General features: G+C 39.8%; 2 long non-coding RNA genes across 2 annotated transcripts; both read right to left on the bottom strand.

Moving 5' to 3' along the window:
- Positions 1-27,381: 27,381 nt before the first annotated feature.
- LOC306980130 lies at positions 27,382-30,685 on the bottom strand. The gene is made up of 4 exons (XR_013793993.1): positions 30,635-30,685; positions 28,765-28,851; positions 28,336-28,376; positions 27,382-27,629 (listed from the first exon to the last, which is right to left on the bottom strand). It is a non-coding gene; the product is annotated as an uncharacterized lncRNA (long non-coding RNA).
- A 10,689-nt stretch (positions 30,686-41,374) lies between these two features.
- LOC306980132 lies at positions 41,375-47,412 on the bottom strand. The gene is made up of 4 exons (XR_013793995.1): positions 47,294-47,412; positions 45,613-45,699; positions 43,537-43,577; positions 41,375-41,742 (listed from the first exon to the last, which is right to left on the bottom strand). It is a non-coding gene; the product is annotated as an uncharacterized lncRNA (long non-coding RNA).
- Positions 47,413-54,723: the final 7,311 nt, after the last annotated feature.

Genomic DNA, 54,723 nt, shown 5'->3' on the forward strand with positions numbered 1-54,723 from the left:
ACCGGACTCAAAACAAGCACCAAAAAAGATCAATGGGAATTGGTGCCGACTGGATGTTCCCTCGGCTCAGGAACGCAGTCTTACGGGAGTGGAGACTCAGACTCTGAGCTGTACAAGTGCACGGCTGAGAAAAACCCTGCAAGGACATTTCACTTAAAACGTGGTGGTAAGATATTGCTTTTTCATTTTAATACTGGGTTTCTATAAGGGCCTTAAGGAAGTACATGTTTTATTTGCCCAACGAAATTGTGTTGATCCATCCTCCTCCCTCTTTCTAGTTAAAAGCATTAAAGCATTAAAAGTCAGTATCTTCCATTTTAGGGTTCGGGTTACAGTTTACAGACTCCAATATAAAATCAACTAAACTGCAGGAAAACACAACTTGCAGTCTCTGGTTATTGTTTAAATGTTGCTTACTTGGTAATAACATTTTGCATTTTCCAATAAAAAAATCCATTGTCACAATATTGCAAATAAAAATGAAATGGCAACATATCAAGACTGCAACTCGTAATCTCTAATCTAATAATAAAGATCACAATTGAGATCCAGTACAAATCGTTCACCTTAAAGTGTCATTCAAAAGTCATGACTCTCACATCACTAGCCATGACTGATGACCTCGAACAGGATGGCACGGAGGCCAAGTGAGAGGTCAGGGGGCGAAAAACTAAAAACTGAATGACAACTTGAAAAGACACATTTGTTGAAGAAAACAACGCTGCAGACAGGACTGTCAATCTGCCACGACTTGTTTCTACAGATCCTACCGGCTGTCCCGGCGGAGTCACCGCCTACACAGCAGAAGAAACACATTGTGGCCCATCGGATTCCAAGTTTTTCTGTGAAGTCAGTTTCAGTTGTGACAAGCGTGATGAACTTATGAAGACACTAAAGGACAAGGGGGTCTACAGGTGTGAGTCAAAGGATGATGGACACTCAAAAATACGCCTACAAGGTGTGTGATGTTTACTATCCAATGTCAACTTTATATATTTAGCACATTTAAAAACAGCTACATCTGTCAGCGCCAAAGTGCTGTACAACAAACATCCATTGAGTTGACTTTCTTCAGAGTGAGACTTTAGGTCAGACACCATGAGTGACAGTAACATGACGCTAAATACAGTGAGCTCTTTGTTTGCAGTAAACAGGCTGAGGCCTCATTGCTCTTCAGTCACAGACTGAAAAGTGAAGAAGGAAGTCATGGAGCTTTTGCTTTAGTCAGAACGTCAGACTTCTGCTGTGATCTGTATGTAGTAAATAAATTAAGAATGAAGTGAGAACTCTAATTAAACTCTGATTGCTTCTTAATTCTTATTAGTTCTAAATCACACAATTGATGCTTTTAAAGGTAAAGATAAGATAAACCTTTATTGATCTCACAAAGGAGAAATTCACTTGTTACAGTCGGCGTTACTTCACAGTCTTATTGTACAGTCTGACAGCAGTGGGGATGAAGGCTTTGCGGTAGCGCTCCGTCCTGCACTGAGGGTGTCTCAGTCTGCCACTGAGAGAGCTGCTCAGCTCTTCTACAGTCCCGTGCAGTGGGTGGGAGGTGTTGTCCATGATGGAGGTGAGCTTGGCTAACACCCTCCTGTCCCTCACCTCCTCCACAGAGTCCAGGGGGCAGCCCAGGACGGAGCTGGCCCTCCTGACCAGCTTGTTCAGTCTGTTCTTGTCCCGCTCTGTGCTGCCCGGGGCCCAGCACACGGCAGCGTAGTGGAGAGCAGAGGCCACCACAGAGTCATAAAAGGTCCTGAGCAGAGGCCGGCTCACTCTGAAGGACCTCAGTCTCCTCAGAAGGTGGGGGCGACTTTGGCCCTTCTTGTACAGGGAGTTGGTGTTGTGGGACCAGTCCAGTTTATTGTTGAGGTGAACACCCAGGTACTTGAAACTGTCCACCTCCTCAATTATCTGATGTAGAGTCATGTTTTTTCCAGTTCCTCTGAGTCGTGGTGGGTCCTTGTGGACCATGACAGATGTGGACAGGACTGTGGTAGATCTACTTTTACTTTGGAGAAAATAGTTACTATAGAAACTGTTGAAGAAATGAACCTCATGAGCTTCTTCTGTAACATCTGTCCACATCAGTCCTGCTGCACCACGACTCAGAGGAAATGGGACAAACATGACTCAACAGCAGATACAAATGATAGGGGTCTGTTTTTTATGAATGAGAGTCATTAAAAATTAACCAATATTTTAATTACACAGGATTTTTCCCACTTACTATGCAGAAATGCTTGAATTTCAGTCTTTTATTGTTGCATCCAGCAGAAGTGTTATGATCTCAAGCAGAATCTCCATGACTCTCACTTCTCAGTGACTGAAGAGCAGTTTTTTTACAGAAATAAAGAGCTCACTATTTAGCATCATGTTACTGTGACTCACGGTGTCTGACCTACAGTGTAACTCTGAAGCCAATCAGATCACAGAGACTCAGAGTGTGTTGGGCTCAAATGTGACCAAACGCCAAGATCTGGTACCAAAAATAATATTTCAGCTTTAACAGGTTAAGGGCCACACGAGGGTTACAAACAGCTATATCTGTCCAAAGTGCTGTACAGCAAACATCCAATGATACAATGATTAAACATACCAAAGGGAGTATTGAATGTACCACTGTAGTTGTTAAAGCCATTGCCATAGGATGGTAGAATAGAGATCAGTCTATTATTATCATTTTGCCCTCTGTGGTTGCCACTCTCCCATTATCCTAAGGCTGGCTCTTTAATCCAAATGCTTAGCTGCGCCTGAATATTTATCTGATTAAATAATTGTGATTTTCTAACAGTCTCCGTTCGGCCGGTGCATCAGAGTCAAGGTAAGTAACAGTAGAAAACAGTCAGTTTTCAGTTATCAGTCAACATACACAGCCCTACACAGAAGTTAATTCATCTGACCATCATTCAGGAAACAATTTCAGCTAAAAACAAAAAGTGAGATTTTATGGCCCCAATGCCACCGGGTTGGGAACCACTGCTCTGTTCAAATGGAAAAGTTCAAGTTCAAAAGACATGTTCACGTCTCTAAATATAATAGAAGCACCAAACCCCATAGTTTCTGCCTTGTAGTAACATCAGGTCATATTTGAACATAGGGCTGGGCGATATATCGTTGTTTAAAATATATCGATATATTTTTAAATGAGATATGGAATTAGACCATATCGTGTATCGGGATATTTCAAATTGAGATAAGTTATTAAGTTAACAAAAAGAAGCAGATAATCTCAGGCTGATTCTTAAACTGAGCACTTTATTTTGTTATCTCTTTATATATAAATGCTGCCTTGTTTTATTTTGTAGGCTATTATTATTTCATATTTGGGGTGGAATGATGGGGAATCTAACTGATTTCATTTTGTTGTAAAGTTGCTAATGGTAACAGATAATATAAGATTAATCTTCCTTTTGTTCCTTTTTGTTCATTTATGGATGGGAAAAAAATTGTGTAACGGCATGAACAAAATTAATTATTATTTATTTTATTTAAATGTACATGTGCACCTTACTGAGCTTTGTTACACAATGTTTACATTTTATAGTGAGCTTTCAATAAAACTACTCATATTTGACTTTGACTTGAGCATTTCATTTCACAGCCCTCACTTTGCGGAAAAAATATCGGGATATAGTATATCGTACATTGACATTTAACCAAAATGTTTCGGGATTTGACTTTTGGTCCATATCGCCCTGTTTGAACAGTACATTCATTTTGTTGTGTATTTTGCAGGTTATAAGTATAAGACTTTGACCATTGCTCTCTCCTGCTGTGGTGTCATTGTGATGCTGGGGCTCGCTGGATTCTGCCTCCAAAAGAGTAGGTTTTTACATTTGGCTGAGAATATTTGGATTTTAGCATGTAAAGGTGCATTATGCAACTTTTGTGATGAAAAAAGTAGATGTTTGTGCATATTTGACCTTGTTGTAACTCAGTGGCTGTATGATGGTCAATATGGCACTTTTACTTTCCAACACAGTGGTCTCTCGGACGCTCCAGGATTAATTGTTCGGAAGGTTTTCACTTTTCACCTACAAAACAGTTGATCCTGGAGCGCTGTAGAGGCCACTTGCCACTCATGCAGCCGCTGGGTCACTACAACTTTTGCATAAGAAGTTGCATAGTGCATCTTTAAATTCGACAGAAGTAATAGATATCACCAGACACAACGTGGTTTAGCATTTTTGTCGTCTCCTCTTTCAGGATTTCGCCGATCCAGGAGCACCAAACCAGACAAAGAGGAACCAGCAAACAAAGAGGAACTAGCAAACAAAGAGGCGCGTGTTTGATGTAAAAACCTGCCGTGTTTCATGCACGGATGCTGTTATCGTAATTTGCATTGAGGAAATTCCTGAGAAGCCTTAAAGGAATAGGCCACTGTTTTTACATACTGAGATATGTTCTTACCTTAGCTTTGACGAGTTCTTTAGGACCTGTCTGATCTTCACCCGTGCCTTCAGTCACGTAAACACAGCGCAGACGGCGTTAGCATTTAGCCTCTCCCTCTCTCCTCTATAGCTCCAAAACAGGTCAAGATAGAAGCTACCAAGCTCTTCCACGTTTTCCCTATTTAAATATGGTTACGTGAAGTGTTACACTACAAAGTATAATTACACAAAATTAAACAATGTGGATTTTCTAAGCGGATAAAAGGGGGAACTATATTGTAAGGCGTAATAATACCAGGAGTAGTTCGAAATCCGCGCAGTAATCTTCACTTTACTGTGCAGATGCCAAATTACTCCTGGTATTATTACGCCTTACAATATAGTCCCCCCTTTTATCCGCTTAGAAAATCCACATTGTTTAATTTTCGTCAAAGCTAAGGTAAGAACATATCTCAGTATGTAAAAACGGTGGCCTATTCCTTTAAAAAATGCCTACTGTATTCAATAGTAGCAGTAGTATGTGCACTAAGGTGAGACACTGTGGGTGAATAGGGAAACATTTTAAATGTAGAGATATCAGTTTGAAACTTTTGATGTAGGTTACTGGCATAAATATGAGGAAAAAGTGCATTGCAAGTTTTTCATCATTTTGTGTTTTTTATATGAAAAGTCAGGTTTAAATGGTTGCATTTTGTTGACATATTTGTTCCAAAGACTTTTTTAGAGTGGATTTTGGATATCTTGTCAAAATCAATTCTTTTTGTAGTGGAAAAATCTGTAAAAATTGTAATTTCGCCTTGTTGTTTTTTTAATTCAAAACTCAACAAATCAGGTTAGGGATTAGATATTAAAAAATCCCTCTGAAAAAAACTTCAAAATCTGTTTTAGTACAAGACTGGACAATTTGAAGTCTGTCGAGAGATTGTTGCACCAGTGTGAGAAAAAAAGCATTTTGAGGAAATGACAATATCCCAAATAAATCTGTAGAGAAACATTGAATCAGTGCATGTTATTGTGACGATTGGGGTCTTTTTAAAAAAAAAAAAATTCTAGTTTTTATATGAGACCAAATTGGCTCAAATCCTTAAAATGAAAAAAAAAAATGAAAAAGTTTTTGAGTGGGGTTGAATTTAGTTTTTTGGAGGGGAAAAGTGTATTTTCTGCAGTGTAGTTGTCCACAAAAGGAGGTTTCAGTTCATTATAATGGAGGTTGGCTGACTCTGCACTGAATTAATCAAACACTTCTTTCTGTAATTCTGTAAAGGTCCATGAATATGATGAGATACCAGGGCGCCCCCTACCGTCTGCCCCTCAAACTGCAGTCCAGACCATTTACAGCGCCGCTACTTTCCCCAACACTGAAGACTCTGCTGGGCCTGGTCGTATTTACACTGGAACTGCTCCTACTACAGCAACAGCAACTACTACTACAAGTGCATACTCCAATGTGACCCGTCGCACCTCAGACAACACAGAGCTCCCCCCGAAAGGCCTCACCACGGCCACCGCTGCAGACGACAAGCCCACAGTGTCATCTCAGCTGTAAAGGAGCACATTAAGCTGCTTCTAACAATGATTTTAGCAATAACGTAAAGTGCATTATCTTTAAACTCTTCAGTCAGATCACATTTTGTTGTATGTTTCTTCTCTTCTTCAAGCCTTGAGAGCAGTGGTTCCCAAAGCGGGGTCCGGGTCAGCGTGGGGAGGCATTGCAGGAGGGTCCCTATGTTGTGTACATCAATGGTTCCCAAACTTTTTATCTTGTGTACCCTGTGGACCTTCTATTTGTACTCCATGTACCCCCTTCCTCAAAGGTGTTGATGATTATTTATAACAAAGACGACAAAATGAAGCTGTAGTTCAACCTGAAAAGACTCACAGAAACAGAGTGGCGTTAGGAGAGTTTTATTGGACATGAATCATGATTGGGGCTCAGATATGAAAGACACGGTAAGGATGAATGACTGACTGAGACTTTCCCCCAGAGTCTAGACACAGGTGGTAGTAAAGGATGAGACGAGCAGAGTCAGGGAGAGGCCAGATGGAGGAGGGGCGGAGGAAGGTCGCAGCACAGCTGGGAAACAGCCGAGCAATGGACGAGGAGCTTAAGAAGGGGATCCAGGGCGATGAACGGCTGAAGCGGTGATTGGCTGTTGTGAAGGCTTGAGATGTGGCTGGGATCGGTTGATTGGATGATTGGATGATCGGATGATCGGATGATCGGATGATCGGATGATCGGATGATCGGATGATTGGATGATTGGTTGATTGGTGAGGAGCTGCCGGCAATGAGGCGATGAACGAGTGCTGCAGGTAGGTCCTCCAGGTTGACTTTACGCAGACGCTTCATTAGTCTCTCTCATAAAAAAAGGTTAAAACATCGACTGGACTGGGCTTGGTGAAGTTGAGGACGTATCGCTTCTAGTCTTTTCTTTCAAAATTATTCAAATAGCCTTCACCCCCTGATTGGGAAACACTTGTGTGCATATTAAGCATAAAATGAGTTTGACATTAACTTTGTACGTTTTTTATTGAGAATCACTGCTTTTAAATCTATTTTTATGAGTAAAAACACCACATACTGTTTTGATAGGAGAGATAAGTTCTTTTTTCTATTTTGACTATTCACCTTATTCCGCCCCGCCCACTTTTGTCTCTTTTTGCCCTGTCTCAGCACCTGAGAGCATGGAGCCCATTAATTTAAAAGGAGAACGAGGGAAAGTGTTCGCAGCTAAAATCTGATGTTTAGTCGATTGATTTGTGTAAAATGTCCAATGTTCATTTGCACCGACATGTCGACACTGCACCGTTTCTCTGCGCGGCCGGAAAACGGCTTTGCTTTCGTGTTGAAACTGATTTTATCTTGACTCCTCTGGTCCTATGTTAACTGATAGGAGAAAAGGGGCGGGTACAATTCATGGCGACGCCCACGTGGACTTCCGGAATAAGGTGAATAGATCTCCAGGGTGAAGTCTTGCCAAAAAGAAATTGCTCGTTGAGTTGCTAAAATGTTCACACTGAAACCAGATTTTGAGTGTCTGAGAGTTATGTAAATATGTCTTGTCGGATTTGTCAAAGTAAAGTTCCATTTTATTGTATTATGTGCCATTTAACACATGTTTAATGATGCTTTATGAGATCTGGTGGTGGGACTTACTCTGGTATATTTATATTGTCTTAATATTTATTAATGTACATTGGGGGAGGAGTTAAGCGTAATATTTGGTTTGTGTGATAAGGCACCGTTCATTTGAGTAATTTAGCATGAGTTTTTTGTATATTGTGCTGTCATGTGTGCTGTGTTTTGTACTCATGTATGTTCTGTGTTGGTGGTTTGTTTTTCCCCCATGGGACTGTGGATTTGCATTGAGGAAATTCCTGAGAAGCCTTAAAAATGCCTTCTGTATTCAATAGTAGCAGTAGTATGTGCACTAAGGTGAGACACTGTGGGTGAATAGGGAAACATTTTAAATGTAGAGATTGATATCTCTGAAACTTGAAACTTTTGATGTAGGTCACTGGCATAAATATGAGGAAAAACTGCATTGCACATTTTTCATCATTTTGTGTTTTTTATATGAAAATAAGGGATTTTTTTTTCATACATTTTCTTTTACAAAACGTATTTTTGGCAACGAAATCAGAAAGATGGTTCGAGTCAGGTTTAAATGAGTGTCTGAGAGTTATGTAAATATGTCTTGTCGGATTTGTCAAAGTAAAGTTCCATGTTATTGTATGTTATTATTATATTATATTATTTACTCTAATTTGTGACATTTAACACATGTTTAATGATGCTTTATGAGATCTGGTGGTGGGATTTACTCTGATATATTTGTACTGTCTTAATATTTATTAATGTACACTGGGGGTATTTGGTATGTGTGATAAGGCACCGTTCATTTGAGTAATTTAGCATGAGTTTTATGTATGTTGTGCTGTCATGTGTGCTGTGTTTTGTACTCATGTATGTTCTGTGTTGGTGGTTTGTTTTTACCCCATGGGACTGTGGATGGAAATGAGCTCTGAGCTAAATCCAGCATATTATTATCCTGTTTGTCTGTTCATTAATATGCATTGTCCTATTCAAATGAATGAAGTGAAATAAAAGTAAATAAATAAGTAGCTTTATGACATTTTCCAGCGCTGTACATCTTATCCCATATGTCTGTATTTTTGCAGAATCCTGCATTTGTTACATTAATATTTAATAAAAGCATTTTCAATGTTGATTTTTATGTTTCTATTTGACAGGAAAAAGCAATGAGACATAGTTCAAAAGCAGAGTTTGCAGCTGATGTGATGCACAAAGGCTTTATCGCTGAATCTCTGAACAATTTATAATACACAACTTCACACTTATTTATTCATTCACCCTCAGTCTAAATGTTTGTCAAACCCTGACACCGACCTGCAAAAGCAATGTTCATTCACTCCCTCACACACACAGATATTTACACATTTTAGTTACATTCAGTATGAGCCATGTTGAAGCTGAATGTTTTTGAAGTATCGTGTGTAGATAAGGCAGAGTGAACATTAGTGAACAAGTGTTTTAACCACTGGCAACGGAAAAAGAGCAAAAGACATGATTCGATCTATATAGAGGAAAAGTGTCAGAAGCAACAAACATGTCGAGGTGAAGACACACGGCAACATGATCATCTTTCTTCTTCTTTCTTTTTCAGTGGCTAAAGGTAAAAAATGCTTTTTTTTATATGTATTACCACAGTGTAGCTTAACCACAGCGTTTTCATAGCCTGTGTTGTAATAATAATTCATATTTTGACAGAAAGTACGATGACAAAAATACTGTCATTTCTCCCACGATGATTCAAAGTCGTTTTCTCAATTGAAGCAGTTGTAGAAATTATAACAAACAGACGTCAAAATGGAAGCTGTATTTTAATTTAAACTCAAATCAAATGTAACAGATACAAATGAACCATTTCCCATGTGCACAATGACCATCATCTTTATCAAATCAGACGATTAAACACTTTCTTACGGGCAAAAGACGGATTATATTATTGATTCAAAGTCTGAGAGAGTTTGTGTAGCTGCAAAGGGCTCTGTCTTATAAGATAAGTAACTTCCTCTGAGTTACAAGGAAAAGACTCTAAAGAGGGGACTGACTGTTTTATGTTCTTGTGACTTTATGTAACTTCACAACAACATTCTCAATACGAGACAAAAACTAGAGCAAAATAGTAAATTACCTGTGTATTTTCCATTCACAGTGCGGGCAGTGACAGGGTTTGGATGTGAAGGAGGATGGGTCAACTTCACCTGTGAAAGCCTGGACAACAAGAGCCTCCCAATGACCAGAACCAGGATCATCAATAACACTGTTGTGGTGAGAAATCTACAGCAAGAAGATGTAATCCTCTGTCCGACAAACAGAAAAGGAATTAAAATCGGTAAGAGAAATCACTTTTGTTTGAATAATAATGTACGTTTAGCAAAATTGTAGTATTAAATCTTTGCTTCCAGTGGATTGCAGAAAAAAAACTCAGATAAACCGCACTGTCTACAACAAAGCCCAGGCTACAATTAATTGTGGTCGCCCCGACTCCAGCAGCAAGTTTGGACCGTTGTATTTCTGCAAAGAAACTGGTGATTTTGATTGTACAAATGACCCACACGGAAGGTTCTTGTTTTCACTGGGAGAACATGGTCTAAATGTGACAATTCCCGACATCACTCCAGAAGACCAGGGCATTTACTGGTGTGCAGAGCATAAGGATCTCTCTGACTGGTCGTACCAAAGAGTCAACATCACTGTTCTCTCCAGTAAGTGCCAAACAGAAGCTCTTCTCATAAACTGCTGCTGCTGCTCAGAAAAGTGTTGAAACCAGAGAAGATGCAAAAATACAGGCAGAACATAAAGATGTAGAAAGAGACTAATGCTTTTTATTTTGTCTAGACTTTTCTGATCATCAGAAGGAAGGACGTATTGGAGAAGACCTCGAACTGTCATGTGAATATCCAAAGAAACACCGTGCGAATAAATTCTTTTGTAAAGGGGAAGATCCACATACCTGCAGACAAACCAACAGTTCAAGGCCAGATCCAAACCCTGGGAAGTTTAGGCTTGAAGACTCAGAAAACAGGCTCAATGTAACAATATTCAACATAACAGCAGAGGATGAAGGAACTTACTGGTTTGGAAGTGGGACTGACACAGAACATGGAAACGAGCTCGAGATCTTCTGTCGACTGGAGGTGACTTTAGGTGAGTGGTGTCACTTCTATCGCTTAACTTCACATAACGTAATGACTCACGGACTGAACGACGCCATAGTGGAGACGAGACTAAAGTGTTAACAGATAATGTCCGTCAGGAGGGGTGGGGGTGGGGCACTGAGTTTACTTTTTGATCCATGTTTTGCTTTTGGGCCATTAGATCATTTATTTATTCACTAACATGACGGAAACAAATCAACATTTTGTAAAGATTGAACTGTTATTGGCTAAAATTGTCTCAGACATCTTTTCTAAATGTTTCTACAGATTTCTCAGATCTGAAGCCGAACGACCTGCGTCCTGGTAAGAACCTGTTTTTAGATAAGCACAATTTATCATCCGACAGAGGCCGGGGCTTCACAAAGTGTGGGTCGTGACTCTCAGGGGCGTCGTGAGGATGTGAGATTATTAGAGGGAATAATTTTCATAAACAATAAAATTGCATTTGTATTTTAAAGTATATTTACATACATTTGCATACATTAAATCATAAGCTAAAATAAATTAGATTAAATCGCATCCTTGAAGCACTAGCTACATGTTACTGTGGAGGTCTCCAGCTGTTCACGTCGCTGTTTTGGGGGTCGTGACCTGAAAACTTTGTGAACCCTTAGGCTCTAAATTGAAGTGATCCAAACTGATCTGGACTTTGTTGCAGGGGCTTCTTCTTATCTCTCCATCGTCTCCCTGTGTGTCTCCATGGCTGTGCTGGTGCTGCTGGTGGTCGTCTTCGTCCCTATTATATATAGTGAGTATATTCCAATAGTTGGTAGGATTTATGTTCATTTTGACACAGCACAAAGTAACGGTTTATGGTCTCAGTATAGACACAGACGTCATGTTTGGATTTTTTTTTTTTTTTTTTTTTTTTCATTTGGATTCCGTGGCCATAAGACCGTTGGAAGAGTTAAAAAAATTAAAAAGCGAGGTCCTAGCAAAATGAAAAATTCACAAACTGTTCGTTTCTGAAATTGCTTGTCAGGTTAAATTCCCCCATAGACCCAGGCTGAGTGACACAGTCATAGTCCAGGATGTTGAGCATTTGTACAGCCAGAACAAAACACGACCTCCGCACTGCCCCCGCCACAGGCAGCGTCCCATCAGGCAACACAAAGTTTGCTCTGCGTACATTGTAAGGTAGAACCTTTTGTGTGGGACGGTATTGGTCCAATGCTTTGGGTGAAAGTCCATGATACATTTTATTTGCAAAACACGACAGTGCAAAGTTACGTCTTGTTTGCAGTGTGATCAGACATAGCCTTCTGTAATGCTCAGGTGCTATTTCTGCACAGTATGGCAGCTGGAGAGTTATGCGCATACATCTCCGCTGTAGGCTTTCTAGACAGTTCACCAATGTTTTTCCAATACCACATAGCAGCACTGAGCAGAACTCCAATCGAGGTCTGATGTAGGCCTTGTATATGCGCAGCAGTAGTTCAGTACTTCTCGGTGGCAGCTTTGTCTTAAGAAGTCTCAGAACAAAAATTTCCTTACGAGCTGCTTTGCAAGTCTCCTCGATGTGACGCTTAAATTTGAGGTCACTCGTAAGGATGACCCCCAGATGTTTAGTCTCATTTGAGAAAGGAATGGTGTGACCCTCAAACACAACCTGGTTGTTAAGTTGTCTGGCTTATTGCTTTGTGAAGCACAGACACACCTTCTTGGAGGCATTAAACTTCATGCCCCAGGTTTTGGCCCAACGGCTAGCAGTAGCCAGTGCATAATTCAGACCAGCAATAGCTAAAGCTGGATATGCACTGGAAACTGTGACTATTGTGTCGTCTGCATATGCTGCTGGAATAACATTAACACTTTGGGGCAATAACACAGAGCAGTCTTCTAAAACAGTCAGTAGATCATTTAAAAATAATACAAACAGAGTTGGAGCAATCACACTTCCCTGGGGTACTCCGGATTGCACTGGTAAAGGTGAAGAAAAGGAATGCCTATTCTTGTCTGCTGGAGACAATTACTGAGATAATCTCTGTTAGGATCTGGTTCTTTTGTATCACGCGAGAACAGTTTTTGGATATAGCCAAAGCATTCACTGGAGATAGAAGTCGTCTCAAAGATAAGGCTTTTATTGCCATTGTTCCTAGTTACAAAGCAGTATAACCAGCTGGTGACTTCAGAGAAAGAGAAGAAGTGAAGTCCAGACCTCCGTTGACAGTCCCCTTTTATCCTAGTCTTGCACTCCTCTACGCAGAGAGGGTGACTGCCTATCAGTGAGTCAGTTGTTTGTGTCTATGTGTTTGTATATTATCTGTACTTTGCGTTATGTTCAGAATGATTATGGTGTGGACCATTGTCTATCAGGTAATCTCAGTGACATGGTCTTCTTGTTGTGTAGCGTGTGAGCAAAGCCAGAGGCCTAGAGTCAGAGGCCTGTTCAGATTTTGTTATAATCCTTACATCACGAATCCAGGCCAGCATTTTACCATAGATGCCAAATGCCGGGAGTTTTTGCAAAATGGCATTATGCGGTACTGCTGTGAATGCATTGCTGAAGTCCAAGAATGCTGCTACACATGTTTCCTTAAGTTCTACAGCCTTTACCCAGGTATGGTAGTCCAGTGCCAGTTGATCTAGTGTAGAATGTGTGGGTAGAAATCCAAACTGATTTTTAGAAATCAATGAATTTTCCAATAAGAATGTCATCATTTACAATACTCTCAAGAATTTTCCCAACACAAGATGTTAGTGATATTGGTCTGTAGCTTGTACCTTTGTGCTTATAAACCGGTGTCACATAGGCAGATTTCCATATCTGAGGGATTTTAGAATTGCTGATGGACAGTTTAAACAGATAAGTCAGCACAGGTGTAAGTTCACAATTTCTCAGACATACATTTGGTCTGCCATCAGGGCCACTGGCTTTTGTGACATCAAGTTTACACGATTTACGGTACACACTCTCTGAAGATACATGCACCTCAGTCAATAAGCCATGCTTAATTTCAGGTAGTGGACAGTCATAGACTTGTTGATCCTCATAAACACTAGAGGTACATATATGATTCAAAATGTCAGCTTTTGCAGCATCACTCGCATATGTCTGATTTTCATGTGATAACTCGGGTATTTTTTCATGACAGTCTGAAAATTTGTACAGCTCAGAAAGCAAACCCCAATAGTGTTTTGGTGAATAACTCGTTGCTAGTTTCTGAGCTTGTGCATAATTCTGTTGTTTAATACGAGTTATCTCAGCACGCAGGGCATTTCTGGATTTTCTAAAAGCATGTAAATCATTTTCACTCTTTGATGTCTTAAAGTTTGACCAATGTGCATGTTTTGATGTTTTTAGCCTTAAAAAGTCAGAGGTAGTGAAAGGCAATTTCTGTTTTCCTGTTTGGGCCATACAGCGCCGTCGACCTGGTATCAAACAAGTCAATATGGAAGTGACAGTTTTGTAAAAATTCTCCGAAGCTGTCTCAACATAATTTCTAGACAACACAGAGGTCCAATTATAGTCCTTGGAATTGCCCATATATGGTCATGACTCATGTTCAAAGCAGCCGGAGGGGGAAAACAAAGTGAGGAAAAAACTGAACTCTCACATTATTTCACCATTACTTTACCAATTGCTGAATTATTCATGTTTCAACTAAATACAGATACAGAGACATGGAGAGGAGCAAAGTGCTTCGACAGCCCATAAATACTTCAAAAACAGACCATGCTAACCAGGAAGCTAACTTTAGCTTCATGGATACAGGCGGTATCTCGTCATAGAAGGGGGCGTGGCTTCGCCGATGGGGAAAATAGAATCTTTAGAGAAACACAATTTTACACTCCTTTTAGCCATTTTCTGGTGGAAAATGAACTTATTCATCACGTAAATAAAGTCAAGTGTAAATTGGGCCCATATGGATATTTTCTCACCGCAGATTGTTCAGTAGAAGTGAAAAAATGGCAGTTGTAGCTAGCACTAGCTAGCCGTTGGCATTAGCCCGATGCTAACATGAGGCATCAAGTTAGCATCTACATTATTTATGTATTTATGGGCTGTTGAAGCACTTTGCTCCTCTCCATGTCTTTGTTTCTTTATTTAGTAGAAACTATATTCATAATTCAGCGTTTGTTAAAGTAGTTTTTGAATAATTAAAGAAAGTTTAGATTTTTCTCCAAATTGTTTCCCTTTAACTGTTTTCAAACATGACCATATATGGGCGATTCCAGCGTCCGAGAGATCACCGAAAGTGAAGGCGCCATGCTGACCACTCAAAACCACATACAACGTTTTTGGCACAAAAAAAGTAAAATACAAAATGGCGGAAGCTAACGACAGCTTTCTTGTTGTGAATTTCCTTCAGGGAAAAGAAGAAATGAAGCTCCACGACAGAACAACAGACAGGTTTGTGCTTGTTTTGTCCAAATAATAACCGAGTGCATTTTCTCCAGTTCGGCTTTACCCAAATCTAAAAGTTTCTTACAGCTAATAGGCCAGAGTGACTGTGGCTTCGTCATACACTGTTGCTGTTTTGACGCTTTGTTCAAGAAGCTTTTAGATTTGGGTAAATACTAATCAAAAAGTTAAAGTCTGACGGTTTTGTCAATAGGAGGAGCGCGTCTATGAGGAATTACAGACGCCAGATCGTTGTGAATACGGCACTTTGTTCAATATGAGAGAAGACGCCTGCACCGTCCACACAGCGCCATCCGGGGACGCCCTGTACGCCAATGTGGACACAAAGAAGTAAAGCAATGGGCAGAGTTTGGGGGAAAGCAGAGTGAAATATTTTTTGGACTGAATAGGTTCATGTAATAGAAGGAAAGAAAATAATGTATTTACAAATATTTACTTATTTAACCCCTTAACTCCCACCTGAATCGAGCACATTTTCTCCAGTTTGGCTTTACCCCAGTCCAAAAGCTTCTGGAAAAAAGCTGTGAAAATAGCAACAAAACTGAGACGAAAACAATGACAAAACATTGGCAAAAAAGTGACGAAAAATTGATGAAACAGTGGCAAAAATGTTACAAAAATGTCACAAGAAATTGACAAAAAATTGTAGAAAAAATGACAAAAAAAATGACAAAAATTTGATACAAAATTGACGAAAAAATGACAAAAATGTGACAAAAAATGACAAAAATGTGACAAAAAAATTACAAAAAAATGATAAAAAATGACGAAAAAATTACAAAAATGTGACAAAAAATGTGACAAAACGTGACAAAAAAATTAAAAAAAAAAATTGACAAAAAAAATTAAAATATGTGATAAAAAATTTACAAAAAAACAAAAAACAAAAAAATGATGGAAAAAAATCTGATGACATGAGGAAGAAGATCCTCTGGGTTCAGGCGGGAGTTAAGAGGTTAAGGATTTGGCTGCAGAGACACACTCAGCAAACTGGAGCCAGAACTCGAACCCCCCACGCTGATTTAAATCCTGCTGACTTTAGTCACATCCCCATGGAGACGAGCTGGAGACGTACCCACTCCCGGTGAAGTCACAGTCATGTCTTAGGAGCAAAGGCACGTGTTGGTTTGTACATTCATGAAGTCATTTTCAATTATGAAAATATCTGTCGTAAAGTAAATAAGTTTAAACTTTATTTGTATCGCGCCTTTCACAGACACAGAGTCACAAAGCGCTTCACAGAGCTTAAACGTAATTATACAACAGCAGAGTCATATTGCAATAACTCAAAACATGGTACAAGTTGTGTCAATATTGAGTCAGCAAAATGAATTTCAATTTCAGTCATTGGGTAAAATTCTTCTAAGAAAGCTGAAATCATTTAGTGTTTGTGTTATAATCCTAACAACATATTACTCTTTCATTGAGAGTTTACTGCATCAAAACCTTTTTCTTTGTTTGCTGGTTCTTCTCCGTGAACATCCAGGACTGTAATCGTCATGAACACTTTCAACGTCTGCTCTAAAATGATTGGTTGCCCTGTCAGAGCTCCGCCCCCTGTGCTTTGAGCAGACGATGAAATCTGCAAACGATCTTTGTGGACGGCTCTCAACCGCTCCTCAGTTCATGTTTTAAAGTTTGTTTACTTGTAAATGTGTACATATTGCTTTATTTTAAGTTCATTTTATCCTTTATTAGCGGTATTGCTGTTAATTGTTTGTACGATTCTATTACTGAGCGACTGTGACAATGGAGTTTCCCAGTTGGTCCAGTTCGAGTGGCGACTGTCTGAAGTGCACGTTTTGTGCAGCACATTCGGACGCGCAGCCTCAGTTCATACAACTTGCAGCATGTGATTAACCTCTTAACTCCCGCCTGAACCAAGAGGATCTTTTTCTCACGTCATCAGATTTTTTTCCATAATTTTTTTGTTGGGTATTCAACTCATTTTTGTAACTTTTTTGTCATTTTTTGTCACATTTTTGTCATTTTTTCGTCACATTTTTATATTTTTTTTTGGTCAAATTTTAATCAAATTTTTGTCATTTTTTGTCAAGTTTTTATCACATTTTTATCACATTTTTGTCATTTTTTTGTCACATTTTTGGTAATTTTTTGTCACATTTTTGTCATTTTTTGTCAAATTTTTATCACATTTTTGTCATTTTTTTGTCAAATTTTTATCAAATTTTTGTCACATTTTTGTCATTTTTTGTCACATTTTTGCCACTTTTTCATACATTTTTCATCACTTTCTTGTCAATGTTTTCTCACTTTTTTGTCACATTTCCATCACTGTTTTCGTCTCCGTTCTGTTGCTATACTCACAGCTTTTTTCCAGAAGCTTTTGGATTGGGGCAAAGCCAAACTGGAGAAAATGTGCTCGGTTCAGGTGGCAGTTAAGGGGTTAAAGCAGCATCACACGATTATTTACTCACAAGATGAAAATGTCTGTATTTTCCTGAAATTCTTTGACACCAATAAAAGTATTTGCGAGTGTTTAGTTTGTATGAGCAGCTTACTTTTTCCTAATTGACAAAATACACATTGAACAGTCACAGACTCAAGAAGCTTATGAGCGCCTCCCCCACATTCAACATAATAAACATTTGCATTTCACAGTAATATGTGAGGACTGTATCCACAACTAATAAGACTTTAGCACCAGAAGAAATAGCCTATTTTATATATGTCAATACATACATGAAACCCCCTCCAGTCATCCAGAGTGTTGCTGATTTCTGGAGATTTTTTGTAATTCATGCAGTTCTTATATTTGAAGAGTTTCGTGGCGCTACAGCCTTTTCTTTCAAAATTATTCAAATAGCCTTCACCCCCTGATTGGGAAACACTTGTGTGCATAACAAGCATAAAATGAGTTTGACATTAACTTTGTACGTTTGTTATTGAGAATCACTACTTTCAGTCTTGTTGTACTGACACTTCCGGTCGAGCGCGAAGCCCGTTCATTTAAACGGAGAACGAGGGAAAGTGTTCGCCGCTAAAATCTGATGTTTAGTCGATTGATTTGTGTAAAATGTCCAATGTTCATTTGCACCGACAAGACAACTCTGCACCGTTTCTCTGCGCGGCCTGAAAACTTCTTTTCTTTCGTGTAGTGACTGATTTTATCTTGACTCCTCTGGTCCCATGTTAACTGATGGGAGAAAAGGGGCGGGTACAATTCAAGGTGATGCCCACGTGAACTTCCGGAATAAGGTGAATAGATCTCCAGGGTGAAGTCTTGCCAAAAAGAAATTGCTCGTTGAGTTGCTAAAATGCTCACACTGAAACCAGATTTTGAGTGTCTGAGAGTTATGTAAATATGTCTTGTCGGATTTGTCAAAGTAAAGTTCCATTTTATTGTATTATGTGACATTTAACACATGTTTAATGATGCTTTATGAGATCTGGTGGTGGGACTTACTCTGGTATATTTATATTGTCTTAATATTTATTAATGTACATAAGGCACCGTTCATTTGAGTAATTTAGCATGAGTTTTATGTATGTTGTGCTGTCATGTGTGCTGTGTTTTGTACTCATGTATGTTCTGTGTTGGTGGTTTGTTTTTACCCCATGGGACTGTGGATTTGCATTGAGGAAATTCCTGAGAAGCCTTAAAAATGCCTTCTGTATTCAATAGTAGCAGTAGTATGTGCACTAAGGTGAGACACTGTGGGTGAATATTGAAACATTCTAAATGTAGAGATATTAGTTTGAAACTTTTGATGTAGGTTACTGGCATAAATATGATGCAAAACTGCATTGCAAGTTTTTCATCATTTTGTGTTTTTATATGAAAACAAGGGATTTTTTTTTCATACATTTTCTTTTCCAAAACGTATTTTTGGCAACGAAATCAGAAAAATGGTTAGAGTCAGGTTTAAATGAGTGTCTGAGAGTTATGTAAATATGTGTTGTCGGATTTGTCAAAGTAAAGTTCCATTTTATTGTATTATGTGACATTTAACACATGTTTAATGATGCTTTATGAGATCTGGTGGTGGGACTTACTCTGATATATTTGTACTGTCTTAATATTTATTAATGTACACTGGGGGTATTTGGTTTGTGTGATAAGGCACCGTTCATTTGAGTAATTTAGCATTAGTTCTATGTATGTTATACTGTTATGTGTGCTGTGTTTTGTACTCATGTATGTTCTGTGGTGGTGGTTTGTTTTTCCCCCATGGGACTGTGGATGGAAATGAGCTCTGAGCTAAATCCAGCATATTATGATCCTGTTTGTCTGTTCATTAATATGCATTGTCCTATTCAAATGAATGAATGAAGTGAAATAAAAGTAAATAAATAAGTAGCTTTATGACATTTTCCAGCGCTGTACATCTTACCACATGTCTGATTTTTATGTTTCTTTTTGACAGGAAAAAGCAATGAGACGTAGTTCGAAAGCAGAGTTTGCAGCTGATGTGATGCACAAAGGCTTTATCGCTGAATCTCTGAACAATTTATTTTTAGTACACAACTTCACACTTATTTATTCATTCACCCTCAGTGTAAATGTTTCTCAAACCCTGACACCGACCTGCAAAAACAATGTTAATTCACTCCCTCACTCACACAGATATTTACACATTTTAGTTACATTCAGTATGAGCCATGAGCATAATGTTTTTGAAGTATCGTGTGTAGATAAGGCAGAGTGAACATGCGTGAGTGTTTTAACCACTGGCAACGGAAAAAGAGCAAAAGACATGATTGGATCTATATAGAGGAAAAGTGACAGAAGCAAACAAACATTTCGAGGCGAAGACACACGGCAACATGATCATCTTTCTTCTTCTTGCTTTTTCAGCAGCTCAAGGTAAAAATGCTTTTTTTTATATGTATTACCTTGGTGTAACTTAACCACAGTGTTTTCACGGCCTGTGTTGTAATAAAAATAATTCATATTTTGACTATGATTTGGCAGAAAGTACGATGACAAAAATACTGTCAAAGCTCCCACGATGATTCAGTCAAAGTCGTTGTTTTCTCAATTGAAGCAGTTGTAGAAATTATAACAAACAGACGTCAAAATACAGCTTCCATATGTTAATTGAAATTCAAATCAAAAGTAAAGCAGATGAAAGTGTACCTTTTCCCATGTGCACAATGACCATCCCCATCTTTATCATCAAATCAGACGATTAAACACTTTCTTACGGGCAAAAGACGGACGATGTTATTGATTCAAAGTCTGAGAGAGTTTGTTTAGCTGCAAAGGGCTCTGTCTTATAAGAAAACTAACTTCCTCTGAGTGACAAGGAAAATACTCTAAAGAGGGGACTGACTGTTTTATGTTCTTGTGAGTTTATGTAACTTCACAACAACATTCCCAATACGAGACCAAAACTAGAGCAGAATCATTACTAATGGTTTTCATTCTTTCTAGACTTTTCTGATCATCAGGAGGAAGGACGTATTGGAGAAGACCTCGAACTGTCATGTGAATATCCAAAGGGAGGCCATGAGAATAAATTCCTTTGTAAAGGGGAAGATCCAGATACCTGCGAACATTTGGTGAACAGCTCAATGCCAGATCGATACCCTGAGAAGTTTAGGTTTGAAGACTCAGAAAACAGGCTCAATGTAACAATATTCAACATAACAGCAGAGGATAAAGGAAGTTACTGGTTTGGATGTGAGAATGTCACAGAACATGGAAACAAGTCCGAGATCGTGTGTAAAAGGCGTGTTCGTCCCGGTGAGTGGTGTTATTTCTATCGGTTAACTTCACATAACGTCACGTCCCACTGCAACTGATTGCTTTACCTTCGGATCCAGTTTGGCTTTTCTGGCTAATTAATTAATTTGCTAACATGAGGTAAACAACTCAACATTTTGTAAAGGGAGAACCGTTATTGGCTAAAACCCACTGAAACAATTGTCACAAACTTGAACTTATTTTTCTTAACGTTTCTACAGGTGTGTCAAATCTGCCGCCGGCCAAACCGCTTCCTGGTAAGAACTTGTTTACAGACAGAGCGCAACTTAGGATACAGCTCACATTACAAAGCATCCGACAGAGGCCAGGGCTTCACAAAGTGTGGGTCGTGACTCCCAGGGGCGTCGTGAGGATGTGAGATTATTTGGGTGTCACGACCTGAAAAGTTTGTGAACCCTTAGGCTGTTAATTGAAAACTGATCCAAACTGATCAGGACTTTTTTTGCAGAGGCTTCTTCTTTTCTCTCCATCGTCTCCCTGTGTGTCTGCGTGGCTGTGCTGGTGCTGCTCGTGGTCGTCATCGTCCTGATTAGAAATGGTGAGTTTTCCAACAGCTGATTTATATTCATTTTGTTTCAAATATGCAAAACACACAAACACAGCACAAAGTAACGGTTTATGGTCTCAGTGTAGACACAGACGTCATGTTTGGAATTGACATGACTCATGTTCAAAGCAGCCAGAGGGGGAAAACAATGTGAGGAAAAAACTGAACCAATACTTTACCAATTGCTGAATTATTAATATATTTTTCAACTAAATAATGATACAGAGAGAGGAGCAAAGTGCTTCGACAGCCCATAAATTTGTCAAAAATCAGAAAATGCTAACCAGGAAGGTAACTTTAGCTTCATGCTACACATGCTCGCATTAGCTACAACTGCCCTTGTGTCGCAAAAACAATTTTCTGCACATCCGTTTGGAACCGATTTTAGCTTGACTTTATTTTTTATGTGTGATAAATATCTTTACAGTCTGAAGAAAACGGCTAAAAATTGTTTAAAAATGTGATTCCCATGAGAGGTGATGAGAATAGATGAGAATGAAGTTATAAATGTTGTGCATACGTTTAAGAGTAAGAGGTCCACTGACAGCTTTGATTTTGATATGATGCTGGTAAAGGAGATCATAGATAGCATTGTAATACCTTTAACATATATCTTTAATCAGTCTTTCCTTACTGGTATCTTTCCAACTGCAATGAAAATATCAAAAGTAATACCTATTTTCAAAACTGGCGACAAACACAAATTCACAAACTACAGACCAATTTCTTTACTTTCCCAATTCTCCAAAATTCTAGAAAAGCTGTTTGACACGAGAATGAACGAATTTTTAAATAAGCACAAAATAATTAACGATAGGCAGTTTGGTTTCAGAGCAAATAGATCAACCTCTATGGCAGTCATGGACCTGGTGGAGGAGATTACAACTGCAACAGACAATGGAGAAAATACAGTTGGTGTCTTTATAGATCTAAGTAAGGCCTTTGACACTATTAATCATCAATTACTTTTATCAAAAATGCAAAGATATGGTTTTAGGGGAGTCGCGTACGAATGGCTAAAAAGTTATCTCAGTGGGAGGCAGCAATATGTACAAATCGATCATGTTAATTCTGAAAAACACACCATAACTCATGGTGTCCCGCAGGGATCTGTTCTTGGGCCAAAATTATTTATCATGTACATTAATGACATCTGTCAAGTCCTTAAGAACATGCAGTGTATTTTGTTTGCTGATGACACCAGCCTCTATTGTTCTGGACAAAATGTTGAACAGTTAATGCATACAGTTGAAAAGGAACTAGAATTGCTAAAAAGATGGTTTGACTATAATAAATTATCAATGAATGTGAATAAAACAAAATATATTATATTCGGTAATAAGAGAATTGATAATCCAACAACACTAAAAATTAACCAAATGGAAATTGAGAGGGTGTGTCATACAAAATTTTTGGGAGTGCATGTTGATGAAAGACTAAATTGGAAAGTGCATGTAAATTATGTGAAATCAAAAGTATCAAAAATAATTGGTATATTGTGTAAAATCAAAGCAGTTGTAAATCTAAAATCACTCCATTTATTATACAATGCTCTCATTCTTCCATACCTAAATTATGGTGTGGTACTCTGGGGGAATAATTATAAAAGTACAATCCAACCCATTTTTATCCTACAAAAAAAAGCGGTCAGAATAGTCAGCTATGCAGATTATAATGCCCCAACAAATCCTTTGTTCATTAAATTAAAAATACTAAAACTACACGACTTAGTTGATCTTGGCACTGCTATTGTTATGTATAAGGTGCATAACCATAAGCTTCCTGAATGTATACAAGAAAGGTTTAAACCCAGAGAGACTGGCTATAATCTCAGAGGAACTCATATCTATCAGAAAAGAGCATTTGGAACAAACACCAAAGCCAGATGTGTCTCAGTCAGAGGAGTAAACGTCTGGAATAGTCTGAATGACACCTTAAAAAACTCAACATCCTTAAACGCTTTCAAAAAAATGTTCAAATCTGATGTAATTAGTAGTTATAAGGCACTAGCGCAAACTCGCATATAAACTCTCCTGTGTGCACTATATTTTGTTTTTACGTTACATTATTGATTGATGTGTGACTTGTGCGAATTCATTTTGTAACTAATTGATACAGAAACATAATCATTTGTCCTCATCTTGCAGATGATAAAACTGCTGTAGACTCTAAGTTGCTATAAGTTGCAATAGGGTTTGGCTTTAGATAAGTGTTTCACTTCAGCCAAAACCCTTTTCAGTCGTTGTTTCTGTGTTTTCATGTTTTGGAGTAAATCGTGTCTGTGTGAAGATACTGACTGAAATAAACTAAACTAAACTAGAGGTTTTCTTCCCCCTCGTCTCAGTCCTGCCTCCTTGTTTGACGCGTTGCTGCTTTTCCCACCTTCATAGCTTTGTGTCACATGAATGCAAACACTTTTCATCTCTTTCTTTTACATATTTGAAAAGGAGTGAGGGTTCAGTTTAAAGGTGCATTATGCAACTTTTTATGTGGAAGAAACAGAGTATATTTGTGCGTATTTGACCATGTAGTGATCCAGGGGCTGTGTAAGCGGACAGAATGGTACCTATGCTTTCAATCACGGTCCAGGATCAATTGTTTTGTGGGTTTTCTAGTGAGCGTGTCCGTCAGTGAAAACCTTCTAAACAACTGATTTTGTATTGGTACTTATTTATTTAAAAGGGGCAAAGCATTTACACAAAGGACAGTATACTTAAAGTGCAGGATTACAGCTCAAGCTAATTTCCGTCCTCTGTCCCCAACCGGACCAGGCCCGGCTACACCACACACCACTCACTCTGCAGAGCATCAGTCAGGCCTCAACATGTATTCTGCACATTCACCCCTGCACTCACTCACACAGTCCTATACCTTCTAAAACCCACACACTTTCCACCCACACCCCTCCTGATCCTGATGAGCGTCCTAGAGATCACTGTGATCGAAAGTAAAGGCACCATGAGCTGACCACTCATTCAGCCGCTGGGTCACTACAAGGTCAAACACGCACAAACATACACCTATTTTTCTCCATAAAAGTTGCATAATGCATCTTTAAGGCCATACTGTTGTTTTGGACTGTGCACATGCTGTACTCGCTACATGTCAACATTCTTCAATGTATTCACTGTTTTGTGAATTTCTTCAGGCATGAGAAGAAATGACGCGCCGCCTCAGACTAACAGACAGGTTTGTACAACTTGGTCCGTTCATGAATAATGACAATAAAAAAGTTAAAGTCTCATGATTTGATCTAAAGGAGGAGGTGCAGTCGCCGACCGCGAGGAGGGCGGTGACCGCGGCTTACGCCACAGACGATCCCTGCGAGGACTCACTTCACTATGTGACCGTTGGTTTTGGGAGAAGGGGAAACACCTCTGAGCCCGAACCCAGCTCCTCTCACTGTCTATACAGCACTGTGTTCAATAAGAGAGCAGACACATGCACCGTCCAGGAGGCCTCGTCTGAGGAGCCCCTGTACTGCAACGTTAACAGAAAGTACTAATGCAATGGGGTTTTTATACTGCAAGCAAATCCATTTTAATGCTTTTTAATGCCCATATATACTACTTATATTTTACACAGAATAATATATATTACATATTTCATATATTTAATTTCTTATAGGGACTATACAGAGTTTAAAAAAATAATAATAATGTATTTTCCTCCCCCTACATGTTCCAGCCATGTATAATGTGTAGAATGAGCTCAGCCCTGTTCACCACAACTGCCTCTAAAATCCTGCACTGTCACTCAGAAAAGTGTTAATTCGGGTCTGAAGTGCCGTCATGCACGAGCTTAATATAGAAGCTGCAGTTACACGTCTGACCTGAGGTGGCAGTAGTGAGCATTAAATGGCTAACTTGCATCTAGGGCGGCACGGTAGCACAGTGGTTAGTGCTTGTGCTTCACAGCTAGAAGGTCCGGGTTCGATTCCCACCTGGACGGGGCCTTTCTGTGTGGAGTTTGCATGTTCTCCCCGTGTCTGTGTAGGTTTCCTCCGGGTACTCCGGCTTCCCCTACCACTAAAAACATGTACAATACAATAGGCCAGGATGAATGAGAGTGTGTTTGTGACTGTGCATGGGGGACGACGGATGGAAATTAGTCCCGACCAAATAAACCAATAAATAAAAAAATCTAGCCCCTTTAAAGGAATAGGCCACCGTTTTTACATACTGAGATATGTTCTTACCTTAGCTTTGACGAGTTCTTTAGGACCTGTCTGATCTTCACCCGTGCCTTCAGTCACGTAAACACAGCGCAGACGGCGTTAGCATTTAGCCTCTCCCTCTCTCCTCTATAGCTCCAAAACAGGTCAAGATAGAAGCTACCAAGCTCTTCCACGTTTTCCCTATTTAAATATGGTTACGTGAAGTGTTCCACTACAAAGTATAATTACACAAAATTAAACAATGTGGATTTTCTAAGCGGATAAAAGGGGGAACTATATTGTAAGGCGTTTGAATACCAGGAGTAGTTTGGCATCCACACTAACCTGGCTAACACCATGCTGCTGTGTGCGCTCGAATTATTTCGAACTGCACAACAGCCTGGGGACCATGGCCGAAATCTCCGGTGGATTTGGGAACCAATCACAGAGCGAGGAGGGACGGCAAGACGATGACGCGCTATTCGATATACGGAAGCTTGTAGTTTATTTACGGATAATAAAAAAAAAGTTTATTTACGGATCCAACATGACAGCAGCAGACACGATGGTATTTTTTGATCAAGCTTTAGACCTTGTTCTAAATAATTTAGCTCAAAAGTTTACAGCGGGTACGTCATACGTCATCTCATACGATGATACGATTGGCCATGGCTACGTGCAGACGCATGAGACTTTTTTTTTTCTTTTTCGTATCGCCCAATAAACGAGTATGGATGATCGTAAACCACACCTCTCCTACGAGAAAATGAATTGGTGGTCCCCAGACTAAATATCACTTGTGATTTTAGTCTGGTGTTAGCCAGGCTACATCCACACAGTAATATCTTCACTTTACTGTGCGGATGCCGAACTACTCCTGGTATTATGGGACAAATTGGAAAAAACGGGCGACATTTGAGCAAAAAAAAAGTGTTGAATTTCAGCGAAAACCACAAATGAATATATTTTAGACGATCATTTTGTTGTTTTCGGTGAACCTATTGTTGAGCAATGTCATAATTTTCCAATACATTTAGATTTGATGCCAGTTTGAATCTAATTTAATGCTTTTTAATGACATTTAAGGCCCTCTTAATGCTTTTAATACCACACGGAAACCCTGCATGATTGCAATCTTAGATATTTGCTAGTACATTTGATAATGCCATAATACTGTAAAACAAATACCTTTTTACTTTTCTTATTTAGACAATTTTAGTTTTGTTCTTTGTGTCTTATTTATATGGAAATGCAAAATTGAGTTGTAAAATAAAAATTTTTTGCTGTAAGAACGTTCATGTATAATGCCAACGTTTTCTCTTAATAAATATTATTTTTAGCAAAGTGAGTGGACCTCTTGTCTTTCTCTTGTCCCATAATTCTTTACTAAATGGTCCTGTACATGTCCAGCGATATCGCCTCCTTCTAAAAATGAGTCTCCCAATTTCCATCTTACTAATCACATTTAAAATGGAAGAATAGAAAACAAGCAGATCCTTTCATTGAGACTTTGATTTGATCAGGTTTCTTCTGCATTTGTCTCCTGTGCTAAAGCTTTGTCACTATGATGGTGACGGTCTGTGATTTTCTAAACTTCTTCAGCTGTTTGGTCAGTTCGAAGCCTGGTGTCGTCCTTTAAAACTGGTCCGAGAGCCACATTTGACTCTCGTGGTTTTCTTGTGTGTTTCTACTGTTCAACTCAGCTCTCTCTGATCATCTGCTTTGCATTAACAAACACACACAGGACTTTGTTGTTTTACAGACATTTCATTTACCACAGAATAACACTTTGCATCCACACGTACACACAGGCGTCAAAAATCAATATGAGTTTGAAAATTAATCCACAATAAGACAGAAATCAATCAGTGAGACAGAAGTCATTCTACATAATGCACATTGTAGCAAATAAAGCACAATTTAGTCATAACAAGCTTATTTATAGATGCAGCTTTACTCGCGCTGCTCACAGATGTTTTCAGATTGTAAAAAGTGAATCAATGCATTGCGTATAATGTTAATGTTAATCAATGAGAATCATACAGAACATTTTCTTTGAATGTTTCATCAGAAAGCTGCTCATTCCCAGAGCTGCCGGGAGCCGTGGCCGTGGCATAAATGGTCTTCAGTGCAGTTCCAGAGCCGGACCGTTGGGGGCGCTGTGGTATCTCTTCATAACAGTGCTCCTTCACGAGATAATCATGCAAAAACAAGTTAGAATTGGATGTTTTGGTTTTTTACTTTGAGCAGATCTTGATTTGCTCTTGTTTGACATTCTATGACTACAGCCCTATTACTGTCACTACTACTGACAGTTAGAAAGAAAACGTGCAATCCCAAACAGTTATGTGCAATCAATGAATAAAGATATACATATCTAAATAACACTAACTTTGAGCGAAAAATATAAATCAAGGTAGAAAATATCTAAAATACCATTGACAGGGTAAGGAAAAGGACTGTGGGGGGTGATTGATGACGTCACAGTTGTGGCAGGGTTTGCTTAAGGTTATTGCTTATTGTACTTACGATACTGTAAGTATTTTTACTAATAATGCCATTGTCCATAATGCTATGGAGCGTTGGTGAATAGTAGGTCAGTCAATACTTCTAAAACTCAAAAAAATAATAAGCAAGAGTGTTGATAATGGATGGTTCAGTGCTAAATGCTCACTCACAGAGACACGTTTCCCACCCGCTCCTCCAATTGGTCATTCTCATTCATGTTTTCAGAGAGTGACAGGCAGGTTTAACCAGTCACTGAGCTGTCGTTCTTAGTGTTCTTCTAAAACTAATACAGTGTTCATGATGTGTAGCTTGTCATCTATTATAAATTGCACATTCCTAAAGCTACACGCCGTTACTACTATTGCACATTGTGTCCGTACTCACCTCTTCGAGAGTTTGCGCTGTTTTTCTGGAGCTGCTCAGTCCTGAAAGAGTGAATAACATGGACAGGTTTGAATGTTTTTGAAAGTATGGCTCATTTGGATGAACTATTGTAATTAATAGTTATCATTTTACGTCTGTGAGGCAGCAATTTTAATGAATTGAAAAGAAAGGTTGGAAGAAAATGTGCATATATCTTGTTACTTGAATTTTAAGCTACATAGTTGGCGGTAAAGTTCCACAGCAGATCGACTCATTTCCCATTGAGATAACATGGTCGGCATGGCAACAGTTTAAAATTGTTTGCCTCTGTCTATCTTCCTGTCAGTGTCCAATAAGGACGTGAAACTATAAACATCACAAAAAAACGGGTACTTTTTTCTTTTTTTTGGTAATATAGTTAAATGTGACTTCATGTGTGTGAAAACGTACTTTTGTGGATGCAGAACCCAAACAACGCGAGCAGAAGAACGGCCACACAGACCGGTATTACAACAACCACAGTTTTCTGAAGCAAATCTGTAAAAGAGGAGTGAAAAGACCACAGATTAAAAGTAGTTGATAATAGTTCTACGCACAGGCTGCATTTATCTGTCAGACAAAACCCTATCGCCAAATCAGGTGAGTAGCAGAGAAATGAGACTGACACAGGGAAGACGCACAGGCTGCTGTTAACCCCTTATCGCCGTGTGTGTCGCTATTTCACAACATATCGCTTCCTGCAAGAATTTAGCATCAGCTTACATTTTACTATGAAATCTGAAATATATTATAAAATTTGTGTCTATGTATGTGTGTGCGTGAGGGCCAGTGTCAGCGAAAGGGCATATTTTGATTGCTTATTTCATCGCATGCTATTGTGTATATATATATATTGTTTTTACCTGTACTTAGCTATAATCTGGTGCAGAACATATCTGTCTTTCAGGTTAAAGGGACTATACAGAGTTTAAAAATGATAAAATTATGTATTTCCTCCCCCTACATGTTCCAACAATGTCCTAATGTGTAGAATGAGCCCAGACCTGTTCAACACAACTGCCTCTAAAATCCTGCACTCAAAACTGTGTTACTTCGGGTCTGAATTGCCGTCATGCACGAGCTTAAAGGAACAGGCCACCGTTTTTACATACTGAGATATGTTCTTACCTTCAGTCACGTAAACACAGCGCAGACGGCGTTAGCATTTAGCCTCTCCCTCTCTCCTCTATAGCTCCAAAACAGGTCAAGATAGAAGCTACCAAGCTCTTCCACGTTTTCCCTATTTAAATATGGTTACGTGAAGGGGGAACTATATTGTGAGGCGTAATAATACCAGGAGTAGTTTGGCATCCGCACAGTAAAGTGAAGATTACTGCGCGGATTTCAAACTACTCCTGGTATTATTACGCCTTACAATATAGTTCCCCCTTTTATCCGCTTAGAAAATCCACATTGTTTAATTTTGTGTAATTATACTTTGTAGTGTAACACTTCACGTAACCATATTTAAATAGGGAAAACGTGGTAGCTTCTATCTTGACCTGTTTTGGAGCTATAGTGGAGAGAGGGAGAGGCTAAATGCTAACGCCGTCTGCGCTGTGTTTACGTGACTGAAGGCACGGGGGAAGATCAGACAGGTCCTAAAGAACTCGTCAAAGCTAAGGTAAGAACATATCTCTGTATGTAAAAACGGTGGCCTATTCCTTTAATGTAGAAGGTGCAGTTACACGTATGACCTGAGGTGGCAGTAGTAAGTGTAAAATGGCTAGCTTGCATCTCGCCCCTTTAATGTCTCTGTGCACTGTCCCTTCAATAAAGACTAAACTTAACTAATCTTAACTAAAAGAAAGCAAAAACGCTGATAATATATTTTTTATACAATTGGAAATAAATGTGATGCCCTCAGGTGACCAACGAAAGCACGAGCTCAAGGTTTTGTTTATGCAGGATCGCAGCCTCGACAAAGACTGTCCTTGTGCCAGGCGGAAGATCGGGCCCGATGTGTTTAAATCTCATGTTTCAGCAGATCCGTGGGGACAAGCTGGTGATAAGCCCCTGTCGATGGTCTCGATGACGGCAACTAAACAGTACCTTACCCTGATGTTGAGGCGACAGAGTTGGAGAAGTAAAATTAGCAGGACGGGAAGTACTGTATGGGGAAGGCTTGACAACATCTGTGAAAGTTTAAAAAAAAAGTTGGATGTAGCATGGCTTTAAAACCTTTAAACAAACTTGGACGATAGATGAGACAGGGCAGGATGTTAAAGAGATCGAGCCGCTGTGACTGAAGCTAAACTGTGTAAAATGAAGTCATGCTCACCCACGGTCAGCTCCAGTTTGTGGAAGAAGACTTTTTCAATTCTAGTTCCAGTCCTTACAAACCCAAACCAATAAGATCCACTGTCTTCAATGGTTACATGTCGAATAGTTAGGATCATCCAGTTTGTTTTTACATCTACAAGTGTAAACCTCCCATTGGACTTTTGGGACGTGTTGACGAGGTCTTGACACTTTGTGGAAGACTCTCCTTTACAGACAAACTTCTTAATAGAAACATTGGCATAGTTGCATTGATGGGTCAAGTCCTGTCCAGGGTTGACACTTCTCTTCGTGACTTCCACAACTACAAGGAGACACATAAAGATTGAGATGAAAAGAGAAATTGACTTGATTGTTAAGTTTGTTCTCTGTTTGATGGATTGTGAGTGACTGAAGAAGTTTGCAGCTCAAATGGCCCAAAATACGGTATGTAACAACTAAGTATTTAAATATTGTAATACATTTGTGTCAATATTAAAATAATGAACTGTGAATACATCTTTAGTTTGTTAAATAAGTACATTTTTTCCATATTTTCCATCTGAAACTGCATGGAAACCAATGGGCGAGGAACTGCTTCTGTATGGTCCTTGTGCCGGGGAGCTGACATTGGTGTAATACCGGCCCCTTGTGGCCAGGGGCGACTCCAAGAGACACTTGGGAGAATTGATTCTAGTGGGACTTCATACCTCCCTGAAAGGCCTGGCTCCAAAGAGATTTCCTTTTTTTCAAAAAAAAATCGATGTGAAAACAATGGCGTAGGTAAAATATTTGTAACCACGCTGGTTTTTGTTTATCAGCCTGAAATAGAGAGCAGGGTTTCCCGCCTTTTTGCCCTTTTAAGGAACAGGCCATAGACTGTAGAAAAAATGGACGTCGTATGCTCACTCCTCCCCGTTTACCAGAATGACCACGGCCGTGGGGAATTGATGGCGGATTTACAGACTCCTCCTCCCCAGCTCTGACGAAGCATGTTCCTAAAAAGGACATACGGGCGGGATTTTCACTGTAGACTCGGCCCTTGCGTGACGTGTAGCTCCACTGCTCCAATGCTAACAGTCCGAGCCTCATTAAGTACGAGATTTCAAAAATTCATATTACGAAAACCAGCCTGGTTTCATATATTATGATTAACCCAGCGTTATCTCAGGAGGAAGATCTAGCCTAGTCTAGTGTTGAAACAATTGAAACCAGGCTTTAAAGTAGTTTTCAACGTGTCTAAAGTCCAATGCTTTTCAATGGGGGCCTAGCGGCGATATGGAGGTACTGCAGCAACGGCGGAGCAATGGCGGCCCCCACGTTTGTGGTCAAAAAGCAGGGCAGCCACGGCCATTGGAACAGGCTGTGGAGGAGGAGTCTGAGCGGGCATAAGTTTCACAGAGGGATTCGGGACTTTTTCTATGAATGGGGCTGAATAGGTATTAATCTCTAATCTGTAATTATTATATCTGGAGTCTGTTCAAATGTGTTGTTTTGATCCTGATTTCAGCCTTAAGGCATATCTGCAGCTTGTTCAATGAAAAAGTGTGTGGAAAATATAAAATATTTTAAACGAAATGTGACAAATTACAATTATATTTGGGTCTTCCTATTCACCTTATCCCGCCACGCCCACTTTTGCCACTTTTGCCACTTTTGCGTTGTCTCGGCACCTCGTTGTCCAGACACTTCCGGTCGAGCGCGAAGCTCGTTCATTTAAACCGAGAACGAGGGAAAATATTCTCCGCTCAAATCTGATGTTTAGTTGATTGATTTGTGTAAAATGTCCGATGTTCATTTGCACCAACATGTCGACAATGCAGCGTTTCTCAGTGCGGCCGAAAAACGGCCGTGTTTTCGTGTAGTGACTGATTTTATGTGGACTTCTCCAGCCCCATGTTAACACATAGGAGAAAAGGGGCGGGCACAATTCACGCGAGCCTCCGGAATAAGGTGAATAGGGCAGGGGTTCTCAACCTGGCGGTCACGAGACAGTTTGGGGGGTCGCCAGAGCATATACATAAAAATATATATTATTATCATGGCATTGTAGCATACATGCTATTTTACCAGGGTGCTATTATTTGTTCTAAATTTGATTCATTTTATTTTAGCCTTTGTTTTTTCTTGTTTTTTTAAGAATTATGTAGGTCAAGTCCCTGTTCTTCCCATGGTCTGACCCGGGCGGGGGTCACGATCCTAATGAACTGTTTTAATGGGGGTCGCGGCTCCAAAAGGTTGAGAACCACTGCTATAGGGTAATGTTGGGTCCCGAAGACATACCACTGGAGAACCACTGGTCTAAAGTATATATACAGTACATACTGGAAAAAAACTGTAATACTGCCATTAATCTTCATCAATCATTCAACGTTTTTCTTTTTGTGTGTAGGTATTACTAATGAGTGCTCTTCCACTGCAGTGTTCATACAGAAATAATTCACATACTGTCTATAAATGAACAGATGTGTTGAGTGCAGATCTTCTCTTACCTTGAAGTTCTATTTTTTCCTGTGACACCTTGTAACCTCGTGAGTCGTACCCGCACCAGTAGACCCCCTGGTCCTGTCGACTCACATCACCGATGCGATAACCAGGCTTTGGACCTCGGGACAGTATGTCACAGGTGTGGGCTCTTTCTTTACAGATAAAGTTTACACCACGGTGTTTCCTCCGATGTGAACAATTTGTGAGCGTTGGGGACAGACAGGGTTATCTAAAACAGAATCATTAATGTCGCTTTACAATTCACTGTCACACATTTCAAATATGCTGAAATGCCTATAAAAAATATTCATATTGTGAAAAAGTTCATTTATTTCGGTAATAAACTTGTGAAACTAATATATGATAGAGACTCATTGCATGTAACGTGATATGTTTTTGTTTTGCATTTTGATGATTTTGTCAAAATCTCAAAAGTTGAGAATGTTGTGAAAAGGGACAGTATTGCAGCTCAAACTGTCAACCTTTCATCAGCAAATTAATCCAAAACACCTACAAAGGGTCTCTGAGACTTTAAAGGTCCTATATCATGCAAAATCAACTTTTTGGAGCTTTTGGCCTTGTCGTTATGCTATTTCCTTATCAAAAACAATGTTTGAGCTTCATTCATGCAGTTCTCAGCAATCCTCCTGAATCCTGCTGCAGCTCCACCCTCTGCTGGAAAACCAAGGCAAGGCAAGGCAAGTTTATTTGTAGAGCACAATTCATACACAAGGCAATTCAAAGTGCTTCACAGTTGCAACCACTGAGTTGTGACACTCTGACGTTTTTTACGTCATAGTGTCAAACAGGAAGAGCATAACTTCTGTAATGTACTGCCTTACGGACTGATTTTAATTTAGAAAACAGCTTTAAAAAAAAAAAATCCAAAAAGTAAGCGCATCCAGGTCAGGGCTGACAACAAACACAAAACAAACGCACCTCCTGAGCGTCTGAGCAGATGTCATGTTTGCACTGAAGGATGTGAAGATTGAGCTCTTTCTAACCTACTCTGGACACACCTGTTCTTCATTCTTACCTAACGATAATGTCGCGGAGAAAAGCGCGTTTGGCTACGAGAGGAGCAGGACTTTATTCAACCTTCTAAAGAAGAGGACACTCGCCACAATTTGGAATTTCTCTCTGGGATTCAGCGACTATCAGCAAAATAGTGTTTTTCTGTGACTGTCTCTGATGTTTGGTGAACCGTCGCCAGAATCAAAGTGGATGAACTGTGTGTTAGCTTGTGTGTTAGCATGTGTGTTAGCGTGTGTGTTAGCATGTGTATTAGCTTGTGTGTTAGCCATTTATGAAGCTGTGTTGCAGATGTCAACTCCTTATAGCTGTATTGTGAAGTAACTTCACTTATTGCTGTGATATTTATGTTTATTTTTCTGCTAATAATGCATGGGCAAATACGCTCGGAGAGAGGGGGCGGAGTTAACTGAATCGAAGCGTCTTGTCTTCCGCGTTTGGAATATACCCCCAGAAAATACTTATATTTCTCACAAAAAATAGTGCTCCATAGTGGTAGAGGTACAATATATCATATAAATGCCTATAGTTTACTAAAATAGCATGATACAGATCCTTTAAATGGTCTCTCAGTGGTTCAGTAGAATTCACCATCATGGGAAAGACTGCTGACCTGACAGTTGTGCAGAAAACCATCATTGACAAAAGCCTTAAAAGGTAACAGCAAAAGAAGTTTTATGTCCTCAAAGTGCTAAATCAAAGCACATTCAGAGAAGGTTAAGTGGATGGGAAAAGTGTTGAAGAAAAAGGTGCACAAGACACAGGGATGACTGCAGGCTGGAGAGGATTGTCAAGAGGCCATTCAAAAGTATGGGGGACCTTCACAAGGAGTGGACTGAGGCTGGACTCAGTGCCTCAAGAGCCTCCATGGGCTTCAAATGTCATATCAAACCACTCCTGAACTACAAACAACATTTTACGTGGGCTAAAGAAAGAAAGTACTGGTCTGTTGCTCAGTGGTCCAAAGATCTCTTTTCTGATCATCTCATGAGGAAACCAAGGTCCCACAGTCTGGAGGAAGAATGGAGAAGCACACAATCCAAGGTGCTTGAAGTCCAGTGTGAAGTTTCCACAGTCTGATGATTTGAGGAGCCATGTCTTCTGCTGGTGTTGGTCCACTGTGCTTTATCAAGTCCAGAGTCAGTGTAATCGTCTGCCAGGAGATTTTAGAGGACTTCATGCTTCCTTCAAAAGACAAGCTTTATGGAGATGCTGACTTCATTTTCCAGCATGACTTGGCACCTGCCCTCACTACCTAAAGGACCGATCCTGGTCAAGTGAACTTCGGATTACTGTGCTTGATTTGCCAGCAAACTAACCTGACGTGAACTCTATGGGGGATTGCCAGACAAAAGATGAGAGACACGAGACTGAACAATGCAGAAGAGCCAAAGGAGCTATTGAAGCATCCTGGTCTCACCTCAGCAGATTTTGATGTCATGTAATATTCAAATCTTCCAAGATTTTGAATTTGGGTTTTCTACAAGCTGTAAACCAAAATAATCCAAATTATAACAAATAAAGGCTTGACTTCTCTCATTTTGCATGCAATGAGTCTATATCATATATTAGTTTCACATTTGTTAAGTTGTATTACAGAAATAAATGAACTTTTTCACAATATTGAAATGTATTTTTGCTTAAATGTGTTGAATCTCACCATCTTCCAGGTCTATTTTTCTTTTATTGCACATGTATTCTCCAAAGTCATTGCTGGAAAGTTGTGTCATAAACACTCTCCAGTATTTCCCGGTTGTGTTGTGGTACACGAAGCGCTGCTTGTCCACAGCCGTCCATTTATTGTTTTCAATATTTTGGATCCATATTGATCTGTTATCGGGGCCAGTTACTTGGAGATCTATTGTATTACTTGAATTGCATGTGAATTCAAACCAGCCTCCAAGGCATCCAACGTCCGAATTCGACTCATCCAAATCCCCCCATACTGCAGAAGACAATGTCAAAGTGAGTCAGTCCTAAATCATGAGCTAGAAATGCATAACAAAGCAACAAAACATACAGAAAAAGGTGAATAAGGCGGCTTTTTTGGCATGCTTTAGGAGAGGGGTGTCCGGTGTTTTTTCAATGAAGTGTATACGGTGTGGAGCGCCAAATATCAGTAGTCACTCAGTACATTTAAAGAGGTTCAAACTGTGCCACACACCTTTATTTACGTTGGGAACCTTAATGCAGCTCTGTCTCACAATAAAATGTTAGCTTTTGTGGTTTTAATTGTGGGAAATTGTTTAACTTGCAGTGAAAAGTACTATCTCTGGAGATGTGTCGATACAACAAAAACTCTGAGGGCCACAAAGAACTGGTTTATTACCGGAAATATGACTCTTCTAGGTTCAGAAAGTGTTCAGGCCCTTTTTAATTACATGTATCTTAGAGCATCCTAAAATGATGTACATTTCCATGAAACAGTGTTTTCTAAGGGTACGAGAACCCCTGGGGGTACGCAAGCACTTAGCAGGGGGTGCTTGGGATTATTTCAGGCTATACAATTGTATTTCAATGTTTTTCTCAAATCAAAGTTAATTGTATGTATGCTGTGCAGTAGGAAAATAAAGTGTGTATTTTTTCACGAGAGACTCCAGGTGTTCACTAAACAAACCAGAGCCCTGTAGAGGAATGCAAAGTATAAATGCAAGAGTTGAAAAATAAAGACAGAAAACACTCAAACATGAGCCCATGAACCTGTTACCTGCCATATAAGTAGGGTTAAGAATGGCAAATGTAATGGAAGTTGTTTTTAACTCACACAGATCTCACACATATTTTTAGAAACTAGAAGGTCTTGGCTTTCAAATGAGGCATCACCCTGGCATATAGGTTGTAAGCTCTCCCTGACAAGTCAATGACCACAGGAAAAACTAATAATGCCAAACATATAGGAATAACTCAATGCCTCCTGGACCCACTGAAGAGTGAACTGAAAACTGATGCCTTAGAATGATGAAAAGAAGACCTTATAAAAAGAAAAATATTTTTTTTTACCTGAGTGTAGTAGAAGGACGAAGAGCAGTACAATCCTCATGTTAAATGTGCTGCTATGCACTAATGTACACAGACACTGGAGGCGAGGCGGGTGAAGTGTCTTGCCGAAGGACACAAGACAGTGGACACCTGCAGGATTCAAACCCGTGACCTTCCGTCCATGAGACGACCTGCACTACCATCTGTGCCGCCGTCGTCCTGTTTGTTTAATACAGGTACATTTCTTAACGTTATCTCTAAATCTGAAACATTTCTGTTGCAAATATCAGTTTCCTGCTGTTTTCTGTAGAAATGCGCCCAGATTTCCTGTTGACTAAAGATCTGATGTCATTTAATGTGGTTTAAGTTGGTGGATCATGTAAGTCAAGATGTTCAAATGAACTATATCAACACCAACCACAAACACTCCATTCCCCCAAGCCACTGGTGTTTCCTCTTAGTCTCAAATCCATCCTAACCAGGCAAAAGTAACTTGCCTGTAAGCGATACAACTCAATCTTTTAGTGTGGTCAAACAACTTATTATTCAAACTCTCCAGTGTGCCAGTTTTGGTCCGGGCATTTGGACACAACTGGACACAAGGGGGCGTGCCTTCTGCTCAGCAAACTAGTTCACTATTGATGAAATCCAGTTTCCTCACTCTGTTATTTTCAATGGAGAGTTTGGCCAATGCCCATTTCCACCAAGCTGGTGCCAGTGCTGGTTCTGGGCCAGTTCCAGTTTCAGAACCGGTTCTTTCGTTTTCCACTGAAAAAACGCTGGCTCTTGGTTCCAAAATCTGGTGCCGGTTGGGAACCAATTAAAAGCTGGACCAAGAAACGAGCACCAGTGATGTCAGCGGCTGGGGGCGTGGCTCTCTCCCCCAACAAACAATCAATATTAGTCAGTTTGTGCTTATAACTTCCTGGAGAAGCCAAAACAGTCTCTGTGGAGGAAACCGTTGTTTTGCTTTATGCTCTTTAGCTAAAACAAGAGTTAGAAAGAAGAAATCAAAATGTTAACGGCTGCTGTGACTGAAACATAAACTTATTTTTCTGTATTTTATAACCAGAAGTGGCTGTAGTAAGATGTTACTATCCATGTTTTATGTTGACTTCCCAAAGCGTTGCTATGACAATAGGCACAGCTCTCATTTTGGTGGAAAACCAAGTCAGTATGGAACCAACCGGCACCAGAACCAGCTCTGAACCAACACCTTGGTGAAAAGCCCTGTCAGTCGTTCCTGACCCGTGGCACTCCTAGGTCGTTGAAAATGACCGCTCTGCCCTGGCTACAGTGACTGGTACGGTGAGATACAGAAACAAAGCTGTGCAAACGTCAATAAATGTTGCTGCTACAGAGCCGCGATCAAGGCGAGCCAATGCGCTACATGCTTCCGTCTTAAAACGCGCCCTGAAGGCAAGGAGTTGGCACGGAAAAAGTTCTTCCTGTTTAGCAATCACCATCAGTCGCATTGTTCAGAACTCATGGATAGCCTGGAAAAGTTCACTGGTTTCACGCAGAAAAACAAACCTCTGCAGTAGCTGAGTGATTAGCCTATGTCCGGTCTGGCACCGAGGTAGTCAACCCTCGTACTCATTTTGTTTTGTACAAGGGTTTTTTTTGTTTTTGTTTTTGTTTTGAATTGGGACAGTGCACATTAATCGACATGGGTTTTTTCAACATGTAAATGTGTCGTAGTTAGCCATATAGGCTAATTTTCATCCGTAGTCCTATGGCAGGTTGATGTCATGACAGACAGGACAAACAGGCACAAACATACAGCAAAAACACCATCTCAGAGACACAAAAAGACAGTGAATGATGAATGACAATATTAAATATGTAAAAAATAGGTAAATTACCACAGATAAAAGATCAGAAAGCGACAATACACAAAACACCACAATCTTCCACACAGCAAGACACAGCAATGTATCAGTGGTTGGTGACTTTAGACCATGGTGTGTTCACATGTCTGATTGTCCAAAAGCCACTTCTTCACCAAGTTTCTAAAAGTGTGGAATGAGGTGGGAGGGGTGAACTCCTTTGAAACGATTGGATCTGATTTTCGCTAGTGTTTGGTTGTGACGTATGTAATAACTCTATCATAAGTCTATCATAACTCTTCGGGACATTCCTTGCGCATTCCAAGGCACTTTCAATTTCTGGATGTTTGGGAGCTGAGCCAGAACAATTTAAAGAGCTTCCTTTATTTTCGTATCCGCCGCCATAGACAAAATACAACCAGCAAATGCTTGACGTCACCTACAAGCCCCGCCTCCTCCGCTCACTGAATGGCAGGTTGAAATTCAACCGATGTAACGCGGCCGCTGAGATCAGACCCAGACGTACATGTAGGCAAATTATAACTGACCGGAGTTTACTGATGGCTAAGGCCAGGCTAGCACCGAGGTAAAGTTGGTTGGATATTGGATATTCGGCAGATATTCAGAGCGTGAGCTGCAGCAGCTGTGAGGCCACCAGACCAGACACGGGGGAGCGGCTAACGCTCTTAGACTAAGGCTGTATCCGAATGTCCACACTAGTCCCTAACCCCTCATTCACTACGTTGGCCCGCACTAGATAGTCGACTTTATAGTCACAGTGGAATATTTATGGATTAATACGAGACAGATACGCTTTTACTTCACATGGATTTTACGTGAATGACTTGGATTATTCGAGAGGACGCTGTCGGTCATTTAACAGCTCAAGCTAAAGATTAGCAGCTAACGTTAGCATCTTTTCACCATAACCGGTTATATTTAGGTCGTTTATTTATGAGAAACACAAACACACGACTGAAACAGCTGATTTACTTCAGTCGTGTTGTTTAGTTCAAAGACCTGTCTCTGTCAGGCTCTTCTCCGACTCTCGCAATGCATTGTGGTCTATATTGACCCGTTTAGTGACCATCGATGCTCACTACTTTTCCAGATGCATTGTTGGAAATTTCGAGTGCACTACTTTTTTCTCTCTGGACATTCGGACACCCTACAAAATGGCGTGAGCACTATATAGTCACTATATGGGGAATAGTGTGGACATTCGTACACAGCCTCATATTTAATATTTATTTAGATTTAAATTTTGTCAGCAAATTACTCAGTATCAATTTTGACAGTATTTTCATACTGAGTCTGCACAATGCGCCCGATCCCTGCCCGCGATGGGCCCTTCAAGTGCCGTGGGCCCTATACCCTACTACGCCACTGTGGTAGTGGGTACGTCTCCAGCTCGTCTCCATGGAGATGTGACTAAAGGCAGCAGAATTTGAGATTTAAATAGGTGAGGTTCTCATCCAAATCCTTTCTTTGCTTACCCACTGCAGTATTTGTTTCTGTATCATTAGAAACATGTTTTGTACTGATGGCAACAGTATAGTCCATAATGTTACACAGTGTGCCTTTAAGTACATGTACAGGTCCTTCTCAAAAAATTTGCATATTGTGATGAAGTTCATTCTTTTCCATAATGTAATGATAAAAATTAAACTTTCATATATTTTAGATTCATTGCGCACCAACTGAAATATTTCTGGTCTTTTATTGTTTTAAAACTGATGATCTTGGCATACAGCTCATGAAAACCCCAAATTTCTATCTAAAAAAATTAGCATATTTCATCCGACCAATAAAAGAAAAGTGTTTTTAATACAAAAAAAGTCAACCTTCAAATAATTATGTTCAGTTGTGCACTCAATACTTGGTCGGGAATCCTTTTGCAGAAATAACTGCTTCAATGCGGCGTGGCATGGAGGTAATCAGCCTGTGGACCTGCTGAGGTGTTGTTTTGAGAACTTTTTCATGATATGCTATTTTTTTTTAGATAGGAATTTGGGGTTTTCATGAGCTATATGCCAAAATCATCAGTTTTAAAACAATAAAAGACCTGAAATATTTCAGTTGGTGTGCAATGAATCTAAATTACATGAAAGTTTTTCAATTTTTATCATTACATTATGGAAAAGAATGAACTTTATCACAATATGCTAATTTTTTTAGAAGGACCTGTATACCTGAGTATGTAACTGAGTATGACCCACCTTTGCACCTTTGTTGTTTTGTCTGTGCTCATCAGTCGGCAGCAGCAGGGCAAGAGCGCTTCTCTTTGCCCTCTGGCCCGACGCACTCGTTTTCTTTACTCCCAAAACTCATTTTACGGACATTTTATTTACCACAGAATAACACTTTGCCTCCACACCACACTCTAAACAGGCGTCAAAAATCCATATGAGTCTGAAAATCAATCCACAATAAGACAGAAATCAATCAGTGAGACAGCAGTCATTCTTAAAAGCAGATCAGGCCGTTTTTATAAAAAGGTTAAGTACATTGTAGCAAATAAAGCACTATTTACACATTTAGTCATAACAAGCTTATTTATAGATGCAGCTTTACTCGCGCTGCTCACAAATGTTTTCAGATTTTAAAAAGTGAATCAATGCATTGCGTATAATGTTAACGTTAATCAATGAGAATCATACAGAACATTTTCTTTGAATGCTTTATCAGAAAGCTGCTCATTCCCAGAGCTGCCGGGAGCCGTGGCCGTGGCGTAAATGGTCTTCAGTGCAGTTCCAGAGCCGGTCTGTTGGGGGCGCGCTTGTATCTCATCATAGCAGTGCTCCTTCACGAGATAATCATCCAAAAACAAGTTAGAATTTGATGTTTTGGTTTTTTACTTGGAGCAGATCTTGAAGATTTACTCTTGTTTGACATTCTACTACTACTACTACTACTACTACTACTACTACTACTACTACTACTGATACTACTGATACTAGACTTTAGTACATGTCACAGTAGAGAAATTCGCTTGCTACAGCAGCCCCTGCAACGTGCCATCCCAAAACAGAATGTGCATTCAGAATAATAAAGATAGAACATATCTAAGGAATAATAATAACTTTGAGGAGAACGCGAAAAATATAAATCAAAATAGAAAATATCTCAAGTACGATTGACAGGGTAAGGAAACAGACTGTGGGGGTGATTGATAAAGTCACTGTTGTGGCAGGTTTTGCTTAAGGTTATTGTTTATTATATTTATTGGTTTATTTGGTCAGGACAGTGCATGTTAATGAACATACATGGGTCTCATGCATGTAAACGAGCCACACCGGATTGTCCCCCATGCGCACTCACAAACACACTCTCATTCATCCTGGCCTATTGTACATGTTTTAGTGGTAGGGGAAACCGGAGGAAACCTACACAGACGCGGGGAGAACATGCAAACTCCACACAGAAAGGCCCCGTCCCAGGTGGGAATCGAACCCGGACCTTCTAGCTGTGAAGCACGAGCGCAAACCGCTGTACTTGCGACACTGTGAGTATTTTTACTGCTAATGCCGTTGTCCGTAATGCCATGGAGCGATGGCAAATAGTAGGACAGTCAATACTTCTAAAACTAACAAAAATAACAAGCTTGTTGATCACGGACACGTTTTAAGCTTTCTACAGAGAGAAATAAGTGTCCATGTGATCTATTATAAAATACAATATTGCAATTGCATATTCTCAACCTCAATTTCGTTGTTCAGTTGTGCAGTTGGACAAATAAAGCACTTACTTAAACGGACTAGATGCAAGTTGACCATTCTATGCTCACTAACAGTGTTAATTTCGTCGACTAAAATATTTAGTCTTAATTTTAGTCAAAGTGATATTTTTGACGAATAAAATTGGACTAAAACTAAATTAAAAGTTTCTCATGAGACTAAAACTATGACTAAAATGTCCAGATATTTTAGTCGACTAAAATAAGACTAAATAAAAATGAAAAGGAGAGACTAAAATCATCCAAACTTCTATTGTCTATCGTCTGAAAGAGCCTCAGATCATGTAAATTCTCTGCCAAAGGATCAGCTCTGAGCTTTGTTCATGTGGAGCAGCTCCATGAAGCAGAGGAACAAGATTAAATATGATTATAATGAATATTATCAATGCAAAGTCGACTAAATTCGTCTTAAATTTAGTCGACTAAATTTACTTGCAATTTTAGTCGACTAAAACTAGACTAAAATTGAAGATATTTTTTTGACTAAAACTAGTCTAAAATTGAATTACATTTTCATCAAAAGACTAAAAACTAGTCTAAAATTGAATTACATTTTCATCAAAAGACTAAGACTAAAACTAAATAAAAATATTTTGTCAAAATTAACACTGCTCACTACTGCCACCTCAGGTCTTACGCGTAACTGCAGGTTCTATTAAGCTCGTGCATGACGGCACTTCTGACCCAAATTAAGCCATTTCTGAGTGACAGTGCAGGATTTTAGAGGCAGCTGTGGTGAACAGCTCTGGGCTCATTCTACATCATTATTATTATATTTGTTAACATTTTTATTGTCCCTTTAAGAGGACATTCCTAAAGCTACATGCCATTACTACTATTGCACATTGTGTCCGTACTCACCTCTTTGCAGGTTAGTGCTGTTTTTCTGGAGCTGCTCAGTCCTGAAAAGAGTGAATAAAATGGATCAACACAGTTTGTTTTTTCCTTTACACTAAAAGTACATTTGACAGGTTTTAATGCTTTTTAAAATATGGTTCACTTGGATGGATAACATCTATTGTAATTCATAATCATCATTTTATTTCAGTGAAGCAGCAAATGAATGAAGAAAAGTTGGGAAGAACAGTTATATATATATACAGAGGTAAGTAAGTCACTAAATGCAAGTCTCGAGTCAAGTCCAAGTCGTGAAGGTCCAAGTCTCAAGTAAGTCCAAGTCAATCGGTCATGGGCTCAAGTCAAGTCAAGTCATAGCTTTAGCCAACTCAAGTCACAAACGCCAGCGTGTTTTCATGTGTTTAATCTTGAAAATAATAAGTGCTTTCTCAACATACCGTAATTTTGAAAATTTAGGCTAAAATCAAACTTTTAAAAACTCATGGATTTGGTTTTAAAGTCTAATTAATATTTTCTGTCAGTGGTTCCCCTGTAATGCCCCAGCCCCTGTATACTCGGATTCGCCCCTGCTCAAAGTAGATTCCGTGTAGCCTTCAGTCCCGCTGTCGCTGGGCTGTGTGCGGATGCGTAAAATAACCACTAAATGCTGTAACTTTCGTGTGAACGCCTTAAAACATCGGAAAAAAAAACAAGATTTCTGTCATTAATCCAGCTCTTACGCATCGTTGTTCTGGAGGCTCCGTCTGCGCTGTAGGTACAGTCCATTGTTTCAAATGTTTTCCTGTCCGTAAATCTCCTCCTCTTCACTGTCTATAGCAGGGGTGGGCAATTCATTTTCATAAGGGGCCACATGAGGAGCCTGAATTGAGTCGGAGGGCCGCACCAACAATAACTCAAACTTATATCGGGATATAAGTATAATATATCGGGAGTGTATCGCTGGGGTCCATGAACAAAAGCTCCAAAATAAAAAAAAATGTTTTGATTGGGAAAATACATTGAGGACTTTTTTTCAATATCTATAAATTATTTCAATATCTATAGATTATATCTATATAATCTATAATGATGAGCCTGGCAGGACTGTAGCCTCATAAAAACGGCTTACACTTTACAAGCCTGTGTCACAAGTCTCTGCTACATTGTAGTCAATATTCATTCACTCCGCACTCCGTGGTAGTAAGCTACTATTGTAGCCACAGCTGCCCAGGGGCAGACTGTCCATTTCCCACTTGCAAGTCACACAATGTGTTGTTTATATCTTTATATCTTATACACCTGTGGAATTCTTTACTTTTATTCTTATTTAATCTGCCCCCTAGTGGCTGGAGTGAGCACTCTGGTAATAAAAATAAAAAATCACAACTCCGCACAGGAATGAGCTAGAGACTTACTTTTTTTTTTGACATGCTTATGAATTTATGCCCTACAAGTTATGGGCCGGACTGAATCATCTCGCGGGCCGGATGTGGCCCGCGGGCCGTACTTTGCCCAGGTCTGGTCTATAGAAAACTTTTAATGCACGTATTTTGACCTCGTATTTCCTCCTGCCTTTACGCCCTGTATTGATTAGACGCTCCGTCGGGAAACCGAACACGCATATGGCTAATGACCATAATGCAAACAAAGATGCGCCGCTTTTACAAAGTGAATCCTGATCTTTCGACAGTTTCACTCAAATAAATAACTATAAAGTCACAGCGAGTCACTGAGAGTCACTGGCCTCAAGTCCAAGTTAAGTCTCGAGTCACAAACAGCAAGTCCCAAGTCAAGTCAACTCTTTTTGCAGCTTTGGTCAAGTAAGTCTCAAGTCCCGAAAATTGCGACTCAAGTCAAGTCATGTGACTCGAGTCTCCCACCTCTGTATATTTGTACTTGAATTTTTACATAAATTGAGGTAAAGTTCCGCAGCAGATAGACTCACATCCCATCGACATAACAGAAAACATAACAGGCAACAGAAAAAAACTGTTTTCCTCTATCTATGTCACTTTTGTTTTTTTTGTTTTTTTTTAGCAAAACATATGTCTAATGTGTCACATGCACTTTAAACATGACTTTATGTTTGTGAAAACATACTTTTGTGGATGCAGAACCCAATCAACGCGAGCAGCAGAACGGCCACACAGACCGGTATTACAATAACCAAAGTTTTCCAACGCTCATCTGTAAAAGAGGAGTGAAAAGACCACAGATTAAAAATAGTTGATAATGATTTCTTCTTAAATGATCATCCTATAATGGACAGGGCAATAATTCTGAGATTGACGTGACATGGATGGAACAAACATACCAGCGATACCATAACATTCCTGCAATGATCAGCTGGAGTGGTTATCTATAAAGCGTTTGTGAGAAGACCTAATGGGCCTGATCTTGTGTTTCTAAACGAGGTCTGTAGACTAAACGTTTGCGCAGTCGGGTAGCGCAGACTAGCATAATACCTGGTAGTGGGTAGCTACTGTTAAGAGCGAGAGGGAGCCGCTGTATGAGGTTGCTGCAGGAGCCGACTACCGGAGCCGTGGGTCGTCGCGCGGGAGTGTTTGTGCTTGCGTTCATCTGCGGAATTGGCCAGGTTGGATGGCGAGCTTAGAGCCCGAGCTAGAGCCTGTGTTTGAAGCGTTGAGCCTGGATCCAAATCAACTGAATGAACTGAACTGAATTCACCCAACCGAACCCCGGGCTGGTAGGAGGCTCCTCAGCAGCCGCCCTCTGTATTTTTGTTTCTTTTGGTTTCTCCACGCAACCACGTTCATCGCGGTCCCTTTATAAACTGTTACTTGCCCTGTCCCCTCACCAAACCCCCTGGATTTTGCCACCCCAACGTGGAAGTTATGGGGCCGTATGAACTTTTTCGATCTGTTGCAACAATACCATCGTTGGTAGAAAGGAAGGATCTGGAGAGTGTAAATAGTGTACACATATTGAACGTTCTATGCACTGTGAAATGTGTGAATGGACATTTGAATATTTTTGTCAAATATGTTTGTTTAATTTTCTATTTTATCACAATATAGTTGGTACCACTTAAACGTAAACTCTGTGTTCAGTCTTCATTACTCCATTCCTAGAGCCGGATTTAGTGCTTCTGATCTAGCCCAGTTACATAGTATTTGATACTCATATAATTAATAGAATAACTTATAGGTTACATTAGCATATGGCCTCTCCCAGTATATTCCTATAGCTCCAAACAGGGTGAAGTTAGAAGCGACCGAGCTCTTCCACGGGCACCAAGACCAGACAGGTACATATCAACTCGTCAAAGCTAAGGTAAGAACATATCTCAGTATGTAAAAACGGTGGCCTGTTCCTTTAATGCTCACCAACTTACAAGGGGAAGAAAACCGATCGGAACGCACACGCAGCATTTATCTGATAAAGATCAAACCCTTTCGCCAAATCATGGAAGTAGCAGAGGAATGAGACAGAAACAGGACCACAGGCTACCCCTCCGTAAAGTCAGACCCGAGGCGAGCGTGAGGTGGGCGGAGTTGGAGAAATTAGCAGGACGTGAAGTATTGTCGGTGTGTGAGGATGGCTTGGCAATACAGGCATACAGTGTCTTTTTAATTCATCATAGTAACAGTATAATTCAGACATGCATGGATGGTACATAATAAAGAACAAAAAAGTCTTACCAGGGTGTGTTGGGGATGGAGGGGTTGTCATTTCGGCTATAGATGAAACAGGACAGGATGTTAAAGAGATCGAGCCGCTGTGACTGAAACTAAACTGTGTAAAATGAAGTCATGCTCACCCACGGTCAGCTCCAGTTTGTGGAGGAAGACTTTTTCATTTCCATTTCCAGTCCTTACAGTCCCAAACCAATAAGATCCATTGTCTTCAATGGTTACATGTCGAATAGTTAGGATCATCCAGTTTGTTTTTGCATCTTCAAGTGTAAACCTCCCCTTGGACCTTTGGGACGTGTTGACGAGTTCTTGACACTTTGTGGAAGACTCTCCTTTACAGACAAACTTCTTAATAGGAGCATTGGTATAGTTGCATTGATGGGTCAAGTCCTGTCCAGAGTTGACACTTCTCTTCGTGAATTCCACAACTACAAGGAGACACATAAAGTAAGATTTTCAGTCTGAAATCAGTCCGAAAAACTGAGATGAATGATTGTCTGAAGTTTGCAGCTCAAATGGTGTAACATATGTAACAACAAAATACCTAGCCTATATATTGTAATATATACATGTCAATATTAATTTCTTAACCCCCGGATGAACTGAGCACATTTCCTGCAGTTTGGCATTACCTAAATCTAAATGATTCTTGAACAAAGCCTCAAAATAGCAATGGAAATGAAGGTTAGAAAATAACAAAAGAGCAACAAAAACACAATAAGGATCTCAGGGCCCGACGTGGTTCATGCGGCTCTAACATGTGTTCGGGGTACGGGAACCAGTGGGGGTGTGTGAGCACTTAGCAGGGTTTGCTTGGGAATATTTCAGGCTAAAACATTTGTATTTCAATGTTATTCTGAGATGAAAGTTAATCTTATGTATGCTGTGCAGTAGAAAAAAAAATCCTGGTGTTCACAAAACAAACCACAGCCCTGTAGAGTGATACAAAATATGAATTCAAGAGTTGAAAAAGAAAGTTAGAAAATGAAAGCACTTTTCACTACAAGGTATGTCCCTCCATTAGCCGATTAAGGTCATTTCTCCTCACTTTGCATTTCAGTCTCATTGTATTTAACCACAAGAGAGAGGAGTGACCACTGGGTAATATCAGGGAAGTGTACATGCGCCCTGAGAGTTCATAAATTAAATGATAAAAATGCTTTGTAATGAGATGGAATGTGTTTTAATATATACTAAAGGAGGACAAAAAAACATTTCAAAAAATTCAGATACAGCACCTTGAAGAAAGTATTCACTGTTTTCATGTGTCTAAAGTATGTTTAGATACTGTAAAAAAAATATATATATAATAAAAAAAAACAGCAATACTGCCACATCCCTCTTGATCATACTACATTTTTCTTTTAGTTTGCATTACCAGTGAGTTCACCAAACCAGCTTCACTGCAGCCTTTATACTCATTAGAACAAACTCCCACTACATTATGTAAATAAATGAACAGATGTGTTGAGTGCAGATCTTCTCTTACCTTGAAGTTCTATTTTTTTTCGTGACACCTTGTACATAATTTGGCATCCGCACAGTAAAGATTACTGCGCGGATTTCGAACAACTCCTGGTATTATTACGCCTTACAATATAGTTCCCCCTTTTTTCCCGCTTAGAAAATCCACATTGTTTAATTTTGTGTAATTATACTTTGTAGTGGAACACTTCACGTAACCATATTTAAATAGGGAAAACGTGGAAGAGCTTGGTAGCTTCTATCTTGACCTGTTTTGGAGCTATAGAGGAGAGAGGGAGAGGCTAAATGCTATCGCCGTCTGTGCTGTGTTTACGTGACTGAAGGCACGGGTGAAGATCAGACAGGTCCTAAAGAACTCGTCAAAGCTAAGGTAAGAACATATCTCAGTATGTAAAAACGCTGGCCTATTCCTTTAAAGAGGTTCAAACTGTGCCCCACACCTTTATTTAAGCTGGGAACCTTAATGCAGCTCTGTCTCACAATAAAAATGTTAGCTTTTGTGGCTTTAATAGTGGGAAATTGTTTAACTTGCAGTGAAAAGTACTATCTCTGGAGATATGTGTCGATACAACAAGAACTCTGAGGGCCACCAAGAACTGGTTTGAGGTCCGCATTTGGCCCCCGGGCCGCACTTTGGGCACCCCTGCTTTAGGATGATAGCTCACTAACCTATTACTAACCTCATTTAAAACAGCTTAATAGGTCTCTTCATGGTCGGGCACCTAAGTGTACTGTATAACTGACATGTTACAGCCGCATGAACCACGTCGGGCCCTGAGATCCTCGGGGACGGGTCTCCTGGTGGGCCCCAGAGTCACCACTAAACACGGTGAGGCTGTGTGTCTGTTTCATGCAGCAAATGTCTGGAACGGTCTCTGTGAGGAAGCGAGACCGGCTTCAACTCTGTCTATTTTCAAGTCCAGGATGAATTGTATTTTAACCCATTTTAATATGCATACATATATTTTGAATGTAATTATATTGATTGATTTGTTTTTATTGCTTTTTATTATATGTTTATTCTGATTTTGTTGTGTGTTTGGTGTTACTGTGAGGCGCATTGGGTTGTCTTGTGCGTGAAATGTGCCATACAAATACACCTGCCTTGCCTAACCTGTCAAGAGAAGTTATTGATGTATAAGGCTCTTTAAAAATTCAGAAATATGACTCTTTTAGGTTCAGAAAGTTTAAGTACACGTATTTTATAGCAGTCTGATACTAAAATTATGTACATTTCTTTAAAAAAATAAAAATAAATACAGCATAAAACAGTGTTTTCTAAGGGTACGGGAACCAGTGGGGGTGTGTAAGCACTTAGCAGGGTTTGCTTGGGAATAGTTCAGGCTAAAACATTTGTATTTCAATGTTATTCTGAGACGAAAGTTAATTTTATGGATGCTCTGCAGTAGAAAAAAAAATCCTGGTGTTCACAAAACAAACCACAGCCCTATAGAGTAATACAAAATATTAATTCAAGAGTTGAAAAAGAAAGTTAGAAAATGAAAACACTTTTCACTACAATGTGTGTCCCTTCCTACTGTAGTTTCCTCTCCATGAGACGATTAAGGTCATTTCTCCTCACTTTGCATTTCAGCCTCATTGTATTTAACCACAAGAGAGAGGAGTGAGCACTGGGTAATATCAGGGAAGTGTACATGCGCCCTGAGAGTCCATGAAAATGATAAAAATGCTTTGTAATGAGATGGAATGTGTTTGTACAACATACTAAAGGAGGACAAAACAATATTTTTCCACTACAGGAAAAAATTCAGGTACAGCACCTTTTCTGTTTTCATGTGTCTAAAGTATATTTAGATACTGTAAAAATATATATATAATAAATAAAAACGGCAATGCTGCCACATCCCTCTTTAGGGATGTGTCTTTTTAATTCATCATAGTAACAGCATAATTCAAGCATGCATGGATGGTACATAATAAGAAGAAAAAATGGAAAGTCTTACCAGGGTGTGTTGGGGATGGAGGGGTTGTCATTTCGCCTATAGATGAAACAGGACAGGATGTTAAAGAGATTGAGCCGCTATAAGATTTTCAGTCTGAAATCAGTCCGAAAACTGAGATGAATGATTGTCTGAAACTGGGTAGTCCTCTGCTGAATCCGAAGCCTCTTCATCTATGGAAGAAGAGGAGCCTGAGCCTGTTGCAACCCCACTTACCGGTGAGCCTGATCATGACCGACCTGAGGGGGAGCCAGAGCTTTTTGACCAAGCAGAGACATCGCCCAGCCAAACCGAGCTATTGCTCAGTCCCGCAAAATCGTCTTCGGAATCTGCAAACCTGCCTGATCCTGTCCGTGAAACCACGCCAATGATCAGTCAGCCTAGTCGGCAGCGTCAACCTCCTGATCGCCTTCAGTATGCGGCATTAGGTAATCCTCTCATTTCCGTTGTTCAGACGCTAGTACATGGTTTAGTGGATGCCTACAGCGAAGCGTTCACTAACCATGCAGCAAATAACCTTTTGAAACCTAATGTTCACGACGTTTAGCATGCATCGGGAGTTGCATGATCTAAAGGGGGGAGGATGTAACCCAGGTGACAAAGCACTATTAAACATCCTTTCTATTTGTTGTCCGTTTACGCTCCGTGCGTTTACGTTACGTGCGCGTCATTGCGTCACATGGTCACGTGACCTAGCGCTGCTATCAAACTAGCATAATATCCGGTAGTGGGTAGCTACCGGTAAGAGCGAGAGGGAGCCGCTGTATGAGGTTGCTGCAGGAGCCGACTACCGGAGCCGTGGGTCGTCGCGCGGTAGTGTTTGTGCTTGCGTTAATCTACGGAATTGGCCAGGTTGGATGGCGAGTTTAGAGCCCGAGCTAGAGCCTGTGTTTGAAGCGTTGAGCCTGGATCCAAATCAACTGAATGAACTGAATTGAATTCACCCAACCGAACCCCGGGCTGGTAGGAGGCTCCTCAGCGGCCGCCCTCTCTATTTTTGTTTCTTTTGGTTTCGCCACACAACCCGTTCATCGCGGTCCCTTTATAAACTGTTACTTGCCCTGTCCCTTCACTAAACCCCCTGGATTTTGCCACCACAACGTGGAAGTTATGGGGCCGTATGATCTGTTGCAAAAATACCATCGTTGGTAGAAAGGGAGGATCTGGAGAGTGTAAATAGTGTACATATTGAACGTTCTATGCACTGTGAAATGTGTGAATGGACATTTGAATATTTTTGTCAAATATGTTTGTTTAATTTTCTATTTTATCACAATGTAGTTGGTACCACTTAAACGTAAACTCTGTGTTCAGTCTTCATTACTCCATTCCTAGAGCCGGATTTAGTGCTTCTGATCTAGCCCAGTTACACCCCTGCTTTAGGATGATAGCTCACTAACCTATTACTAACCTCATTTAAAACAGCTTAATAGGTCTCTTCATGGTCGGGCACCTAAGTGTACTGTATAACTGTTACAGCCGCATGAACCACGTCGGGCCCTGAGATCCTCGGGGACGGGTCTCCTGGTGGGCCCCAGAGTCACCACTAAACACGGTGAGGCTGTGTGTCTGTTTCATGCAGCAAATGTCTGGAACAGTCTCCGTGAGGAAGCGAGACCGGCTTCAACTCTGTCTATTTTCAAGTCCAGGATGAATTGTATTTTAACCCATTTTAATATGCATACATATATTTTGAATGTAATTATATTGATTGATTTGTTTTTATTGCTTTTTATTATATGTTTATTCTGATTTTGTTGTGTGTTTGGTGTTACTGTGAGGCGCATTGGGTTGTCTTGTGCGTGAAATGTGCCATACAAATACACCTGCCTTGCCTAACCTGTCAAGAGAAGTTATTGATGTATAAGGCTCTTTAAAAATTCAGAAATATGACTCTTTTAGGTTCAGAAAGTTTAAGTACACGTATTTTATAGCAGTCTGATACTAAAATTATGTACATTTCTTTAAAAAAAAGAAAAAAATACAGCATAAAACAGTGTTTTCTAAGGGTACGGGAACCAGTGGGGGTGTTTAAGCACTTAGCAGGGTTTGCTTGGGAATAGTTCAGGCTAAAACATTTGTATTTCAATGTTATTCTGAGACGAAAGTTAATTTTATGGATGCTCTGCAGTAGAAAAAAAAATCCTGGTGTTCACAAAACAAACCACAGCCCTATAGAGTAATACAAAATATAAATTCAAGAGTTGAAAAAGAAAGTTAGAAAATGAAAACACTTTTCACTACAATGTGTGTCCCTTCCTACTGTAGTTTCCTCTCCATGAGACGATTAAGGTCATTTCTCCTCACTTTGCATTTCAGCCTCATTGTATTTAACCACAAGAGAGAGGAGTGAGCACTGGGTAATATCAGGGAAGTGTACATGCGCCCTGAGAATCCATGAAATTGATAAAAATGCTTTGGAATGTGTTTTTACAACATACTAAAGGAGGACAAAACAATATTTTTCCACTACAGGAAAAAATTCAGGTACAGCACCTTTTCTGTTTTCATGTGTCTAAAGTATATTTAGATAAATAAAAACGGCAATGCTGCCACATCCCTCTTTATCATACTACATTTTTCTTTTAGTTTGCATTACCAATGAGTTCACCAAACCAGCTTCACTGCAGCCTTTATACTAGAACAAACTCACACTACATTATGTAAATAAATGAACAGACGTGTTGAGTGCAGATCTTCTCTTACCTTGAACTTGAAGTTCTATTTTTTCCTTTGACATCTTGTAATCTTGTGACTTGTACCCGCACCAGTAGACCCCCTGGACCTGTCGACTCACACCACTGATGTGATAAACAGGGTTTCGACCTCGGGACAGTATGTCACAGGTTTTATTGTGGAGGCTTTGTTTACAGATAAAGTTTACATGATGGCGACGGCATCTGATGGTGGTACTTGCTCCGATGACAGCAGTTTGTGAGCGTTGGGGACAGACAGGGTTACCTAAAACAGAATAATTTACAATTCAGTTATTCCTGTCACACAATGGAAATATGCTAAAATGCCCAAAAGCTTTAACCATTGAGTCTAATTGTTTAAATGTGTTAAATCTCACCATATTTCAGGTCTATTTCTCTCTTGTTGCACTTGTATTCCCCAAAGTCCTTCCCGGTAAGTTGTGTCACAAGCACTCTCCAGTATTTCCCAGTTGTGTTGTAGTACACGAGTCGTCGTACGTCCAAAGGCTTCCATTTATTGTCTTCAATATTTGGGTCCGTTATTGGTCTTCCATAGGGGCCAGTTACTTGGGGATCATTTTTATTATTTGAATTGCATGTGAATTCAAACCAGCCTCCTAGGCATCCATCATCCGAATCCCCACATACTGCAAAAGACAATGTCAAAGTGAGTCAGTCCTAAATCATGAGATAAAAATGCATGATAAAGCAACAAAACATACAGAAAAAGGTGAATAAGGCGTCTCTTTTGGCATGCTTTGGGAGAGGGGTGTCCAGTGTTTTTTTCATTGACGCGCTAAATATCGATAGTCACTCAGTGCAGTGAAACATTCGCCCGGGGACATTTAAAGAGGTTCAAACTGTGCCCCGCACCTTTATTTATGTTGGGAACGTTAATGCAGCTCTGTCTCGCAATAAAATGTTAGCTTTTGTGGTTTTAATTGTGGGAAATTGTGAAACTTGCAGTGAAAAATACTATCGCTGGTGATGTGTCGATACAACAAAAACTCTGAGTGATAATATAATAATAACTCACTAACCTGTCGAGAAGTTATGGATGCACAAGGCTCATTTAGAATACAGAAATATGACTCTTTTAGGTTCAGAAAGTGTTCAGGCCCCTTTTAATTACATGTATCTTATGGCAGTCTGATCCTAAAGTGATCTCAATGAAACAGTGTTTTCTAAGGGTATTTTATGTATGCTGTGCAGTAGAAAAAAAAAAGAAGTGTATTTTTACTTGAGAGACTCCAGGTGTTCACAAAACAAGCCACAGCCATATAGAGGAATGCAACATATAAATCCAAGAGATACTACTTCAGAGTTTTTCTATTCTATTCTGAAAATTATCATAGGAGGAACTGCTATTGTCAAACATATGTGAAAAACTAAATGCTTCCTGAACCCATTCGA

The sequence above is a fragment of the Gobius niger genome, assembly GCF_951799975.1.
Source record: "Gobius niger genome assembly, chromosome: 20".
Lineage (NCBI taxonomy): Eukaryota > Metazoa > Chordata > Actinopteri > Gobiiformes > Gobiidae > Gobius > Gobius niger.